We start from the raw sequence: 72,089 nt of genomic DNA on the forward strand, positions 1-72,089 counted from the left end.
GACAGAAAGAACAGAATGACAGACAGACAGAAAGAACAACAGACCGAAAGAATGACAGACAGAAAGAAAGAACAACAGAGAAGAATAGAATGACAAACAGACAGAAAGAACGACAGACAGACATAGAAGAAAAGAATGACAGAAAGAAAGAACAACCGACATACATAGAAGAAAAGAACGACAGAAAGAAAGAAAGAACGACAGACAAAGAAAAGAATGACAGAAAGAAAGAACAACAGACATAGAAGAAAAGAACGACAGACAGACAGAAAGAACGAGGTAGAAAGAACGACAGACCGAAAGAATGACAGACAGAAAGAAAGAACAACAGAGAAGAATAGAATGACAAACAGACAGAAAGAAAGAACGACAGACAGACATAGAAGAAAAGAATGACAGAAAGAAAGAACAACCGACAGACATAGAAGAAAAGAACTACAGAAAGAAAGACAGACAGAAAGAAAGAACAACCAACAGAATGACAGACAAAGAAAAGAATGACAGAAAGAAAGAACAACAGACATAGAAGAAAAGAACGACAGAAAGAACAGAACAACAGACAGAAAGAACGACAGACCGAAAGAATGACAGACAGAAAGAACAACAGAGAAGTATAGAATGACAAACAGACAGAAAGAACGACAGACAGACATAGAAGAAAAGAATGACAGAAGGAAAAAACGACAGAAAGAAAGAACAACCAACAGACATAGAAGAAAAGAACGACCGACAGACAGACCGGAAGAACGATAGGTAGAAAGAACAGAACGATAGACAGAGAAGAAAAGAATGACAGACAGAGAAGAAAAGAATGACAGACAGAGAAGAAAAGAATGACAGATCGAAAGAAAGAATGACAGAAAGAACAACGACAGACAGAACGACAGAGAAGGCAAAGCTTGAGTTTAACTGACAGAAGCTCAGTCTCCAGTCTCTCTCCCAGGCTCTGAGGGGATGTCTCTCGCCCGCAGAGATTGGCCCGGTAACGAGCCGGTTTGGATGGCAGGAGCCGGCGGGACAGCAGGGGTTCTCCGGGGACCATCCGAGGGAACAGACACATTCACACACTGTAATCCGATTCTGAGAGCCGGCGCTCCCTCGGAGGCCCCGTGCAGAACGCTCTTGATTTCAGACTCGATTTCAGTGCTTTAAAAACCCAATCCTGAAGCGGGTCGAGTTGCACATTTGCACACGCACAAAAACATCAGCTCCACAAATCTCAGATCCACCAGGGAAAACCACTCGGATTACCTAATATCCATGCACTTTACGTAGGGCTCGAGTTACAGGGGCTTTCAGAAGCACACAGAGCGAGAGGTATGGATTGGGGACGGGACCCCGAGGGCCCCGGTATACAGTATTGATGTTTAGTGATGGCACATCTGCTTTCTCCCACTCGGGTCTTTAGGAAAGAGCAAAATCATGTTCATCTCGCGCTCGACGGCATTAATCTCCAGGGGACGGTTTCACAAAGATAGACTTTGACTGTGGTTTAGATATAGTAGATAGTCAGACTTCAGATAGACATCTAAATCAGACCGTTGCACAAAGCACTTAAGACTTTGACTAACTTAAGTAGGACTACACTGCAATGCATTCTGGGTAAAATAAGACACTTTTCAAAACAAAAAACATGGCGGATCGAGTAAGCGCAATCAACTGCTCAGTGCCGTTTACCCCAGCGGAAAATGTGTGTTTGTTGGAGGAGTAGAACAGTTACAAGGACATCTTACTTGGGAAATTGTCGGAGAATGTAGTAACAAGAAGAAATGTTTAATTTGGAAAAAGATTCATCTGTCAGACTCAATATAGCTTCCTTGGGCAAACGAAACCGACAGATGAAGTCCTCATTATTATATATTTCCAGTAGATTACTGCGGTCCCTAAAAACCCTTTCCCTTCTCAGCGCTCTCCATAACGTCATCAGGAAACACAAATTATGAGCCATTTTCCCTTTTCTTTTGGCCGTTTGTAATGTAACTGATTGTTACCGCTGGTTGCCAAGGTAACAGAGTCTTAGACCCAAGTTAGCCTGAGGGTAAGGTGTCTAATTTTTTAAAATCTAAATTAACTTGCATTAGACTAGTTCTATGAGCAAATTTTAGACTTGTCTAACACTATAGACCGGTCTAAAATAGCTTTGTGAAACCGGCCCCAGACGCTCGATGCGCGTTACAAACTAATGAAGTGGAATTCTTATCGGCAGTCTTTCCTATCTATCCATCCATCCCTTCCTAAACAATCCTTCCAAAAAACGCATTAAACTTTCGTTTACAAAGACGTGAAACTCACCGAGTGGTCAGGGGTGTTCACTGATATGCTCACACCAGAATCGCTGCAAAAGATGCTTTCCAACAGGTGTTTTACCATTCGTTGTAAAACTGTGGACCTATTTTTCGAAACGCCTCACACCCGTACATTCTTCCGTTGAGAGCTTGAATAATAGGGGGGGGGGGGGGGGGGGGGGGGGGGTGCTACCACAGAAACCAAAAATTCTTGGGCAGGCAGCATGTCCTTTAAGCAACTACAGGGTTAGGGTTAGTTGCATGTAATTATGCATAATTTAATGGCGGCCATCTTTAGAATATTGTCTTTGAACTTCCGTTTTGCAGTCGCTCTGTATATTTCTATGGCATTGGCATTTATATGGCAAAGTTATTACAAGGATTGTAATGTTTAAAGCAGATGTCTTAACAAATGTCAGTAGACCGGGAAGATTTTAAAACGAGCCGTTCATTCGTAAACACGCAGACCGGAAGACTAGTGAGTTAGAATAGAGGATGCGCTATTGTGAACAAACAGAAAGATGAATCGCACTTTGGTTTTTATGTGCGCTGACAAAAAGAAGAAGCGAAAGAGGAGAATATGGACACGGTCGTGGCTAGAGAAAAGTGCACACAGACACACACACACACACCTCGTCTTATGCAGTCCATCGATATCGAAGATGACGTCACTTCTAGGATGCATTGTTGGAATGTTGAGGCTCAACACACACACACAATCTCATACATACACACACTCACTCTCATACACACAAATACACACTCTCATACATACACACACTCACTGATTATTCTAACAGTCAGTACTTTCCATTAACTTATTGTCATTAAACAGCGCTAACGACTTTAAGTTTCTAATCCCAAACTTAACATTCACAGTAACCTTTCTGCATTTTCTGTTACGCATTTACAATTTATTAAGCCGTTTTCCTCAAAGGAACCGTTTACTGAAGGAAAAAGCACGCACGCACGCACACACACACACACACACACACACACACAGCATTCCTCAGGGCCGCTGGTCTCATTGATTCTCCAGTGATGAGTTGCTCTCGATTGGCTGCAGGGTCTGTAAGAGTCTTAAATTATTCACCTCCAGCACCATAAATATTTAGTCTGTTGCTGAAAGATCAGCTGTGTGTTGTGGGCTGTTCAACTGCCAGTGTGTGTGTGTGTGTGTGTGTGTGTGTGTGTGTGTGTGTGTGTGTGTGTGTGTGTGTGTGTGTGTGTGTGTGTGTGTGTGTGTGTGTGTGGCGCACTGAAGGGCTTTAAATCTTTACTGCTTAGTGTTAAAATCTCCCATCATCCTTCCTCTGCCTCTCACATCTCCCTGTTTTTCATCTACTCATCTGTTTTTTTCCTCTGAAGGGTCGTCTCGCCCACTCTCTCGCTCTCTCTCTCCCACACACACACATCTCCATCTCCACATTATTCTGCTCTGTTAGCTGGAGATTTCCTCTCAACACACCGTTTCGTTTTTATACTGTATGAAACTTGTGCATTTTACAGTTTGTTCAATTCAATTCCATGAGACAAATCATGTGTTTAAGGGTTAATAATTTGTCTATTTTCAAGATAAATGAATCATGTTTAATGTGGCTTATATAATTACACTCTTAAAAATAACGGTTCTTTATTGTCATGATGGTTCAATGAAGAACATTTAACATCCATGCAATCTTTCCATTCCACAAAATGTTCTTTATAGTGGAAAAAGGTTATTTAGATGATTAAAAAGTTTCTTCACAGAAGAACAATATGGTTCTGATCTATCTATCTATCTATCTATCTATCTATCTATCTATCTATCTATCTATCTATCTATCTATCTATCTATCTATATATCTATCTATCTATCTATCTATCTATCATCTATAATTTAATGTAATTCAATCAACTGAAAGAATTAAATGTACTGACCACCCTAATATAAACATGGTAAAAGCTGAAATCGACTTTTCGTTGTTTTTCATGCATATGCTGTTTATATGGTGTATATATGGTGTATATGTGTGTATGGCACCTGTTCTGCAGAAAGACCCTGTTGTCGTCATCCATGTTATCTCGGTCTCATGTGTTTCTTTCTTTCGCTCCTGTATGTAGTGATCTGTTTGGTTAGAGAAAGGACACACACACACACAACTTCACTCTCTAAAGCCGCAGGGCAGCTGCCTACAGAATGGCAGCACACACACACGCACGAGAGCAGTCTGTGTGTGTATCTGCCTGTGCACTTTTGACTCGACCATGATTCTGCTTCATTTCAATACAGTGTGCAAGTTACTTGCATCCACAGAGAACATGTTACCATGAGACTAGAAGCTAAAGGGATGAAGATTTTGACATTTTCTGAAGGGAGATTGGGAGATTATTGGCATTGATGGTTCCTTTAACTCCCATGGAATTTTTACAGTGGAAAAAATGTCTTTTGTCATAAGAAAAATTATTATTTTTAAGAGGTCTTTGGATCACTTCAAATCACCCATTTTGAATTCTTTATTTTTAAGGTTGATTAGGTTTCTTACTGGACCAAGTCAACCTTCAATCTGTGGTATTCTGTTTGCTGTAAGTATTTCCTATTCTAAATATGAGCCTCTACCAAGTTTTGTTACATTTATAATATCATGCACGCAAATTAATAAATTTAGTAAAATCTGCAAGATGATTAAAATAAGATTAAAATAAGAATCAGATGTATTTTTTAATAATTAAATAAACTATTTAGTCAAGTGTAAAAATATAATCAAATGAAGGGTCAAGTCGAGTACATTGCATTGTTGGATACATGCAGTCTGCTTTGTTGTGCAGTGAACGTTTTGGAAAAATGTATGTGTGCTTTCGGTACAGCCCAAAATTTAACATAATTTAACAGTCATATGTCACTTTCATAAACAGCTGAAGAATGAACTCCGCACATACTTGCATTTCATATTCCAGTTGTTTCTCCGATCCATCCATCCTTCCATGAGCTTCACTGCAATGTTGGAGCATCAAGCGAGATTCAATAACAGTACATTATAAACATCAAAACTAGATATTTCCATTCTTCTTCTTCTGGATCTTCGTCTGGGATCGCCTTGCACTGATTCAGGATTTATTTTAGGGATCACAGCCAATTCGGTCTCAGAACAGACTGAGGTTGAGCTTGTCCGAATTGGTGTTCCTCAGGGTTCTGTCCTCGGCCCTTTACTTTTGTGTATTTATGTTTTTCCTCTGGTCACTTATTAAAGTCTCTTGGTCTTACTTATTATTTTTATGCTGACGACATGCCAATTTACACTCATTCTTAATCAGGTGGATGTTTCTTACATCTGTAACTGCTTATCTGAGATAGAAAAAAAAATATTTTCTATTTAAATAGTTCTAAGACTGAAATCATGCTCACCCGTTTAACTACAAAGCACTTTTGAAACTTATATATTATATAGACTCATTACATGCAAAGTGAGATATTTCAAGCCTTTATTTGTTATAATTTTGATGATTATGGCTTACAGCTTATGAAAAGCTTTTCACAATATTCACAATTTGGGGTTTTCATAAGCTATGAGAGTTGAAGAATCTCTGAGACATTTTTGACTCATGCCAGCTGTTCGAATCCCATGTGCAGAGTGTTGTTAAGATACTCTCATCTCAGAAATATTGCAAGTTTACAGCCAGTTTTGTCATTTACTACCGTTGAAGGATTTATGAATTCCTTCGTGTTTTCCCGCATTTACCAATGTAATGCGCTATTAGTTGGCGTTACGTACTCGACTCTTAATAAACTTTTAAAATCTCTCTATTGGCTCCGGGTTGATTATGAAGATCTTATGTTAACCTATAATATGCAAATGTATAAATTGCGTTTATAGAAAAATCCCCAGGTGTTTTTAAATACAGTCTTAAAATATATAATTTAAGGATGGCTTTTAATTGACTTTGGTGTTGCTTTTGTGTGTCTATTATGGATATTTTATTTTTGGTTGTTGCAGTTTTTCTGTACAGTGCTTTTTGAAAGCTATAAAATACAGTTATTATAATTATTATAGGTTTGCATCTACTGAAAAATGTAGCAGTGCTTACAAGGCCAGAAGTAGAACAAAGCCATAGCCTGAGACACCAAGGTGACATTTAAGTGTCCTGTGTTTGAATATAGTCTAAGGATTACTCAGAAAATTGTGAAGTAAAAGATGGTATAAAGAATTTTAATACAAAACTACTTTGGAAGACATGTAATAAGCATATTAACCTTTTAGTTAAATATTTCCCCCCAATAGTACTGTGGTTGCATTGCTATTGACTGGCAACAAAACCTGCCAACTGACACCCATCTCCATGTGACCGTTAAACCGCATGATTTTAGAAACTAAAAGGTGCTCTGTTGGGTTCACAGTTTTGCTTACCTTTTATTCTTCAGCGGCTCCTTTAACCAGAGGTTTTTAAAACACTGCAAAGGGACATCATGAAGTTACTGCAGCCAGTTAAAAATGTAAAATATAATAAGAAAAAAACATAAAAATAAATAATGAATCAAGCTATTAACCCTCTGATGCTGCTTGCGTGGCAGTCAAAAATGACCATTTCATTTTTAATTTCAATTACGATAAATGAACGGACTATATTTGAATTCGACAAATTTTGAGTTTTTATTTCATATTTTATATTTTTAGGGGATTTTATGCTACTAAATTATATTTATGCACTAGCTATAATCCATTTATATACTTTGAGCATAGACCTGAAAATGAAATGTCCAACTAAAACTGTCATAACTCTGATTTGGAGCACAGACTTTAAGACAAGGTATAATACAAACATATTTTACGTATAGAACTATTTACATTTATTGTAAAAAAAAAAAAAAAACATTTAAAATTTTTATTTGAAATATAGATTTTCCAAATACAGTTTACTCTGTTTTAAATTTGACCTTGATATCTCAAAAAATTAGCTTTCAGTAAGATTTTGTTTGGACGCAGTACCAAACGTGTCAACTAGATGAAATGCGGTTCCATTGCGGTTATTTTTGACTGTGACGAGAACAAGTGTGATTGTATTCAGAACCATTTAATCTTTTCGAATCATGTTCATGATTTTTGTGTTCACATAGCAAAATGCCAAAACCATTACCAAGTTTTGTAAAAAAAAAAAAAAATTTGACCGAAGGGCAAGTTGACGTTCATTTAAGATGCTCATTTATGAAAATGTACCGTAATCAATCATCACTCAAAATAGCACAAAAACATGGTATTTTAGACTTGTTCTACTTGATGAATTGGAAAATGTATTAGTGCAATGAAGCCAGTTGATATTTCACAGCCCTTTCCCTTCCAACTCAACGGTTGGTCCTTTGTTAGTCAACATTTTTTAAATATTAATAGACAGAAATATAGATGATTGGAAAGAAGCACATGAGCCTGAAGGATGTTGTTTTTCCAGTTTCAGTTTTAATGGTCAATGTTCACATCTTTCATCACATAGCTTCAGAAGCAAACCTCTGATTGTCAGAAGCATCTTATTTAAAGCCCCTAAAAAGTCACCGAAAATGTACCAGTTAAATAAATAAATAGAGTATGAAAGAATGATTTCGACAGAATAGCATCTATTGTCTTCTCACCACCCAGCACACAAAAAAGCATGAAAATCTCTCTTAATGTCTTCATGAAAAGGTCTTCCGGTTGCAATTGCACAGCAGGGTTTTTGTACACAGTAAATTGTGGTACAGTAAATGCTTTACTTCTAATTTCTCTTACAATACATCAGACATGACAAAAGTCCATTGAATTGTCTCCAGTGTCATCTACCGAGAGGTTTTCTAACCCAAACAAGAATGACGAACGAGTTGCGTGTTTTGAGTTTTAATTTTTTACTCACAATTGTTCATGTATAACAGAAAGTACATTATATACAAAGAGCACTTTCTACATCTCTAATGTCTCCACAGTCTTTAAGGACTGAGACGCTTCCACTAACAGAAGTATTAATTTATCATCTGAGGTATTTCTAATTTTGAAACATGAAGAATTGTTGGCTTTTGGGATTCGTAGATCCAGACTTTATGCAAAACGCCAACAGTATTTCTTCAAATATCACCCAGGACTCCTAAAAACAGGAGCTGGTTTATGGGTGGACAATTGTTTCAAGACTCATTATGTTTTGATCTTTATACCTCCATTTGACTAGTATACGTTATGGCATACATGCCATTGCTATATTGCTCCAAATACAATTTTCTAAAAAGTACAGTACGTAAAATGAGATGGCGAGATTTTAATAAAATGAGAGATGAAAATTATGACTTAACCCACAATGAAATTTTAGCTTAATCAAAAACCTACTGAAAAAACCTTGCAACAAAGGCTTTGAATGGCAAATAAACCAATATTAGAAACAACCTTCTGTAAGAGGCTGTTCTTTCAGAGGTATTCAGTTTCTATTTGGTTGCCTAAACCAACATTTCCCAACCCTGTTCCCCGAGGCACCCCAACATTTTGAATGTCTCCCTTATCTTTCAGGTCTAAGGAGTCTCTACTAATTAGCTGACGAGTTGATTTAGGTGTGCTTGATAAGGAAGAGTTTAAAAACGTGTGGTGTTGGGGTGCCTATAGGTACAGGATTGGGAAACACTGTCCTAAACCAGTGGTTCCCAACTGGTTGGTCGCAGGTCTGATCCGGACAGATTCTATGGTAATTTGGAGCAAATTAATTTCAAATTTACTCCTATGGTGCAAAAGCAAACCAGTTGAGAAACACTGGCCTAAATGAAAGTGATGCAGTGTTGTTTTAAGTACAAAGACAGTCAAAGGACTGTTTTTACATTCCACTGGCACGACTCTTTATGAAGGTGGCCACCATTCAGTCGGTCACCACCGAGTACCTCAACATCACAGTGCCTTTAAGCGAAGATGCAAAAAGGAAAAGTTAGGCCAGAAACACACTCTACGCAAGTATGTGAACACAGGCAATCCGTTAAAATCGAGTTTTACTTGCCTGTGTAGAGTATGTCTTAAACTGACAATTTGGAGCTCTATTTCCTACTCTAATTTTATTACATACAAGTTACGCATTTGCAAGTGCACTGCAGTATAAACCTTATCCCGAAAAACACACAAGGATGAAACTAACACAATACACACTCTGGCTGAGAACATATAGCGATTTTTCGGTCACTGTCCGTGTAGACGAATTGTCTTGTCGCCATTCCCAGCTTTTAGTCAAGGCTGAAGCTCTCTGGCTTGTTCAGTAGTGGCCTCATAAAAATGGGCTGTGTAACCCAATCATTGCTCAAAAAGAGAAGAATATTTAAATATCCTTTAAGATGGTTGCATCATCGACACATGATGCTAGGTTTTTTGACCACAACTGAAGAGTCGGTTATGGCAATTTGTGGCTCAGGAGCAGCTGTCATTATGCTGATGAGTGTGTAAATGTTCACACTTAAACGGAGCGCTGTCGGTAAAAGGAAACCTAACAATACTCAACTCAAAAGTCTTAACTACAATACAGAAAATATAAATTCTGAAACCCTGTCAGAAATTCAAGGTCATGCCAAGTTGGTTTGTTGCTGGGAGTCTTTCAAGGTGGTCTAACCAACTTTGATGATCTGCCAGGTTAACCTAAACACAGTAATACAGCTGATCAACCATCTAGACCAGCTATGACCATAACAGATTAGCTTTAACTAGCTAAAAAACATATGAAACCAGGTACCATCTGAAGCTGATTGCTTATATACAAACAGTGAGTGATGATGGTATATATGGAGAGATAGTCCTTGAGAGATTGAGACATTCCAGATGTCAGGCTTTTAGACTTCAATATATATTTTCCTTCATCTTTTTACAATTAAATTTTGTTTTTTACAACACAATGGTGTTTCTAACTTATAGAGCAAGAGTTGTGAGTGTACATTTGGTTGTGCTCACATCTAATAAAAATGAGGTATGACCTCAAGCTTTCAAGTAATTCCAACAACTCATGAACATTTAGCTGTAGTCCAGAACAAGGAGTGGGGAATAAAAGGAAAGAGGTTTAACTATCCTTTCACACTGGTCATTGGGAAAGCCGTAGCGCTTCTTTGGTGCTCCGAGCCATTGTATCTGATGGTGGTGGGATCAAACTCGGAGCTGGGGACTCTCTGTGTGCCCGAACTTGTCCCACAGATCGGGAAGTCTGCTGGTAGCTTCGTAGCGGAAACCGCTTCCGATAACGTAGAGACTCTGAGCGTAGCAACAGCCGTGTGTACTGCACTTCTGGCATTATCATCTTTAGACACTTGTCTTGCGGAGGGATTGGGCCTTTTTGTGTTACGTTAACTGGTAAATCGTACCCAACGATTGCCACTTTGGAACTTGGCTGCCAAGGCCGTAATTCCTTATTTGTGATCTGTGCAGCAGAGCGAAGAGGCGGCAGACTTCCCCCGAAGCAGCTACGGACAAGTCGGTCACGAGACTGGCGCAACAGCAGGACTTCTCGCTCGACACACGCTAGTCCCAATGCTCTCAGCTGCCGCCACAGCGAAGCATTGAAGTAATCGTACAGTACAGAATCTATTGTGTTCCAGGCTCTGATTTTGGCCGTATTTTCGCTGGAAAGGCTGCTCTTGGAGTCAGGTGTGCGCATGTTGAGACTGACGTACAGAACATCATCGAGATCCCAAGACAACAAGCGGCGTAGCAGCACCAACGATTCGTCAAAGTATTCTGCGATCATAACCAACGAGAACACACGCTCCAACTCTGCAGCGAATCGGTTTGCATACCCCACCACTTCCGAATATGGCCGGTCCTTATCACCACCTAGGTCAAAAGTAAGTGTATTTCTCGCATACATCGAATCCTTCTCTTCTGGACGATAGTATCTCCAGGGGTGGTCCAGAAAAGTCTCTAAAGAGCCATTTGGGACACGTTTAAAGCTAAGACAGTACTGATTGAAGTAGGTAAAAAGAGACTCAAACATCGCTCCCGGTTCCCGCAATATAGTGATGTACTTGGTGTTGTTGGGCATGAGGCGTCGTAGCTCAGCCCGACTGAACCGTAAGTGGTTGGTAATTATGTCCGGTGGCGTGGTGTGCGGGTGAACAAAGTGAGAACTGAATGGCCGAGGGTAACAGAACTGGTGGTCACAGGTGGTAATGGGCAGCGCCACAGTGAGGTTGTTGCGTTCTGCAAAGCGGAAGAGGATGTTCTGCACAGTGGAGCTGGCGGTTTTATGAGTTTTCAAGAAGGCTATACTGGTGTGTTTAGCAGGTCCACTGCTGCGCTGGGAGGAGGAGATCGTGGAGGATGGACATCCCAACCAGAATGCCTCCAACGTCCTGCAACAAGAAATGGAAAAATCAATGCAGTCAGCTTTGAAAATCAATGTGGAAAACTAATAAAACCCAACTAATAAAATCATCTTAAGGTTTTATCAATAGGGTTTTTAAGCCACTTTTAAGCGTAAGATGGTTTACTGGTTTTAGCTGACCACCAGGCTGGTTTCATCTGGGTCAGGTTTGTTGGTTTTAAAGGTATTTTGGGCACTTGTCAACTGGTCAAGTTGGGAGACCAGTTGGCCAAGCAGCTAAACCAGCAAGGTAAAGCAGGAAGCAAATTAATAGACTAAAAACAAATGAAGAGAGGAATGAGTAGTGATAGTCTCAAATTTTGGCAACCAAAAATTTTTAGTTGAAACATAAAACAGATTTTCTGATTCGGTCGAAATAGTTTGAAGTGCCAAAAATCATTGACCAAAAAAAGTCACTTTTAATTAGCGCTTCTTCGATGATACTTGCACAGTAAACAGTAAGTAAACATGTCATGTGTGTCCATACTTCAGTGTGACAAAACAATTTGGCAATGTGTCAAATTTAAATTCTCAGCTTAAATATTGAGAGAACATTACTAAAACTGGTTTATCCACTGAGAACATGATACAAGATAGAAAAACATGTTGCTTGAGCTCTGCACACATACTTGTATGCAAAATAGCTCATACCATATCTCTCATCAGTACACATCTACAAACATACTCCGACTCATAACATACATTATGGAATTATTATGAAAATGAATAAAGAAAAATAGTACTAAAAAATAGTGTTAAACAATCAAATGTAAGTCTTCACTTGGTATCATTATAGCCACTGTGTGTGTGTATTGAATTGTACTTTATAGTTGACGAATATGGGGTTTTGCCAATGGCTAATGTCAATATCAATTTCTAGAGCAGTGGTTCTTCACCAGGGTGCCTGAAGATTACATCAATTGGTTTGAAATAAGACTAAACAAAGCATTAAAATAGGGTACAACTATTAAAAACCAAGATATTTATTATTTTGATTCACCCTCCTTTTTTCTTAGAAGAATCAGGGTTCACATCTTTTTAGAAAACCTGGAAATATAAGGATGCCCAATTATAAAAGAAATTGTTGTTTTTTAACTTCCTTATCCAGCAATCATGAATGACTGAAAAAGTCATAAAAATGAATTGCTTTGATACCCTGGATAGAGTTAAATTAACCAATTACCTAATTTTTATTATTTAAACTTTATTTTCAGTTTTGGTTAAAAAAATAACTAGGAACGTGATAAGGACAAATGGAAGCAGCGGCTCTTACAAGTTCAAGTGACCCCCATGGTGCAGAAGCAAGCTGACAGTACTGAGTGCAATCAACACTAGGAATATCTTCTTCTGAGACATCTCCAGCTTCATTCACTGCAAAAGAGAGAAGAATGGGAAATCACAACAGTGTACATTACTCTTGCGTTTAACACACATCCAAGAACACCAAACCCAAAAAACTCCAGCAAATTCCTCGGCACAGAAATTGGTTGATGGTGCATAAAATTGGTTTGGTTGACAGGGTTCTCAAATTGCAGAGTAGCTTGTATATTGGTCATGAAAACACATGTAACGAGACAAAGGAAATGAGCAAACCTAGAGCAACGACTGGACAGGTGTCACGTATTAGCATTCTAACATTGTTGCCTGTCTAGTGCTAACAAAGTCTTGGATATCTTCCATGCGAGTCAGGGCCACCTCTTCCTTCGGCTTCTAATTACAGTTATCTCATCTCGCTTTCCCTTTCTCTCTCACCATATCGAATGGCACTTCTACACAACCTGTCTTTATTTCCACTGATCAAGCCCTGATACTACTCTAGTTTAATTAGCAATAGCATTACAAAAAGGATTTCGCTTCTGATGCCAAACGACAGTAAAATAAGCCAAGACAATTAAACGACATGACTTCCATTTTAAACATATCGCACTAGAAAAGCTAGTCCAAGATTAGCAACACAAAACATTGACTAATTTAATGAAAAAACTGCTGCCATCTGCTTCTAGTTTTCTGATTTTATTGCAGTTTGGACTGTTTGCAGAATTTACAGCCGATCAATTGACAATGAAATGGTTGCTACACACACAAAATCACAGCTTGGATGAAGTGGGGTGCAATGAGTGCACTTTTTTAAATTTGCACACAACATTTTTGCACTATTAATAACCACAAGTGCGTGCGTGCTGTTTTTCATGAGTTTTACTGAACCCAACATCAGGGTTAAATTGCAGATGCAAACAAATACCGCAGGTCAGAGTTCAACAGCGACTTCTTTTTCCAATGGTAATATAAACCATCACCTACCACAAGAGTGCAATGTTCCTTAGAGGTCCGGTGCTGGACCATTCAGTATCAGGTTTCAGCACATAGTAAAAGCTCATAAGAAAAGAGTAATTTTAGTGTGGTTTGCTCAGGCCTCACACTATTATTCTTCATACTTGAAGTTAGGGATTTGCAGCAAACCTTTAAACCCGTTTAATTTTGGTGCCACCACGGACATCATAATAACTCATTACATTTATATAGCGCTTTTCTCTGCACTCAAAGCGCTTTACAAAGAAGGGATAATCTCCTCAACCGCCACCAATAGTACCTCAAACTATTTGGCCATTCGAGGAGATGCCGCTCTTGAACTGTGCTGACTAACAGTCCAGAAGGTTATGGCAGAACATGAGATCCCCTTAGAGACATCACGATTAGGGAATGTTTGGTTGAGTCAGTGTGTTTTTTCCTGTTAGAGAAGATAAGGAGGAGGAGAAAATTAGAGGCAGAGGAAGACACGAATCACCCACGCAATCCTCCACCTACCAGCATGCACTCGAGCATGCAACACCAGTTTGAGAGCAAAGACGCCACAGTATAAAAGCCCAGTTCTAGTGGCAGATTTGGTCATGAACTTTAAAAACATGTGCTGTGCATCCGCACCAGACTAGGGTACACATTTTTGTTTTTGTTTTGTTTTTTTCTACCACATAGCACTCTTTACTTGGTGTAGACTTGGAATTTTACCCCTGTTAATATTTGATTCACGGGACCGGACACACCAGTTATCTTGCCAAGAAAAATATTTATTCTTATACGTCAGGAGAGAAACTTTTATTCATCTTTATGCATCTCCGCGTTTCTCTGGCATAGTACAGCAAGATTGATCTTATATACACAACTCTGGGACTTACAACTTCCTTGTAAGGTAGAAAAACATGTTGCTTGAGCTTTAAAATTTTTAAGTCATGCTTACACATGGCACAATCCACTTTCCATATAAAGAAACTTCCCTTTCGAATAAAAAAAAATACATTTGTGGTACATTTGCATCAGTTTCCTTTCCTTTGTAAAGAACATACTTCAATCGGCATCATCGTCATCATTGGTATCTATCAACATCTCTGCACACATATCTCTCATCAGTACACATGTACAAACATACTCCGACTCATAACATACATTATGCAATTATTATGAAAATAAAGAAAGAAAACTAGCACTAAAAAATAGTGTTAAACAATCAAATGTAAGTCTTCACTTGGTATCATTATAGCCACTGTGTGTGTGTATTGAATTGTACTTTATAGTTGACGAATATGGGGTTTTGCCAATGGCTAATGTCAATATCAATTTCTAGAGCAGTGGTTCTTCACCAGGGTGCCTGAAGATTACATCAATTGGTTTGAAATAAGACTAAACAAAGCATTAAAATAGGGTACAACTATTAAAAACCAAGATATTTATGATTTTGATTCACCCTCCTTTTTTCTTAGAAGAATCAGGGTTCACATCTTTTTCAAAAACCTGGAAATATAAGGACGCCCAATTATAAAAGAAATTGTTGTTTTTTAAAGTCCTTATCCAGCAATCATGGATGACTGAAAAAGTCATACAAATTAATTGCTTAAAAAGTGTAAAGTCTTAAAACTTTAACTATGTCCACAGATAAAAAAAACTACAAAAAAAAATCATATTTTTGTAAGCCAAAATCTAGTAACGAATTGGCACTTTCAACATCATCATGAAGACAATGTTTTTTTTTTTATTTGTTAGTTAAATGCCAGAAAAAAGTTCTGTGGTTAACACAAGCTCAAGATATTTAGAAGAAGAATATACTCTAGTTGGTCACGTAGCTTATTTTCTTCAATAATCAAAAAGCCAATGGAAATATCCATTAAAAAATAAATAATAAAAAAAATTGTCAAGTGACCCAGGCTGAACTCCCGGGTTTACCTACAAAACAAAAGCACGTCATCAGTGCAGGGTGAGTGGCAGCTGATATAATCTACATCAACAGTTTAATATCAGCAAATGAAACGTAGAACAAAACCTGCTGAACTGGAACAGCGAGGCAAACCCAGCATCCAAACATCAGTGCCGACATTCAAAAAGAGTGGAAGCTGTTCAAGAAGCAGATCCATGGTTTTAAAATGAAAAATTCAACAAGCACATGCAATATACGACAATTGTGTTTGGGTGTCCTCACAGTTTCAACCAAGGAGTGCATATTAAAATCATCATCTTCCTTGAAAGCAACAAATAATCCCTTTAGCTGTACACTAAGGCCAGTAATACCTCAACAGATTCTCAATCCTTCCCTGTCATTCAAGCCACACAAAGCCAGAGTCGAGGTGAAGGCAGGGAGATTAGAATCCGATCTGTGCTTTTTTGTTGAAATCAAAATGCGGCTTTTGGGGGAAATCACCAAGAGTCAAGCTGTGATCCTACAGTGCTGAGTGGATCTATTGAGGAACTGTGGAAAGACAGTCTCTGGAGAACGTGTCGAGTTACTGTGATATAGCCAAGCTTGTGTGACCAATCCAGCAGTGACGTGAGGAGCGGCCAGACAGGCGTGCAGCGTTATTGATGTCTGGGACAGATGGTGGTTAAGAGGACGCGTTAGGTCTGACATTCACTGTAAAACTAATGTTTTGTCTCAAGAACGATTATTTTTGAATTATTTACGACATCTTCAACCAACAAACTACACCAAGAGGAACTTTGTAGCATAAATACAATTGTTTAAGCTGATTACTCAAATTAAGTCTTTCCAAAAAAATGTCATCATAATTGAGTGGTGGCCCTGGAACCAATGCATCTTTATCTATTTCAGTTCAAATTTAGGGAAAAGTAAGGCTTTTTTTTTCCAATCCGCAAAAAAAAAAAAACTTCTTACCAACAGCTTTTTTACTATGTGTTCCTATAGGTGTCTAGTAACACCTCCCAATTTATCCACGGCCAAATCCTCGGGGAAACGCCTGGAGAGCCAATCAAAGTTGGGGTGTCCAGAGGGCCTGGGTAAAAATAATAAATTTTTTAACCAATATTAGCTTTTGAGATGTCTAACTATGGGTTTTTAGGGGTGCTGAATGTATCCCAGCCATTAGTTTTGAGTAAAAATTACTCCAAGTCCATACAAAAGCCATAAAAAGTTTTTAAAAAATAACTTTGCCTAACTAATAGCACATACATTTAATTTATGTACCACTGAACAAATAAGATAATACTTGTCATTAGCACATTATTGTTTACTGTATATCGTCGCTGTTGGGCAGAAACTTTCTATCTCCGCATTTCATATTTTTTTATTACTATTGGTCGCCCTTTACATCTGTCTGTGGGTTCCGCAAATATTTAAACCAATGAATAGTTTTAAAAAGAGCTTGTGACTAAACCAAGTAACTCAATTGGATCCTCAAACGGTCAGAAAATCCTCATAACTACCAGAGATGGTCTTATTATTGGGCGATACGAGGGTTCGTGGCTCTACCATTAACAAAAGCATAACGGCTAACTTGGATCACGTGTGCATTGATAACCAATCACATTTCAGCCTTGACATCATTACATTTCATTCAGAGTTGTGCGGCAGTCAATCAATCAATCATTCAGTCCAAACCGACTGTTTAAGAGCAAACATGTTGAAGATCAGCCGATGGGCTGTCGATTAAATGAGCCATTTCCTCACAAAAGCGGTTTATTCAGCATATGAAGCCTCTCCTCCGTTGACATCCATTCAAAAAGAAACAGCCTCGTCTCCTTCCCCGAGTACCGAAGCATTAGCAGGTGTTACGCTTTTTTGGCCTAAGGTTGCAGGCTTGAAGAATAAAGATTTAAAGAAATAAAGAACTAGTCTTTTCAACAAGTACAGCGTTTTCTTTACTCAGGAAACACACACACACACACACTTTGTCATTGCAAATGCTGAGAACTGGAAATCCACTGCGCAATATTCAAAGCTATCAAACTCATTTTAATAGGATACAACTTATTTAAAAACACAAACAAACAGAAATTTCTGGTTTAAATTATATTAAGTTGCAATGACCAACAATATTGTCTACATAACTTATCAAAAAAAAATTGCAACTTTAAAGGCTTAATTAAATCAATAAATTATAACCTTTAGTTTGCAACCATGCATGTTGCAGAAGGTATCCTGAATTTCCTGAATAGTGACATTTATCTATAACTATTCGTGGCTACTATGTTGATATATGGTTTGACTAGTTTGACTTTCTTTCTAATTGCCTTGAAGCTTTCTGCATGTGACCACTTTTGGATGGCAGAGGGAACTTGATGAATTACACCAGTTTTACTGCTCATCAGTTTTTCCATAGGGGTTTATCAGTTTACGTTGATCAGAAACTACATGGATAATAAACTTGTGAAGATAGCGACTGCAAGTCTATTCCTCAATCCTCACAACATCATTTTCATACGTGCAAAATTCAACATGGCATCAATGTGAGACACAGGACCAGAAGTCATCTTTAATTGGTACAACGGGTATAAATGATAATAATTCTCCAACTCATTCTCAATAGACTTTTATAGCACTTTCTCTACATATTTTTTTTTCAAAGCTGCTAACAGAGAATAATGTCTTACAAAACCCCAGGTAGCGTGGGAAAGACGACAAGAAAGCATTTTTACTTTCAGTTCAAAGTATTTCCAAATGATTCATTCAATAGAAATTGCTGGGGCGGCTGATGGCTGCTTTAGTCTTTGTTACCGTACGAAAACTGGGTGTGCTCTTTCATACCAATCTTTCATTGGAAAGCCACGCATCAGTAAAACTGCATTCTTCCATCTTAAAGTGATATCTAAATAATGACATACTGTATACACACTGAATGACAAATGCGGAACAATTAGTTAATGCGTTTATGACCTCAAGGCAAGATTATAGTAAAACATGTATTAACCGGTTAATATGAATCATTTGTAAAGTTTGAACATGCAATACAGACACAGATTTAGCACTGTGACATAAAATAATATCTTAAAAACACTTCTCCTAAAGTCTTTTTTCTTCTTCAATGAATGATTATGCAGTCTTTAACTGGCATACATCATTCTTTATTCTTTCAAGCAGATATTTTTATTTGTATGAATTACATATAATTAATCCTTATTAAAGCTATTAAAGAACAGTGAATACTTTTCTCTTTTTATTTTGTTGTTTGAACAATATGAAGTGTACAGAAGGCATTAGGTTTATTACGCACTGTCACTTTAAGACCGAGTGTGCAGATCCAATTGCACTGATGCACATCCGATATTCTCACAACTGTACGTTCTGTACAGACATAACCGACTGTGTTTACGTGAATACTCTCCAAAACGGACATTTAGACAATGTTGTGTGTATTTGTCCATTCAGACGTGAAAGAGAGCTCAATTCAGTTCTTGCGCGCTGTATAGCTGCATGTCTATGTGCAGGGCTGCACTCTTCGGGTCGTGTGTGTGTGTGTGTGTGTGTTCGCACAGAAAAACATACCGAAAAAAGCTCTCTTTCACTCTCTATCACTCTTATTCAGATCTATCCATACGTCTGCTCTTCTCTTTCTTCCAGACGTTAAAATTTTTGAACGATTTATGAGAAATGCATCAAGCGCATGCCAACTCGTGTGCCGCCGGGTAGATCAGCACGTTACAACATTTGAATGCGCATCTACCACAAACGCAAATCAGTTTTGACTGGATCTCTTCCCCAATCGTCCCTCCCTAACATTTCCGTCTAGTTTTCATTCGTTGACGAAAATGTCAATACATTTTTGTCATAGTTGTCGTCATTTAAAACTGTTTTTTATTTAGTTATCGTCTCGTTTCCGTCTGTTAAAAAATGTTGTTGACGAAAATAACGAAATGAACACTGATGGGTGGTTGCCCTGTATGCTTAATAAACAAACTCCAGCTGGTCCAAAACGCAGCAGCTCAAGTTCTTACTAGAACTAGGAAGACCATATTAGCCCGGTTCTGTCAACACTGCATTGGCTGCCTATTAAACATTGTATAAATATTAAAATCTTGCTGATTACCTACAAAGCTCAAAATGGTTTAGCTCCGCAGTACTTGAGCGAGCTCTTAATGCATTATAGTCCTTCACGTCTATTGCGATCTCAAAGTTCTGGCCAGTTGATAATACCGAGAATATCAAAATCCACTGCAGGCGGTAGATCCTTTTCCTATTTAGCACCAAAACTCTTGTTTTGGGAAGCAGACACACTCCTAGTTTAAATCTAGACTATATAATTCACATCAGTTAAATGATTGTTAGGCTGCATAAAGTAGGTCAACCGGAACCGGGTACACTTCCTACACCCGATGTACTTGTTACATCGTAAGAAGAATGGCATCTACGCTAATATTAATCTGTCTGTCTGTCTCATCCTCAAGCAAAGGAGCTGGATGAAATATTTGATCACCGATCCAGAGTCTTGTTATTTCTGACGTGAAGCAGCCTGAATCATAATGACACTGGTTTCTCCTAAGGTTTTTTTCCTCCATTCGGTCACCTGATGGTGTTTGGGTTCTTGCCACTGTCGCCTAGTTGGGGACACTTGATATTCAACAATATTATTGATTTGACTGCACTGACACTATCGGATGACGACAATGACATCTTTTTTTTTTTTACAGTAAATTAATAATTGATGATCTTTACAACGACCTGAATCAACACTGAACTTAAGCTGGACAATGACACTATTTTCTTTTAGAGCAGAATATACTTTTCTTTTACAGTCGAAATTAACTCTGTTTGCATCATTTAATACTTTTCCTGTTTATTGGCATTTGAGAGAAGAATGCTGTTTTGAGTATTAGACTTGCCATCTTTACTTAACACTTTTTTTTTTTTTGGTTGTCTGTTGGACCTGCAACAGAAGTCAAAGACCCCCTGAAATCTAAATGTAAGTTTTATTTGCTTTTACAAATAAAATTATTTGCTTTTATTTTATTTAGTATGAATATGTTAGCCTTAAGGTTATGAATAAGCTGGTGTGTTCCAAAACAACGATAAAATTAACATTTAGGAGATATAAGCATTCAAAACTTACAGTCTCTTACTTCCGCAAAAATGTATCACGGATTTTTATGACGTCACCGCGGACTTAAGCTTCTCATCACATCTTCTGTCCAATCAAATGCTCTCGAAAATCTAAAGCTCCGCCTCCTATGCTATAAATACCACCTGGCCAAAGCGACCGTGGACACGTCACGGGGCAATATGGGTTGGAGATGTGTGTGTTCGGTTGCTCAAACGCTCAAGCTTTATTACGGTTTCCAACTGTACGTTGGTTAAGAATGAAATGGCTAGAATTTATTCACACCTCTAACGTTATTATTGAATCCAACGCATCATCAGCGCTCGGATTCGCTTCTATGATGCTGTCAAGCATAGATATACATAATAAAGGCTAGATGTCTTACGGCGGAGTCTCTAACGTCATCACCCGGTGGCCATCTTGTCACAGGCAAGCTTTCTGTAAGGTGAGTGATCTGCACGAACATAAATACTCTTATCTCGCTGAAATCTTGACGGTTTTACAAACGGTTTGGTTTCTTACAAACATTATTAACGTGGCTATAATACTGGATGCTTGAACATGTTGAAATACATAATATTATAATTATTCATCAGTATGCAGTGTCATAACTACATCTCTGATATTTATAACAAACCAAGCCGTTTGAAAATCGGTATAAAATTGAGCAAGTTATGGTTATTTAAAAAGTACATGCACCATTAAAACACAATGTTACGAGTGAGCGAGCTGACTGTGACAAGATGGCCGCCGTGTGCGGACGTCAACCTCCATTGGCCAGCAGTGCGGATGAGACATCTAGCCTTTATTATGTATATCTATGCTATAGTCTACGACTTGCAGTCTGTGATGTAAACTAAACGCTATTGGCTAGTTGAAAAGGGGGAGGAGCCATTCAATATGTCCCGCCTTAGCTTCCTGTTTCAGAGGAAATGATGTCAACGCATCATCCAAAGCTGCTCGTTCCAAGGCACTTCAGTGGGCCTTTAAGCTAACAGTGCAGCTCTGGACTCAAATACTATATTTATTTGAGTTTTTTTATATATCTCACAGCACAAAGCACCTCTAGAATATTTCATTGCACTCATGGTTGTAAAGCTCTCTCTCTCCTCATGCAGTCTGCACATCTGATGCGGCATTATTGTCTAAATCCCCCCCGCAAAAAAAAATTCATAATAATAAATCTGGGAAATGAAGCTTGAAAATTGAGCATCAGCAAACCCCCAACCATCCACATCCACACACACAACCTAGAAGTTAATGATATTTTAAATAACTTTAGATATAATCAGATATTTTACTTGACTTACACTATACATTCAAGTATATAAAATGTTCTTTTTGGATTAAATATTTCGAACTCACAAAAAAATATATTTTTATTTTTAAACTAGATAAACTCAAACCTAAGATCAGATTACTTTTAACAAATTATATTTCTGACATCAGTGCAAAAGACTAATAACATTATAAAACAGTTCCCACTCCGACTTCTGATTAGATGAGCCAAAACAGAAAAGATCAATTATATTTTAACATGGCATTGTTTGGCAATTTTAGACCACAACAGCCACACCGCACTTCTGCATTACCCATTTTATGCTCCATATTCCTCTCATGTGTGAACAATATAAAGGAAATGCTGCCAATGATAATGTAAATACATATGCAATGATGCATTCAATTAATCAAAAGTTACAGTTAAGACATTTATAATGTTACAAAAGATTATTTTTAACAAATATTTTTCCTGGTCACTTTATTAGGTACAGTACACCTTGCTAGTACCGGGTTGGATCCGCTTTTGTCTTCAGAACTGCACTGATACTTTGGTACCAGGTCAGTAATAAAATGTTAATAAATGTGAGGATATCTGAACAGTGCGCGATACTGAACCTCCACGTCTTTTTGCACTTGAACGGACAAATACACACAAAAATGTCAAAATATCCTCATAAACACAGTCGGTTATGTCTTAGTCCCCCGTAGTCAATAATTATATCCCTTAAAACTCACCTTTGATCATCAAAATGACATATTTAAAAAAAAAATTGCTTAAAAAAAAAATCCCCCGACATTAGCCCCGCCTCCACTCACTCACTCACTCAGAGATCCACTGGTTGACGATCACACGTTGATCTGATTGGTCACAACAAGGTAGTGTGTGACGTCAGAAACACCAGCGATTTCAAACCGTGTTTTTGAGACTGTCTTTGATTCACTGCAGTTTTAAGCAGAAAATACTCAGCAATGCTGTCGACTTATGAACTTACACATGATTTGTCTTAAAGCAGATTAAAAACAACACATAGACATGTAAACAACATTAAAAGCTTGATTTTCACCACAGGGGGACTTTAAGTGAACGTAAACAGTTGACAAGAAAACGCATGTGTAACAGTATGCAGCTCTTAAAGAGACATATACTTCTGCCTTCTCTATAATATCATTAATCAATGAACTAAAGACAAAGATAAAATTCACTTGCTGACTGAATAACTTTTGTAACTATTTTTTATGTATATTTTATCTATAAAGATGTTATTTTACATTTGATTACAGTTTCTGGTGAACGGTATTCAGCTACAATTAAATGTTTCGCAATAAGACTTATAATAAACGTGAATGATATTCTTTTTTTTCTTTTTTTTTTTTCTTACTGGAATTGAAATTAAGAGTTAATAAGCAGAATCAGTATCATTAAAAATCAAACGATACCCAACCCCAGTAACGACTAATTTTGGTACCGTGACGCATGACAACATCATGCAGATTTATCGGCTGCACATCCCTGCTTTATCGGACTGAGATCTGGTGACTCTGGAGGCCGCTTGAGTTTAGTGAACTCATTGTCATGTTCAAGAAACCAGTTTGAGGGCGTTTGGGCTTTGTGACATGCCACCACCGAAGACTATTTTTGACCCAGGAAAAAACAGTTTATGTAATTCCTTTTAAGAACGACAAACTCAGAACATTCATGCAATATTCTAGAGATGCAACCAGATAAGAGCCTGTGACATTTGAAAGCAAATTTTTTAAATACTGTACATCGTGATTGAACAGTCCTTAGGCGTGCCTGAGATGGAGACTAATATTGGTGTGACGGTTACAGATGGCTTCTTATAACCATATTTACAGATTAGCAGAAACACAAACCTTAAGAAAACAAAACAAAACAATAGGCTTTTGATTATTTGTTTTCACAGACCATTATCATCTTCGCATTGCATGTTTGTGGTCTTTCACATGAAAGCTTGGTTCATCATCACAGCATGTGGCCAAACCTGTTGTGATGGCCCATGAACAGGCCACCGGCGCGTCCACCCCCAACCCTGACCTCCAGAGAAAACGCCAGTTGCCCCAAATACCCCCCAGAGACGAGCAGATTAGATGCGCAGACGTCTCCTCACTAACTCCACTAATTCCTCCCTCAAGCTGGACGTTTACTTGTGTTCTCGACTTGTAGGATTTCACAGTTTGGTCTGTCTATTTTAAAAAGCAACTGGTTTTTACTAGCAAGAACTAATCAGCTGTGCTAGTTAATGGATGCAACAGACCAGAAAACCATGGCATTGCATTTTTGTTTGTTTGTATACAGTAATTTAGTGCCATGCAAGCTGCCACTGCTTTATTCATGCCCAGAAACAAGTGGAGAAAAAAAAGTAAGTAAATTAATAAATGACTAAACTATGCTAGACAACAAATAAAAACAATTTATAAAAGGTTATCAAAATATCTAAAACTAAATCTTTTTTCTTCTAAATCTAAATCTTTTCATAAGAATCAATCAAAAAGTAAAGAGTCATACATTGAAAAAAAATGTGTTATTGGAGTACTCAATAATAATAATATAAATGTTTTATTTAAATTGCACCTTTTAAGAACACTTTACATAATATTGACAAATAACACAACAAAAGATACAGATATACAAGGGTATAACAACAGGAATACAATACAATAACCAAAATAATTATGGATCTGAAAGTAAAACTTATCTTAATAATACGTAATGTAAATAAATGAGTTTTATGTTCAGTTTTAAAGAACTGGAGTGAGAAGATTTAAAAGCTTCTCTGAGATGCTGAACGCCCCAACCACCAACACACAGAATAGTCCGAACTTGGGTAATAAAAGCAAATTGTCAGAACTCGGTCTCGGGAATGTACGGGTGTTTAAATTCTGTAAGATATGAAGGTGCTAAGCCATGGCAAGCCTTACAAACTAGGACAAGTATTTTAAACTGAATGCGATAGACAATAGGGAGCCAGTGCAGTCGCTGAAGGACGGGAGCTGATTTTTTGTTGAATGCAGGGTCACGAGCAGCCGAGTTTTTAATTAGTTACAAGAAATTAAGGGCTTTAGTGGAGAGGCCACAAAACAGAGAGTTGCAATATCCATACATGAGGTTACAAAAGCATGGACAACAGTTTCAGCATCTTTGAGATTAAACGAAGGCCACACACACACAGGTGAAACTCGAAAAATGAGAATATGGTGCAAAAGTTCATTTATTTCAGTAATTCAACTTAAAAGGTGAAACTAATATATGATATAGACTCATTACATGCAAAGTGAGATATTTCAAGTCGTTATTTGTTATAATTTTGATGATTATGGCTTACAGCTTATGAAAACCCCAAATTCAAAATTAGAATATAGTGAAAAGGTTTTCATAAGCTGTAAGCCATAAAAATTATAACAAATAAAGGCTTGACATAACTCACTTTGCATGTAATGAGTCCATATAATATATTAGTTTCACCTTTTAAGTTGAATTACTGAAATAAATGAACTTTTGAACCATATTTAAATTTTTCGAGTTTCAGCGAAAAGGTTTTCATAAGGTGTTCACCTGTATGTATAAAGTTACGAAGATGGAAAAAAAACAGAATTGAAGAAGCTAGTGGCTAATATGGGGTTCAAAGCTTAATGTAGAATCAATATAGTGGGTGAGAAACAGAATTGGGCTGAGGAGTAAGAAAGATTGTGTAACTATGGAAATTAAGACGATGACGCCAGATGATCTGACCAAGAGAAAGCATGTCGACTAGAAATAGAAGTGGACCAAGAACGGATCCTTGTGGCACACCACGCGAAACCGTGATTAAGCCCTATTCGGACGGGACTAGTTTAACATGGAGAGGTGGGGTAAAGTAATAATTACCAGAGCATCTCTGTGATTTTAGTCCCATCCGAATGTGCCATCTCATTAATCATGTCAATGTCAGTAAAGATTACGGCGACTTTTTCCTTCAGTAAAAAGGTCAGAAAAAAATTGCCTTGGGTAATACTAATCCCGTGCGAATAGACCCGCTGTAAATATGTACGTAAATATTCCGTCATTTCCTGTTTAAAAGTAGTTTTCCGCTGTTTTTGAAATGCTTGAAAAAGCATTCAGTCGCGTTCTAGACGCTGGGACAAATCTGTGGCAAAACTCAAGTGTTTTCCACACACACCATTCAGATCAGAAAGAAGATCGAAAGCACTTGTTAGAGGCACGAACCATCTCTTAGCGTTAGGTAAGTGCCTATTACCAACACAATCCAATCTGAAGTTAATAAATACATCGTCCGACCAGACATAACTGTTATATATATATATATATATATATATATATATATATATATATATATATATATATATATATATATATATAGGTTATATGTGTTTGCGCATGTGATATCAGAAAGCAACATAATACACACATGACGACAGGAGGGAATCGAGTTACTCTCCCACTTCTGCTGGTTTTACGGAGATATCTTATCCCGTGCGACTTGGCCATTAATATTACAGACGTCCTGTGGTAAAATTAAGTGACTCCATATGTAAAGTTAATCCAGTCCGAATAGGGCTATAGAGCGAGATGTGTTTATTGATGCTGATAAATTCTTGCCTGTCTGAGAGATATGAACGTAGCCACTGAAAAACATTACCAGTGATACCAATATCAGTTAGACAAGATAGGAGTGCAGAATGGCAAACAGTATCAAAAGCTGCACTCAGTTTCAAGAGGACCAGGAGGAGGAGGTCATTCTCTACTCTTCAAAGAGCAATGCGTTACCTGCAGTTTCTTTGTATTTGTTTGTAAAATGTACCAGCAACTTCTGAGTGAATTTTTTTCTAAACCATTTTTTTTTTTCAGTGTAGAAGAGATAAAACCATCACTGTGGAAATGCGAGGATGTGCATAAAAAAAAGAAAAAAGAAGTGCATTAATAAAAAATTTGAGGTGCAAATCCCTCGATGCGCAACAACAAAATCATGTGACTTTGCTTGGATGCTTGGAACAGTGGATGTGATTGGATAACTGGACTAGCCACATTGTATCGCACAACATCTCAAATGTTGGTTTGGTCTTTCTGAAATGCCTGAGCCAAAGTCTGACATTAAAATGTTTGGGTATAATTTCCTCCCAGAAGCGTCTCACATGATTGAGTTCCCAAACACCAAGCATCCGCTTCGAACGCAAGATAAGATAACAGGACCATATTTATTGCATTTCGTACAAAAAAAAAGAAAGAAAAACAGAGCTAAAGTGTCCTCAAACAACTATTTCTCACAAAAATTTCCCAAAAGGATATTTTTTTAACACACGGGGTTGAAACGGTTTATGTGATATTCCAAAATTGCGCATAAAGGTCCCATATGCTGACACTTAAACTTATGTTTGTTTCATTTAATAGTGTTACCCCAAAAACAAATGTTTTTTGTTTTTTTGCCACACTTTTCTGAGAGCCTTTTTTCTCCCCTCCCACAAACGCTTGGATTCGCTGCTGAAGAAGCGCACAACTAAACATTTGAAAGTCATAGAAACCAATGATGTGTTTTCATGTTATTATCATACTTTCGGTGACGTGTCTGTGTTTATGTTCCGGTGCACGGCACATAGCGTTTCCATCCTGACACACGCCCACCTACTCTTATCCCCGGCTCTCTGTGCGCCGCTGTTGCCTGGGAAAGGTTCTTGGTTTCAAGAATAAGTTGGTTTCAAAAAAAGGTTTTTGTTTCATATTTGTCAGTCAACTTTTCAAAATACGTTCAAAACAGAAAGAAAAAAAATCTAATTTCTCATGGCCGGTTTTCAGGGACGACTTAACTCCAGACATGACTCCCGCTTCTTCTCGGATTCTTCCCAGCGGCACGAAGCGAACGTTGGGAAAGGGGGCGGAGCTAGGTCGAGTTTTGGAAGACGACACCCATTACCCGGTTTCTACGTAGCAAATACATCAAACTGGCCCGTTTAGTTGGGAGTTGGTCTAGTTTTGTGTGGGATGGAGAAATGGTGGCAGTGAGCGATTTCATATTTTCACATCTTTTAATTTAAACCCCTCAGCCTATATGACACACAGAATCCCATACAAACCCATTTTCACCATGGGACCTTTAAATTTGCAACATTGGATGAAAGCATAGCTACTCGTAGCCAGAATTTTGAGATAAGAGATGAAACTGTATGAAATATCATATTCACAACACGATTATAGGGTCCAAAATGATCAATATTATCACGGTATTGTTCAAAAGTGCTGAAAATGTTCAAGAAGTACTGATACACAGACTGAATTAATTTCAAGTTTCATGTCGAAAACCAACAACCAAATAAAATTAGCCTAGCAATGCACTAAGCACTCTTTATTGCATTAAAATAATAACATTAACAACGATGGCTGGATTTAAAATTAACTACAAATATTAGTTGGTTGACACACAATGACACGTTATCTACTGACGTGTTTAAATAAAGACAAAAAAGTTTTATAAAATGATAACTTTATATAATTTTTATGAAAAGGAGGATAAATTATAGGTATTTTATCTTCTCCAAAAACAATTCTACATCTGTATTGTTTAGATTTATAGCTTTAGCATAAAGGATTTTCACACTGGTCTGAACAAAAATGACAGACATGCTGAATGCAAATTTAAATCTACTTTCTGACAGTAGGTGGCGCTTATGGAACCGCAAAAACCCGAGCCATTTTCCTGGTAACCCCATAAACACAGCAGCGCTGCGCATATAAACACTACTTTATTAAGCATTGCACTGAGGGAACATGCAAATGCAAATGCCATCAAAACTTTTCTAAAGAGTCGGTTCCCCTTTATACATTTATTAATTCATTAGTACATTCTTTCTTATAATTTCTCTCAGCACTTTGTTTAATGCTGAACAGTATTCATCACAAGTTTTTCAAATCGCGGTAATCAAATTTTAATGATAATTACTGTACCTACTAATTAGTGCAAATCTGAATCCGGATATAACTATGACAACAAAGCGGCTTATAAGTGTCTCCGGTCACTCATAATTATGCAGCATAAACAGTGGAAAATATGCCTCTGGTTAATAAGGGAACAGTTTGTTTTCTTGCATCAATGAAAATGAAAATAGAACAGGATGTAATTATTCATGAAGAAGGTTTAATGTTAGAAATGCATGATTAACTAGTCCTTCACACTGGAAACATTTCAAATAGATAAGCCTTTCCAAAATCAATTAAGTTTTTGCTAAAGGATTTGATAAGTCCAGCAAATAAGGTCCGAGGTGGCAAGCGCAATTCAAAAGGTCATGGGTTCAAATCCCCAGGCGCTCGTCTAACTAATCCCCCATGGTCCAAACCGTCCCGAGAGCCAGACAGCTCCGCAAGCCAAGCGCGAGATTGAATTATTGTGCGAGACGTAACAATCAGCGCAGAACTGTTCGGCCCTTACCAGCGCCTGCCATGTTTACGGCTCGGGCAGATGGCACAACCTCTGGTGTAGCGCTGAAGGGAGATAAATGAAAGCGATCGAGGTGTGTGTGTGTGTGTGTGTGTGTGTGTGTGTGTGAGTCAAAGAATAAAGGATGGGAACATTACGTCCAGAAACATGCGCATGAGTGCAGACCGTGCTGCTTCACAACACATTATAAGCTCATTTGTATTATACATGGTTACTGTGGCGATTAAAAACTCAGTGCTCGAGGGGGCGATAAAGTTTACTTCAAATGTTTATCCGGTTGCAGGTTATAATTAAATCAATCAATCAATCAATAATAATTTATTGCCATGTCAACAAGTTGATAGGAATTTGTCTTGGTGCAACTCTCAGACGTAAATAGCCTCACCGATTATTATTGTCACGTTCACCGTCTGTCACTACATTCCCCAGAATCCTCTTTGGCGCACCTGCAATCACTCTCTCCAGAATATTAATCACACACACCTGTTGATCATCAATCACCTCATTAACCAACACTTCAAACACTCACGATAGTTTCAGTCTTTGTCAAGCCTCCAACAGGAACTGATGTCTCCTGAACCATTGCTGCCCCTGATTGTTGTGTTCTTCCTTACTGAAGTTATCTGGTTTACTGCTATCACTCCCGCATCAAGAGATCTTCACGGAACCTGCACCTAAACTCACTATACTCACTCTGCACTTTTGTCACCAGGAAATAAAGCTGTGTTTGAGATTCACTTACCTCTGTCTCCGTGCCTGAATCCTGACAATTATTAATCTGTGATTATTATAATCGCGATTATTATAGCGCTATTAAGTGTTTACATTCATATATATGCCTCGTTTGGGTTATTAAAGTACATTATTAAAGTACATTTATCCGCTTTGGAGAGCGTTTTCCAAAAGCTACGCTTTCGTTGACTTAAAACGCCATCTCAGAGTGGCTCGATTCACAGTAAATGCAGCAAAACTTGAGCATTCGGGAACGCAACGTGTGCTAGTTTCAGTTTATGTACACAAATATGTGGACAGAAGTTCACAGCAGGAGTGAGGGTTTGGATGTTTGAAAGTGGAGAACCTAAAACATAAATATTAGTATTGTAACTTCTGGTGTAAAATAAAATTATCAAAATAGTTTATTATTTTTTATTTTATAATAAAATTGTAAATTACAGCAGTGATATATTATGATATAGATAACGGTCTTCATTTTTTATAATTACCGGATTATATCCGGATTCAGGTAGTTTAAAAATGACAAATTAATTATTATATTAATCATTATCATTTATCGGTGCTCTTGCCACACACACACAAAACAATTCCCCTTTAAAATCCAGCTAAACATTTGAAATAAAACACTTAAATTAATTATTATTAAAAATAAATATTGTCTCTATTTACATGCATGTCATGAGAGAACAGCAAACATGTGAATGAAATCTCAGTGCGTAAATATTAAATGTCTAAGACAAACATTTTTTTTGGAAAACACCAGCTAATCCTTGCATTTTAGAAACCAACTTAAGTTCGCATCGTGTGAAGCGTTTGTAGAGTGCTAGATAAATGCAGAGATGAATAGAAAAAGGCGGCATGATTCAGGAAGAAAAGGCGACAGCAGCATCACTGATGAAAGAGAGGCATCAGCGGTTTAACGCGAGCTGTCGCTGCACCGTTACTGGGATCCACTTACACTCCTGCTGTCTGAGCACCGAGAGACCGCGAGTGTGTGTGTGTGTGTGCATGTTTATGTGGTTATTGGATCTGTTGCTGGAAAGGAGCATCTGTAATAGACCGACAGTCAAGCCCCTTTCTGAAGAGCTTTTAATTAATCCTTCAGCGACCCGGCCAGCCACTGCAAGTCTGGGAATTAAAGTAATATTAAACAAAAAAAACAACAAGAAAAGTGTTTGATGGTATACATTCGCAATGACATGATACTGCACACTATATCACCTTTTCACATATATCTAAATACCTGGAGGACCTACAATATTAGCCGTCAAAAAACTGCATTATACTGATATTTTGAGTGAAATCCCTGAATTTGAAGTCCTCAACTTGACCTTTCGGTGTTAAAAAAGACTGAAAAAGTCAACATCTTCGGCTCATTATGTAATCGGACCACCAAAAGTAAGCACATTTTTATATATTTGTTAATAATGACAATATATACATTTATTTATAAATAAATAAAAATTCATTACTATTACTAGTACTCATTATACTGACTCAAAGCTGCGTATAGCTGAATTGATGAACTTTATAGTTATTGAACTGAATCAACACTCGACTCGAGCTGAAAAATTACACTATTGTCTTTTTAGAGCTGCTTTACAGCAGAAATGTAAAATGTTTGCATTATTTATTATCATCCTGTTTATTCCTCCCTGCAAAGCGGCTTTGAAACTATCTGTATTGTATAAAGCCATCCAATGTTTACATTGGAGCACATTTGAAGTCTCTGAGAAAAACCGTGACTGTACAGATTTCCTTCCATTCGCAAAGAGACGACAGGATGAAAAACGCCGCTTTGAAATGCAATATCACAGAGACTACCGCAGTGGCTAATTTCACTCTGTTGTTGCACTGAGGTCAAAGTGGAGCCGTTTGGATACGACAACAGAAGTTTCTCAACGACATACGAGGGAAATATTAAACCTTCAAAGGACGGCCTGTGAGGAACCATTGAGTTTTTCTTAATCTGCATATCAAAACAAGTTGGTCTAAGTTTCACCAAAGAACCAGAAAGTGTTGAAAAGGTTCATGGGAAAGTCCTCAATATGTTCGGTAAACTAATAGATGAATGGCGTTTGCTAAGGCACGCGTGACGTGCACGACGGGGCGATCGTTAGCTTTGCTAATGCCAAGCTCAACTGGAATCAATTGTGAGTGGATTTCCTTGTGAAAAGCACTGTGTGTTGTTGCTGATGACAAACGTTACAAATCACTTCCTGACAATGGACTGTTTGACACTGCATTAACACTGCAAACAGTGACTACAATACACAAATATATTTAAGATAAAAAAAAAAGTCCCCCTGAAGTCAATCATTTTATTCCTTAAAACTCCTCTTTGATCACCGAAGTGACATATTTAAACGTTTTTTACTTGGGAAAAAAAATGATGCCTTAACCTCTTCGCAACACTGTGTAGGATTTTCTCCCATCTAGCGGTGAAATTGTATATGACTACCAACTGAATATTACTTTAGCCACTCCCATTCCCATTGCGAGGGCGTTTTAACTCCTACGGTGGCCGTATTATTCAAATCTGCCGGCAGTCGCGAGTAATCTCCCGCTCGCATTCGTCAAGGTGCCCGTCTACGCTGGGAATACTTGATTAGTTGGTAGAAGTAATTAAACATTAATGAGCACATATCATTTTTGAAATTACAAAGTGTTTTTTGCTAAGAATCAACGTAAAAAAAAATGACACAGTGTAGCTTTAAAATATCTTGAATGTAACTCGACACCCTTGCTTCATTTAGTATACGCGGTTCTATGAATATGCAAATGAGCCCCGCCTCCACTCACTCACTCAGAGATCCACTGGTTGACGGTCACACGTTGATCTGATTGGTTACAAGGTAGTTTGTGACGTCAGAAACACCAGCGATTTCGCACCGTGTTTTTGAGACTGTCTTTGGTTCACTGCAGTTTTAAGCAGAACACACTCAGCAATGCTGTCGACTTATGAATCTACACATGATTTGTCTTTAAGCAGATTAAAAACACCACATAGACATATAAACTACATAAAAAAGTTGATTTTCACTCCAGTGGGACTTTAATGCATTTGAAAGTGCCTCTTCTGCTCATTAATATTTGCTTAAAAAAAAAAAAGTGAAACTAGTAAAACCAGTGAAATATATAAATTTTAAATAACTGGTTTCTATGTGAATATCTAGTAAAACTGTAATTTATTCCTGTGATCAAAGCTGATTTTTCAGCATCATTACTCCAGTCTTCAGTGTCACATGATCCTTCAGAAATCATAATAATATGATGATTTGATGCTCAAGAAACATTTATTATCAGTGTTGAAAGCAGTTGTGCTGCTTCATATTTTTGTGGAAACTATGATAAATAAAATGTTTCAGGATTCTTTGAAAGAAAGGTGAAAAGAGAAATATTTTGTAACATTATAGCCGTCTATACTGTCACTTTTGATCAATTTAATGCATCCTTGCTAGATAAAATCTTAAAACAACAAATCTTGCTGACCCCAAACTTTTGAATGGCTGTGTATTATAAAGTAAAACCACAAACCTCTTATATCTTAAACTATAGAACCGTTATTGTCCGGTTTTGAATTCGTTAGTTTCTCCACTCTTCAGTTTTAACACCAAACACATAATTAAGCTTTATTTGCACTGAGAGAACACAAGTAAGGCCGCAGGATAAGATTCATATTAATATACATGCAGCTCATTGATAAAGCAAAATGGACAGTGAAAGAAAAAGAGGATGAGAAACAGATGAAAAGAAACAAGAGATGCAGCAAGCGCCTCAGAGGAGGGAATTAACGCAAGGGTCACGGAGAAGGTTGAGACCGGGGAAACCGAGAGAAGATGGCGGGTTTAATGAGTGCAGTACATTACATATATGCAAGACACAAACACACACTTTCACTTTTCTCTGGAGCAGCGAAAACCCCACCAGTAAATATTTAATCACACAGGCGATCTAATCAGATTCCCACTTTAAATGCCAACATACCAGTACAGTAGAAACAGAAGAGCTGCCGAGCAACCAGACGCGTCTCACTTTACAGTCTCGAGTGTCCAGAAGACATGCAAGAGGAGCAACGCCGCCTTTCATCACAAGGCTTATGATTGGCCTGATGATGTTTATAAAGTTATAAAGATCACAATCTATCCCATAAAATCTGTTTTACAGTTGTTGTACTTTGCCCCATCAGACTAGTTTAGCAATAATTGACGGGTGTATTAATAATGTAAGCAAATCATGCATCATGAACACACGTTCTCCTTATTGACTTTCAGGGAGAGTGGCGACTGCTCTCACAACACAGCCGTTTCCAGATATATTCCTGCGGTCGTGGGATATTCAAGCACCATGATGGTCATTATACTTAGTCTAAAGTCAACCAGTCGAGTAAAAGCAACTAACATCAACAACGATACTAACTTTACTGTTACCAGTTCTATAACGGGTCGGTTTTATTATTATTGATAAAAGTTTGATGGCATTGAACTTCATGGTTGCCATTTTTTTCATTAGATTTACATTAAACTTAAATTATCATTGAAAAAAAAAAAAAAAAGTAGGGATGTACGATATATCGGACGGCCACCATATCGGTATCGGCCAATAAATGTTCATTTTTAATGTTATCGTTATCGGCCTGATAAGAAAATTTGCATGATGTATTATTTCCTTCAGCTGAGACACCTCAGATGCGCACGGTTCGCAATTATGCTTTTAAATGGCTTGAAATCGTGCAACAGAGCAAGTCTGTCTTTTGTTTTTGTAATCAGGCTCTCAAAAATTATATAAAAATTGGGATTTCGATTTATCGGCTCACAAAAAAAATTTAATAATAATAATAATAATAATTATCAGTCTCGGCCCAAAATTGTCATATCGGTTCATCCCTAGAAACTATTTTTTGACAGCAAATCACCATGGAATGAAATTTGCAATTGTCTTTTCTGCGTTTTCTTCTCATTTTGCAATGCAAAGCTATTTTCTGTGAATGTGCGAGACTTACGATTCATTAACGGCTAAAGGAAAGCAAATAGAAGAATTACAAAGTGCAGCAAATGGTAAAAAAAAAATTGTGTTTATGATCATAATGAATTAAAATAATATGATAAATAGCAGTTTGCATAACAGATGAAATAACTGGAAATTAACAAATGTTCGCACTTGCTTACGTTAAAATTAAGATGGATTGTGAGGTATAGGAGGCATTTATGATCAAGGAAATAAAATAGGGCAGGACTTGATTTTGTCCGATGGAAAATGATTGGATTGTTGTCATTCGTCAATTACTGCGATCATGTTATTGGACAAACTTATTGCCCATGCCAAACTCGTGTCAATGTACACGTCATCAGAGGCTGTGTGCGAAATCACCCGCTATACCGTTAATTAGGGCACTATTGACGGGGCAGCCATTTGTAGTGGTGTCCGAAACCATAGTGGACGTTATCAAGTGCACTCATTCAATCCCACAATGCACTGCAATAACGAGTGTACAACCGATGTACATCCCATAATGCAGTGTAAGAGTCGCGCACCAAATTAAATCCCACGTCTCGCCAGAAGATGGAGAGTTAGTGGTGGTATATTTTGCTAATAAAGCCAGAAGAATAACGTGAGAACATTATGTCTGGTCTTTCTCGTAACATCCAGTGAGCTTACGTTACGTTTTGTACGATGATTTAAGAGTCTTCCGACGTTTCAGTGTGGATGAGAAACATTTGGAAAACGCTAGTGTGGACGGAGAGTGTTGAAGCGAAAATGTTGTTCATAAATGTATCTGGATTAATGTAGACATAATGTGCTGAAAGATGTGCACAGATAAACATCGCAACATTACATTAAAAAATTAATAGTCAATTTAGATTTTGATTTATTTAAACAATAGCCAACATTTGTTCATGTTATTTGGGTAGAGTTGTATATACGGTGGCCCAAACTGGTCAAACATGCATTTTGTAAAATTGAAAAAGGTAATTAATTCCATTTTGTGCTTCAAAAATTACTCACTGCTGATGAAAATAATGTTTCGGGTTCATACTGGTGTTCATCTAACATACATAAGGATCGGAGCTGGTATCCTACATCCGCTAACTGGGATTACAAACCGGTTTGAGAACCAGTTTAGGTTGTCATCACTCTCCATTAATGTGTATTGAGCACTGGATTCAAATACGTTAAAAATCTATTTATTTCCTGGTTAGATTAAATGAGCTCTGAAATTATATAAATCTTAATTAAAATGAATACAGGGTACAGATTATATAATTTTATCAATGCACCATTATATTTCCTACATTTGTTTCACCAGATGATGCTAAGCCTCATTATCTGCCGTACTAAAAGCGATGAATCATTTTCTAAAGGGGGAACTAGGAACAGCAGGACAAACAGAAAAAGATCATGTGAAGCAGACTAGATCATCTCATACCACACAAGCCTGATGTGCTAAAGGTTGGTGTGATTATTAATGCAATTTGCATTGCAAATCACACAGTGACAGGTCAAATCCACATTTGACAAACAGGTTTGTTTATATGTTAAATTGGAAAAAACTAAGCATTTGCAAGTTAAAGGCATCTATAGTCGGAGGACAGCAGAACGTCCCATTTCACGTTTTCAACTAAATTGAATGCATGCATTTAGCAGATGAGAGTCTATTAAAATCACCACACGTACTTTAAATCATTAAACAACTTTCTAAACATAAGAGACACAAGCTTTCACAGCACACTGCGTAATCCTTTTTGATCTCTATAAAATATTTCAAAGCAAAATGAACATAATTTCACGTTAAAACTGGAACAAACATCATTGAAATGAACTGATGTCTGATGATCATGAATGAACCGGCTGCCCGAATACTGTAGATCCTCACAGGTGAATCTGTCACTTAACACCTGATTTATAGCATGCAGTCCTGAAATCAATATCAATAAATCAGCTGATCACCATTATGAATCAAAAATGGTGAATGAGAAAACGCCGATGCGTTTGATTTCTGCTGCAAACGCACCACATTTATCATGAGATCAGAACCATGTAAAACCATCACAAACCAGTATGTGATACGAGACAGGTGTGCTGTCAATCCAGGCCACTGACTGCGATCAAGCAACACGGGAGCAAGGTTGTACTCTCATTCTCACCCACCTTTGTCATCTCACGCTCCCGCGACCGGTGATGGATAGATGCAGTTTTTGATCCGCGCAGTCAAACAATGGCTCCGAAACCGCTTTAAATTCGCTCGTCCGCTGTTATTTCCGCGCAGAATAAACGCACGCGATCCGCGAGAGACGCTGAGGTGTTCGGTAGGTCATCGGAGTTTATAGCGGCGCGGCGCGTCGGTTGCCGCTGTCTGTCATCACGCGACTGCACCGCGCGCCGCCTCTCTCATGCCAGCGATTCACGACGCACGCGCGTGGAAGGTGCACGAATTCAGGGGCGGAGGGGCTCCACAATTAACTTTCTGGCGGATGAACTGAGAAAATAAATTGAATTTGTACCGAACACGAAGATATATTTCGCATTATTTAGATAAAAAAACCTTTTTATGCCTCAATGGTAAATTCATTATTTAGACGGTTTCCCCTTGCATGCTTCTCTGGTTATTGTTTGGATACTTCTGAGGGAAATTTACCATTAGTCCATGCGGCGACATTTCCGGTGTTAATAGTCCACTTAAAATTGTCTTTAGACTTCTCCACATAGCCTATTATTTTCTTTAGTTTGTGAACACGGACGGATTTTTATTTTATTTTTATTGAACAATATCAATTCACAAACAGGGAACAATAATAATATACACCAATATCATGTAATTAAATCTACATTCGTATATCTGTGCATATATAGGCTAGGCCTATACTATATACAGGTTAATGTGTGTATGAAATAAATAACAGCATATTTAGTCCAATAAACAAAAGCATAATTGTCAATTTAGTGTTGACACTAACAAACGCGGGTTGCAAGGATAGGAATGAGGAAATAACTAAAATTGAAGCATGTACAAAATGTTAGAAGGAAAGGGTAATCTCACTAACCTCATACAGGGAAATAGTTTATTTGATAAAATATTTATATGACAGCAGCTGTCATGAAAACATTTAAAGGGCACCTATTATGGAATTTTGAAATTTACCTTTCATGTAGTGTGTAACATAGATCTAAGTGAACAAAAACATCCTGCAAAGTTTGAAATATGAAAGTGCACCGTATATAAAGTTATTGTCTTTCAAAAGTGAGAGTCGACTCTGAGTCATTTTTATGAATCGTTAGAAGACCGAAGCTTTTTCTCTGACTAGATGACGTCAACTTGTCAAGTTATTTGAATACAATACGCCCACTTATTGCTCTCCAAGGCCAGGGGAAAATATCATGGCGACGAGACGCTGTGTTCTGAAGTGCGGCTCAAAAGCAAACTTTTTTCATCTGCCCAAGGAGGAGCATTTGAAGACTAAGTGGCTACAATTCACTATACCACAGAAGTATAGTCCGAGCCTTGTGCTTTGTTCGCGTCATTTTTGAAGACGATTGCTTTTTAAATGCAATCAAACTTGGATTCGCGAGCTGGCTGATATTGAAGGAAGGTTCAGTTCCAAGTGTATTTGCATCAGCTTCCTCCTCCGTATCACAACCTGTAAGTGTTATTAATAATTTTTGCTTTTATATTTAATGTAGCATGCTTAAAAATTATTTTGTTTGTTGTGTAAGCACCGTTTAGCTTCTAGGTCTTCAATGACAATTGTATTGAGATATGTGAAGTGTTTGTCGTTGTTTTCGGAGTTGTCTAAAGAATAGAGTAATAACTGTAACGTAACTGCATTTTTTTTTTTTGTAAAAACGTTATGTTTATGCATCGGGCTAACGCAAACAAAGACTGATTGTGCTTTTACAATATGAACTCTGGGCTATGCTCGCTAACATAACATTAAATTATTTATCTTATTTTTCGTTTTTTACTACAAACTATAAAGCAGTGGACTATAATCATTATTATAATACAATTTAATTGATAAAAGCATCATTGTACTCCGTGTTAAAAATAAGTATTATCTCTGTACACACTGCTGGGTCATCTGACCAATCAACGCAGATTAGCGTCGCGCAAAGGAGGGGTTTAGAAAAACGAGTCGTTAAACGAATCATTTGGGAGTCGGTGAGCAAATCAGGTAAAAATTAATGCATATTATACGAAAACAAAAGTGTTTTTGTCATTGCATGCATGTAAAACTGTTGTTGGGGACTCCCTAAACAACATTAGGAACATTTTAAATGTCATAATATTGCCCTTTAAAACATTGATGTTGTTCCTCATATTTTTATTTTAACAGGAATTTTAGTTGCCAATAAAAGACGGGAACATTTGAAACAAATGTTGTTTGATGACACTTACTGTTACTGTCTTTAAAACTGTCATTAAAACATTTAGTTTCTGTGAAATAGTTCAAACAATGAACTATTGTTTGAACACGTTTTTTGAGCTTCTGCAAGAACCAATGAGGTTCATTCTCGTGTTACGCATCACGTTTGAGCTTCAGCGAGAACCAATGAGGTTCATTCTCGTGTTCCGCATCACGTTTGAGCTTCAGCGAGAACCAATGAAGTTCATTCTCGTGTTCCGCATCACGTTTGAGCTTCAGCGAGAACCAATGAGGTTCATTCTCGTGTTACGCATCACGTTTGAGCTTCAGCGAGAACCAATGAGGTTCATTCTCGTGTTACGCATCACGTTTGAGCTTCAGTGAGAACCAATGAGGTTCATTCTCGTGTTACGCATCACGTTTGAGCTTCAGCGAGAACCAATGAGGTTCATTCTCGTGTTACGCATCACGTTTGAGCTTCTGCAAGAACCAATGAGATTCATTCGCATGTTACGCATCACCCCCTCCTTGAACTGCCACCTTAACGTGGTGGAGGGGTTTGAGTACCCGAATGACCCTAGGAGCTATGTTGTCCGGGGCTATATGCCCCTGGTAGGGTCTCCCAAGGCAAACAGGTCCTAGGCGACTCTCCGCAGGGTGGCTGGGCGATCCCTTAGAGATAGGGTGAAGAGCTCGGTCACTCGGGAGGAGCTCAGAGTAGAGCCGCTGCTCCTCCGCATCGAGAGGGTCAGCTGAGGTGGCTCGGGCATCTGTTCCGGATGCCTCCTGGACGCCTTCCCGGGAAGGTGTTCCGGGCGCGTCCCACCGGGAGGAGACCCCGGGGAAGACCTAGGACACGCTGGAGAGACAGTAGGCTTGTTTGAGATGAGCAAAATCTGCGCAGAACCGATCACCGGTGATCACCGCGAGATGCATGCCGGTTAGAAATGTGTCCGACTGCGTTCCGCCTGGCTCTGATGTCATGCTGACGTATGTCAAAAATTTCTCGCGAGCGCAAGGCACACCTGTCGGATTCTGCAGTTGCGCGCAGTTGCTCTCCACCGACTGCGCGGATCAAAAGCATGATGGGAAACGACTTGCTGACGACACAGCTTAATGCTCATTGGTTTAAACAACCAAGATGTAATGTTCTCTTTTAAAATGTTTGATATTAAAACTCTGATATCATGTTTTATGTGTAATGATCTGTGAATATTCCCAAACTCTCTGACAGTGCGATCTCTAGGCCTATATGGATTATGTGATTATGTAATTAAAATATATATATAAACACATGTATTAAAGAAAGAAAAAAAAAGATTGATAAACACGTATTTGGAATGGGATTATATAGCCTAACAAGTGATTTGGGTGTCTTGTTCATTATATTTATTTTCATATTTAAGCAACAGAACTTAAATGCATCCAGTTTATTAGCAACACTGTGCACAAGCGTGAATCCCGTGAATCCCGCGATATCCATCTTTGATCTCACAGGTGTCAGATCCACTGTGAGAAGAGAGAACTGTCCAGCTTGCCTGCGCTTTTTTCACTCCTCCCCTCACTGCAGCCGCCTACTCTCGCATACATTTCAGGCGAGGCAAGGCGCATCTCAAACAAGCCTTATGTCTCCCGGCTGGCCTGGGAACGCCTCGGTGTCCCCCCGGAAGAGCTGGAGGAAGTGGCTAGGGAGAGGGAAGTCTGGGCATCTCTGCTTAGACTGCTGCCCCCGCGACCCGGCCCCGGATAAGCGGAAGAAGATGGATGGATGGTTCCGCATCACGTTTGAGCTTGTGCTAGAACCAATGAGGTTCATTCTCATGTTACGCATCACGTTTGAGCTTCAGCGAGAACCAATGAGGTTTATTCTCGTGTTACGCATCACGTTTGAGCTTCAGCGAGAACCAATGAGGTTCATTCTTGTGTTACGCATCACGTTTGAGCTTCAGCGAGAACCAATGAGGTTCATTCTCGTGTTACGCATCACGTTTGAGCTTCAACAAGAACCAATGAGGTTCATTCTCGTGTTACGCATCACGTTTGAGCTTCTGCAAGAACCAATGAGGTTCATTCTCGTGTTACGCATCACGTTTGAGCTTCAGCGGGAACCAATGAGGTTCATTCTTGTGTTACGCATCACGTTTGAGCTTCTGCAAGAACCAATGAGGTTCATTCTCATGTTACGCATCACGTTTGAGCTTCTGCAAGAACCAATGAGGTTCATTCTCGTGTTACGCATCACGTTTGAGCTTCAGTGGGAACCAATGAGGTTCATTCTCGTGTTACGCATCACGTTTGAGCTTCAGCGGGAACCAGTGAGGTTCATTCTCGTGTTACGCATCACGTTTGAGCTTCAGCGAGAACCAATGAGGTTCATTCTCGTGTTACGCATCACGTTTGAGCTTCTGCAAGAACCAATGAGGTTCATTCTCGTGTTACGCATCACGTTTGAGCTTCAGTGGGAACCAATGAGGTTCATTCTCGTGTTACGCATCACGTTTGAGCTTCAGCGAGAACCAATCAGGTTCATTCTCGTGTTACGCATCACGTTTGAGCTTCTGTGAGAACCAATGAGGTTCATTCTCATGTTACGCATCACGTTTGAGCTTCAGCGAGAACCAATGAGGTTCATTCTCGTGTTACGCAGCACGTTTGAGCTTCAGCAAGAACCAATGAGGTTCATTCTCGTGTTACGCATCACGTTTGAGCTTCTGTGAGAACCAATGAGGTTCATTCTCATGTTACGCATCACGTTTGAGCTTCAACGAGAACCAATGAGGTTCATTCTCGTGTTACGCATCACGTTTGAGCTTCTGCGAGAACCAATGAGGTTCATTCTCGTGTTACGCATCACGTTTGAGCTTCAGCGAGAACCAATGAGGTTCATTCTCATGTTACGCATCACGTTTGAGCTTCAGCGAGAACCAATGAGGTTCATTGTCGTGTTACGCAGCACGTTTGAGCTTCAGCAAGAACCAATGAGGTTCATTCTCATGTTACGCTTCACGTTTGAGCTTCAGCGGGAACCAATGAGGTTCATTCTCGTGTTACGCATCACGTTTGAGCTTCAGCGGGAACCAATGAGGTTCATTCTCGTGTTACGCATCACGTTTGAGCTTCAGCAAGAACCAATAAGGTTCATTCTCGTGTTACGCATCACGTTTGAGCTTCTGTGAGAACCAATGAGGTTCATTCTCGTGTTACGCATCACGTTTGAGCTTTTGTAAGAACCAATGAGGTTCATTCTCGTGTTACGCATCACGTTTGAGCTTCAGCGAGAACCAATGAGGTTCATTCTCGTGTTACGCAGCACGTTTGAGCTTCAGCAAGAACCAATGAGGTTAATTCTCATGTTACGCATCACGTTTGAGCTTCTGCAAGAACCAATGAGGTTAATTCTCGTGTTACGCATCACGTTTGAGCTTCAGCGAGAACCAATGAGGTTCATTCTCATGTTACGCATCACGTTTGAGCTTCTGCAAGAACCAATGAGGTTCATTCTCGTGTTACGCATCACGTTTGAGCTTCGGCGAGAACCAATGAGGTTCATTCTCGTGTTACGCAGCACGTTTGAGCTTCTGCAAGAACCAATGAGGTTAATTCTCATGTTACGCATCACGTTTGAGCTTCTGCAAGAACCAATGAGGTTCATTCTCGTGTTACGCATCACGTTTGAGCTTCAGCGAGAACCAATGAGGTTCATTCTCGTGTTACGCAGCACGTTTGAGCTTCTGCAAGAACCAATGAGGTTCATTCTCGTGTTACGCATCACGTTTGAGCTTCAGCGAGAACCAATGAGGTTCATTCTCATGTTACGCAGCACGTTTGAGCTTCAGCAAGAACCAATGAGGTTAATTCTCATGTTACGCATCACGTTTGAGCTTCAGCAAGAACCAATGAGGTTCATTCTCGTGTTACGTCAAGCAGTTTCGGTTAAGCTTCTGTTTATGTTCGCTGATCAATGTTTATATGTGAATACAAGCCTAAATTAAATCTGTTAATTTCCTGAAATTCGACCTGCTGAAGTCATTCATTTTGAGTGGGTTATTAGTGGATTAATTTTGGATATTAGTAATTTTATTTATCTATTTATTATTTCAATTATTATTATGACAAACCACCTTGAGCAATGATTCCTGCTTGTTTTCAGATTCCGGTTTAATCTGGTTATTCTTAATGAATATACATGTGTGTTTACGTGCCCTGAAGAAAATATTATAGTTACTTTATACTATAGTTAATCAGTTCCATGATCTATTATTGACTGATGTTTGTACCACTCTTACTCTTGTAATTATGTATTACAGCATTGCTGTTGTTTTTCCAAATTTGCAAGTTGCTTTGGATAAAAGCGTCTTCTAAATATAACTCTCGTGTAAAATGTTCCCTGTTGAAATGTTGAAAATGCCCAGAATGGAGCAAGATAAGCAACATATTTAAAAGGTTTTGTGCAGGTATTTATGGCACATAGTCAACATTCAAAAGTCAAATCATTTCTTTAGAAGGCATGTGTCAAATTATACAACTGCTTTGCGAAGAAAGCCAGGGTTATATTTCCATCGAAGATATAATCGGCGTTTACAGAGCAATAGGGAATGTTAAAGGACTGCCTTTGTTTGGACTTAATTATCTCACGTGTTCAGACGTAATTCTCACATTTCACATCTTTTGTGATCTTTTGTGGCCCTTGTTTTCAGCTGCCTCCACTGCAGGTGATTTACTTCCTTGTAAAAATTACATTATGGAAAAACCCAAATCACATTGGTGAAAAAATAGGAAATGCTAATATTGCAATTTTCTGCAAGAAGTGGTGCTTTTGCAAAACACAGATAAAAATAAATAAATCATGAGCCGTTTATCTATATTGAAGTTGGCTCCTCGTGTTTTTTTTATGGTTTCTTATCCTCCCCCTACTCCTAATTTTCTCTCCCTTTATTTCTGTGCAGTGACTTTGTCCTTGTGGGATCAAGTATCCCAATACACACAGAGCACTGTTAACAACAATGAGGGCTGGGTGAAACACTGTGTGTGTGTGTGTGTGTGTGTGTGTGTGTGTGTGTGTGTGTGTGTGTGTGTGTGTGTGTGTGTGTGTGTGTGTGTGTGTGTGTGTGTGTGTGTGTGTGTGTGTGTGTGTGTGTGTGTGTGTGTGGTCAGAAGAATAGGCCTTATATGAGTGGTGTGTGAGAATGAAGGTGCATGAACAGTGAGACTGAAAACTACAGATGAACAGGAGATATTTCAGTGTGTGTGAAGCTCCATGAAGCGCTGAGATGCCGCTCTCACACAGGTGTGTGTCTCTTGAATGAATCGCTGTCTCTGTCCCGTTCCAGACTCCACCCATCCACATCTGCCACTGCTTCTCACAGGATTGATAAAATAACATGGTAAACCTCACTGGTCGTGGGAAAAACTGTATAATTCAATACTGCACGGCTGTGTAAAATAGGCTACTTGATTTTGATTGTTTAATGACAACATGTTTAAAACAAGAGTGAGAGAGAGAAAGGCTTAATCCAGAGTTGATGTTGCAGTATGTCTTGAATTTACACTGCAATAAATAAAAAAATTTGACCTTGTAATTTTGAATCAAAATGTCATAACTGGGTTTTTCGATGAAAACTTCTCCAATCATTTAATCCACTTGAAGGCAATATGTCAAAAGATCAAGGAAAATTTTATTTTTATGCGTTTATTTTATTACACCTCATAACCACACTGCTGTATTGAGTCGATTACAATCCATATCTTTGATGGCAGTGAGCCATAAATCTCCACTTCGGCAGCTCTTTTATAACCAAACAGTTTTATTCCTATCTATATTCTGAGGGTTTTCACAGAGCGGTTTGTTCATCATTCGCCTGATTTATATTTTATTCCTAAAAGAAAATGTGTTTATCTTCTGGCTGTTTACAGTAGCCTATATTCTGATTTATGGAGAGATAAAAAGAGAAATTAAAGCTGCAAGCAGCGATTGCGGGCCCAAGCCGGTGGCACCGCCACCCTGGTGCCTTTAGTGGAACTAAAGGCACCGGGTGGCGGTGCCACCGGCTTGGGCCCTCCATCGCTGCTTGCAGCTTTAATTTTATATATATATATATATATATATATATATATATATATATATATATATTCTTTTTATAGGCTTTGTACTTTGTACACTTTGTACACTCACGTTCCAATATAGAAAAATTAAAAAAAAATATTATGAACGGCACAAACTGTACAAATGACTATTTAAACAGAGCAGTGTAACTTTTATATGTAAGGTTGACTATTTTATTATTATATTTTATTAAGGCTATAATGAACATTCTGCGATGTCAAGATAGCAATGCTGGAATGCTGTGTGTGTGTGTGTGTGTGTGTGAGGCTCGATCGAACTACTCATAAAAACTCCGTCATTTTGTTCATACAGACCATCATTCAAAATGCAAAGTGTTTCCTTATATTTGTGTACACTCGCAATGAAACACAACATTGTGCTTTTGTTAAACTATAAACTCTTGTCAAACTGTAACCTACAACTGTCACCCAACCAAAAACACACACACACACACACACACACACACAAGCTTTCATTTCTATCCTTGTGAGGACATTCCATAGGCGTAATGGGTTTTATACTGTACAAACTGTATATTCTATCCCCTTACACTGCCCCTATCCCTAAACCTACCCATCACAGGAGACATTCTGCATTTTTACATTTTCAAAAATATATAATTTAGTATGTTTATTAACCCATTCCCCTCATGGGGACCGCTGGCTGGACCACATTGGAGGTGATCTCAGGTTTTACTATCCTTGTGGGGACATTCGGTTCCCACAATGTAATGTATACCAAGTACACATCCCCCCTCCCCTCCCCACACAGACAGACACACACACACACACATAATGGCAGAGAGACAGAGAGAGAGAAAATACACATTCAAACCACAATATCTGACTTCCTGTTGGTCGGAGCTAATGACTGTAAATTAGAAAGTTGTCCGGATCGAAGAGAAGAATATACGTACCGAGTTTGGTTACTGTAGGTAAAACTATAACTAAGTTATAACACACTTTATGCATCCTTTTTTAATCATAAATTTGTTTCCTCGCCACGGCCAAACCGTTCGAGATATCAAAAATCCCCTGGCAATTTATCATCTTCCATGTCTTGACTTCATGCTGACCGAGTTTCGTGGTCATCGGATGAATTCTCTAGGAGAAGTGTTTCAAATGCGAGAGCAAGCGTTCTCCAATCAACCCGTAATAGCCGACTTCCTGTTGGGCTGGCGTAAAACTTGACCCAGGGAAAGTTGTTCGGCCCGATTAAATCTATATGTGTACCGAGTTTCATATTAATTCATGCAAGCGTGTTTGATATACGGACAAGTGTTCGAATCCCATTCCAGGGGGCGCTGTCGAGCCCCCCTGCCACGCCCGGGTACCAGCTTCAGCCTGGCCCTGATGGCCGCGGGTTCTGACCAGTGTGCAAAATTTCAAGAGTTTTCGAGCACGTTAAGGCCCTCAAAAGTGCCAGAGATTTTGCACACAGCAGATAAATGGTTAAACTAAAAAACTAGCCCCCCCCCACCCCTCCTCACACACACACACACGCACAGAGGGGCAGAGGGAAAATGCTCCAAACAGTACACATTCAAACCAAAATATATGACTTCCTGTTGGTCGGAGCTAATGACTGTAAATTAGAAAGTTGTCCGGATCGAAGAGAAGAATATACGTACCGAGTTTGGTTACTGTAGGTAAAACTAATACCCCATTTTTGACTAAAGGTGGCGCTAATGAGCCCCTTACCACGCCCGTTTCTGAAACTTCGCACAAGTGTACTAGGCAATAAATGTGATATGCATGTTGAGGTTCATGCAATTTGAAGCATGTTAAGAGCCTCAAATGCATCCAAAAAGAATATAAAAGTTTAAAGCGTTGCCATGGCGACAGTATTAAAGATATCAATAATCCTTTCACAGGTCTACATCTGTCGTGTGTTTACATTATACAGATGAAGTTTGAAGCAAATCGGGTAAAAATAAGAGGGTGATTTCAAAGCATTTTGAAAGTGACACACTTCCTGCTGCCAGTTGGTGGCGCTATAACTTTGACTCACAATAGTCACATCCATGTGATTGGCCTCTTACAACAAACACACTGCTGAAGTTTCATCAAGATCAATTAATGTATGAGGATGTTATAACACACTTCCTGTTTCCAATATTCGCCATAAATTCGTTTCCCCGCCACGGCCAAACCGTTCGAGATATCAAAAATCCCCTCGCAACTTTTCATCCTCAATGTCTTGACTTCATGCACACCGAGTTTCGTGGTGATTGTTTGAATCGTCTAGGAGGAGTATTTTAAATTCCATTGCATGTGTTTTTTAAACTACGCCAAATAGCCGACTTCCTGTTGGGCTGGGGTAAAAAGTCAGAGCATGAAGGATATATGAACCGATGAGATCTATAAGTGTACCGAGTTTCATATTATTTCATGCAAGCGTGTTTGATTTATGGACCAAGTTTTCGGACCCCGTTCCAGGGGGCGCTGTCGAGCCCCCCTGCCACGCCCGGGTACCAGCTTCAGTCTGGCTCTAATGGCCGCGGGTTCTGACCCGTGTGCAAAGTTTCAAGAGTTTTTGAGCACGTTAAGGCCCCCAAAAGTGGCAAAAACCTTGAAAAAAAAATATTATAAAGAAGAATAACAAAAAACCCTTAGAAGAACAATAGGGCTCTGCGCCCTTTCAGGGCTTGGGCCCTAATTAAAAATCCCCAAGGCAATAAGTGCCATCCATTAATCATCATGGATATAAAAATGTACCCTTGTTTTGATCCAAGATGGCCGCCGCGCCCGAGTCCTCAGCCAAGATGGCCGCCGCGCCCGAGTCCTCAGCCAAGATGGCCGCCGCGCCCGAGTCCTTAGCCAAGATGGCCGCCGCGCCCGAGTCCTCATCCAAGATGGCCGCCGCGCCCCAGTCCTCAGCCAAGAAGGCCGCTGCGCCCCAGTCCTCAGCCAAGATGGCTGCCGCGCCCCAGTCCTCAGCCAAGATGGCCGCCGCCCCCGAGTCCTCAGCCAAGAGGGCCGCCACGCCCGAGTCCTCAGCCAAGATGGCTGCCGCGCCCCAGTCCTCAGCCAAGAGGGCCGCCACGCCCGAGTCATCAGCCAAGATGGCTGCCGCGCCCCAGTCCTCAGCCAAGATGGCTGCCGCGCCCGAGTCCTCAGCCAAGATGGCCGCCGCGCCCCAGTCCTCAGCCAAGATGGCCGCCGCGCCCGAGTCCTCAGCCACCTGAACTGCCGGCACCGCCTTGGTCCCCTGAACACTGTCTTTGTTTGGACTGATTTGCTGTTGTTTGACCCTTGCCTGGTTTTGACTACGATTGTATGACCCTTCAATAAAAGCACACCTCATTTGGATCCTCAGCCTTCATGCCTCGGAGCATTGTGTAACTTAAAATCATGAATCATATTTCTTCCAACTCATTCCTTACACTAGAAGGTCATATCGAGTGCAATGCATTGTGGGACACAGCACGGTATGCATACTGGCAGCAGTAGTATGGTAATATGGTATTCTGAATCTTAAATATGTAATGTGAAAGAATCCTTTCCTCAAGGAAATGATAATGCAATGATGGAGGAATCTATTTCTGAAAAATATCCTTATTTCATGCATCATTTAATGCATTGTGCTGTTATGAAATGCACATTTCAGCAAAAGCTGTACGTGGCTATTCAAGGCATTTACTTAGCAAGGAATGCATACCGTAGAAACAGTATACGAGTATTAAGTTATTCCAAATGCATTATGCAATGCAATATCAATCTGCCTTTACTGTCACAGGACGATTTGTACCAAACACGTACAGTGCAGCTTAGCATTCCCTTTGCATCAATAAAAACGTTTATGTCGTTCCGGAATGAGATGAAAAAGTAAATCTAGATTAAGACCAGCAGCCAATCTTCATAATGAAGACCAGTCTGGTGTCGACCACAACTCACAACCATTCAAACCAGCTTATCTATGAAAACACCCCGCACACTTTAGCCCAGCACACATCCATGGAAATAATCCTCTCAACTCAGGTTGATTTCAGCAATGGCTCTTCGAGTATCATAAAGCTATGCTGAATGGATTTGGGTTTTTTATTTTAACACAATGAAGCAGTTCATGATGTGAAAACAAATCACCGGAGCCGGGACAGGATTTTCCTTTGCCGATAAGGAAATTATTTTCTGCGGCGTATAATTAACTCTGACTCTGTTTATATTGACCTTTCTCTACGAGAATCATCGTGATCCAGTTATAGAGATGGACATTTGATGTTTATCTACTGCACAAACCACATCAAGATTCAATTTCAGCCCCTCATTAAAAGGCTTTGATCTATCAGGGTGTGCTGGAATATGCATGGGTCAGATAAAGGTGATCTAAGATTAAGTGTAATAAATCATCTTTTTTATCAGAAACGAGGGACCATATTATTGTTTACACTTAATATTTTATTGATCTTAAAACATCTGAGGTGGAAAAACAGATCTGAACATGTGCGTCAACTGTGACGTCACCGTCACGCTTCTTAGCTCGTGATTAATCATGCAAAATCATTACATGTGATCTTTTACTGTTTGGATAAGTGAACAAATAATCTATGCATTAATGTATTAATCTGGAGATCAAATCTGCGTGGAGTATTTGCTAATCTCCTCAAACTGTTAATGATCATGATTAGAAATGTACAAAAGTTAGTGCGAGTCTACTAACAAAAATGACAAATCAGTAAAACTTCCAGAGCTTAATTCAAGCTTAAATCCCCGAAACCCAACACTAGTGTCAATCATGACTGCTGGCCTTCACCTGCTGTGAGTGGGTCATTCCTGGGATTCTGTGCCTTTTGGCCATCATCAAATGTAGAAAATCATTTTTAAAAGAGGTTTTTATGTAGTCATAATAGGGTGATGGAAAACTTTTGTAAAAAAAAAAAATCTGCGCAAGCTCTGGTAAATAAATTTAACCATTTATTCAACGAAATTAATTAAATGGAAGATCAAAATGTCCACCCTGTTAGGGACAGATAAAAATGCAGAAAAGGCATTTTTGTTTACTTCATTTTTATTTATTTATACTCTATTATATTTTCATTGTCACTGAATTATTAGTATGTTTTTTTGTGTGAAAACAAAAACTGATAAACAGGGTGGACAAGTGGTGTAAAGAATGGATGGATGATTTACTATCGCTCATGTACAACCAATTTTTTCATAATTTACTCGCGTTTAAAACCAGAATATCTCTCTCGTCTAGAGGCACCTTCACACCAAGGATGATAACTATAATTATAACATTTTAATAATCGTTCAAATTCTATGAGAATATCCCCAACGAAACTACAATGAGAAAGAGGAACGATATCGGTGGATTCCAGTTTTCAGAACGACATTTTCCCCGCTGATTAACAATAAAAACATTGACAGCCAATCAGAATCCAGCCGGCGTTAAAGAGCGCGGACATTTAAAACGGCAGAAACATTTAAAACTCCTTTTCCTCCATAATACTGAAGCCTAAAATGTAAAACGCATTTGCAGCTGCACAGCTAGCACAGAGTGTGTCTGGCTCACTCAATGGCTGTGCTGCAGCAACTGCACATCCAATGGCGTGGCGCCTCTGAAGTGTGCGCAAATGAGCTAGCAGTGCGCCGACACACATCAGAGACCGCCAAATTGGGCGTGGTATAGACCTATATTATCGCCCGAAATAGCCATTATAGCAGGTTTAATCAACTGAAGCGACAACTTGCCATGTTACTATAGTGCGGCCGGCTACGCAATACTCATTCCCTACTCTCAGGGAACCGAGGCTACGATAGTAACAGGGTACGTTCCCTTTTGAGAATAGTCACTTCGTATTGCATAGCTAATACGCAGTGGGGACACCATGCAAAACGGCGCACTATAAGTAACTGGTAGCCTTTGCTTCGTGACTGGATACTCCTTTGGATCGGCCACCGAAGCAGACAAAGAGCTGTTCTGATTGTCTGAAAGACACAATGCTCTAGATAGATTCTTAGCGCTCTGACGGGGCAGAGCATATTAGCCTCCCCATCCCCAGCGGAAGGGGGAAGGGCTAATAACGAGATCACCTGTGCTCTAAACGGTGTTGAGAGCACTTTGGGTACATAACTATGTCTGGGTTTGAGGGTAACTTTAGTCACCTATCCCAAACTCCAAACAGGAGGGGCTCACAGAGAGCGCCTGCAGATCACCCACTCGCTTGATAGATGCCAGTGCCAGCAGGAGAGCAGTCTTTAGCGAGAGAGGTTTAAGATCAACCGACTGGAGCGGTTCAAAAGGTGGACCCTTCAGGGCCCTATGGACCGTGGAGAGGTCCCATGACGGCACAGACGGAGGTCTTGAGGGGTTCATCCTCCTTGCTCCTTTCAGAAACCGTACCACCAGGTCGTTTCTTCCCAGCGATTGGCCAGCCACTGGAGTATGATAAACTGCGATGGCTGCCACATACACTTTGAGCGTGGACGGGGAACGGCCCGCGTCCAGCAACTCCTGAAGGAAGGAGAGTATCGCTGATACCTCGCATGACCTGGGATCAAGGTGTTTGTCTGAACACCAGTTGGAGTTGGGGGGCTGGTCTCCCGCGAACAGGACCGGTGACGGTGATTGACCAGGGAAAGCGAGGCACATGAGGACGTAGCCGGCGTGGGCTCGCTAATCTCCATGCTCTCAGGTTGGCGTTGGCTGTGTCGCTTATTTTTTCCAGGCCGAAGTACGGCGGGAAGAGCGGAAGAAGCAGCGTCGCAATCTCGAAAGAGAGCTAGCCGCGTCCGCAGCACCGAGACAGACATGAGCTCGCAGACCGAGCAGCCGCGGGAGGAGAGCGCAGCTTCAGCGTGAGAAACTCCCAGGCATGAGATGCACTCCGCGTGTCCGTCGGCCTCATGCAGATGGCATCCGCACGTGGAGCATGACGAGCGAGGCATTTGCAACAACGCTCGTGGCTCTTTTAGGCTGTGTGAACGCAACGGCGAACATTAACTTTTTGACAATTAACACAAACTTTTTGAGTGTATTATTTATTACAGGTGTGTGTACAAGAATCTTAACTCACCGGTTTCACAAATAGGCCTAAGGCAGCTATGAAGATTATGTTGACGCTTCATGATGCATATGGAGACACAAGCATCTGCCATCCAAATTGGACAAAATTTGAGATTTATAGGGTGTTTATAGGGTGGATGTAAGACACATACAGTAAGATGTTAAAGCTAGCACTTTTACTTTATTTTGAACTGGATTTAGATGAGAAACTATATGTAAAACATTGCCAACAAACTATGCACTACTGCTTAAACTTTAGACAAAAATTATTTTCACAATCCTGTAAACTTTCAGTGATATAACAGGGTGGACGTTCTGATCTAAAATCAGCCACTGCGTCGTGTCTGAGCAATAAGAAGCTATTGAAGGTTTAACAAATAAAGAATTGCATGGTCTTTAAAACTGTAATTTAAAGTTTTTCTACTAACTTTTTTCCTATTCCTATCCACATCAAGTTTGAAAGTAGTCAAAAATAACAGTGTGGACAATAAGTAAAAAATTAATTTAAATGTAATTTTTTAATTTAAAAAAACTTTAAGTTAAAAACTAAGCTAAAAAACTTGATTATAATTCTTAAATTAATTTAATAATTGCATGATTTTGCCTTGAATGACGTACATCATAAACAATATTAAAGGGGTGACACATGACAACACAACATACAGAGACACATCTGTGTAGAGACTAATCAGTTGTTCTCACAGTTTCATATTAAGAAGACACTGGACAGCAGTAGTGCTTTTTGGGGTCTTAAAATATAGTACAGACCAAACAAGAGGGGGGTCTCTCTCGCATATTAATGGAGAACTCCGGTCAATTTTAACATTGAGCTCATTTTTTAGTAAATTTGGAGTGCTGTCAATACAGAGAACAACAACAAAAATCGGTGTTGCCTACACTGTGTTATCCTCTTTTTAAAATTTGCACCCTGTTGACTTCAATTATAAACCTGATTTTAGCCTCTTAACGTCTTTGATGTGTCATTACAAGTGCCCAGCCATGTTGAGTGATTCCTTCAGAGTGAACACGAGTGAATCTGACTGCAGTAGATGTGAAAGATATGAATAAAAATGATGTTATTTCAGCCAGCGCAAATACCTGTATTTACATCCTGTTTTCGGTCGAAGTCCAAAGTAGTCGATTGTCGAGTTCACGCGCATAGGTTTAGTTACCTGTGATCACGCGCGTGAACTCGACAATCGAGCATTAAAGTTCTCCTTCACAAGCGCTTAATAGCATCAACAAACACTTTTTAATAAATCTTTTATCATGCGGAAGGTTTTTTTTAGGCACAGAGAGGAAAAGTCGAGCTTAAGCGTGCTAAAGTCAACATGAAACGCATTCACAACCCATTTTACCGTTATAATGTTGGGCGGGACTTATTTTTATCCATTTGGATGCTGAGAAGTGTTTCATATCCAAAATAAATCCAGATCTGAATGTGTGTGCATTGACTATTTTTAGCATTCATGCGCATCACCTACAAACCTAAAAAATTTCCATTTGTCGAATCATTCCCGGCCTAAATGACATCCTCTGTAACAGAAAGTCGTTTCAGAGGCGGAGCAAGTTATTATATTTCGATGAAAGATTATGAAGACATTCTTTGGCGTAGAGTAAGACCATGAGCTTGAATTAGGAACGTGAATAGGGTCGGTTTTGATTCCATGTTGACTCTTCATATGGAGACACAAGCGTCTGGCTTCCAAATAGGACATAATTTGAGATTAAAACCCCCCGTTGCACATCCCTCCGTTCATAGGGTGGATGTAAGACACATACAGTACGATGTTAAAGCAGTGTGGGCTGTAGACAGAAAACAGGATATTTATGAGGGGGAAACGAGGGATATTATTAACTCTCTCTCAGATCGAAAGCTACATTTGGGGGCTTTTGGAGAAACCGAGAGGAGAGAAAAAGAAGATGATTTATAAATCGCTCTCTCCGTAGAGGGCGCTGGAGAAGGAGATGTAATCCAGGGCTCCAGAGGACCCTTCGGGGCCGATGTACTTGGTCACGCGGCTGATGCAATATAGCACATGACAGAAACATACAGAATGTCATACATGTTTGGAAGACATGAGGGTGAGTAAATGATGACAGAACTTTTTGAGTGTATTTATTACAGGTGTGTACAAGAATCTTAACTCACCGGTTTTACAGATAGGCCTAAGGCAGCTAGATTATGAAGATTATGTTGACGCTTCATGACACATATGGAGACACAAGCGTCTGCCATCCAAATTGGACATAATTTGAGATTTAAACCTCCCCGTTGCACATCCCTCCGTTCATAGGGTGTTTATAGGGTGGTTGTAAGACACGATGTTAAAGCTAGCACTTTTACTTTATTTTGAACTGGATGTAGATGAGAAACTATATGTAAAACATTGCCAACAAACTTTAAATGCACTACTGCTTCAACTTTAGACAAAAATTACTTTCACAATCATGTAAACTTTCAGTGATATAACAGGGTGGATTAGATTAGATTCACTCAGTTGACTGCTTTATGATATGATGTCATTTAATTTTTCCAACTTTCATTTAAAGGGAAAGTAGTCAAAAATAACAGTTGAGAGGTAAGCTAAAAAACTTGATTTTAATTCTTAAATTAATTTAATAGTTGAAAAAAAAATGTATATATCAGAGAGAATAATTCCTGTAATCATTAATATACCCAACAATAGAAAAAATGGAAAAAAGGTATAGTACGTGTTGTATTTATCATGAAAATAGGCTACACAGGCCTGGGGACTATTGTAATATATAGTGGGTCAAAATGCTGTAGAATGTTTCATCTTTTTAATCTACTTTAATATGTTTAGAGTCCAAATGGCATTATCTACTAAGACCGGTTTAAAATTGATATTGTACAACATTTGTAGGCAGTATAAGATCATGATCTTTACTGGGGATACAAAAAGGACCGAATCCCAGGAATGAACCTAGTAGCCTACATCTTAAAGCTCCCCCTACTGGAGACAACTGAGGTAAACACAATAAACGGCAGAAACACACAATGACATGATTTTGAGACGATTTTTTTTATTCTGGGGTTTTCGATTTAACGTTTAATCCTGTGTGTTTGAATAACAAATATTGATGGAGACCCACAGAGAGGTGATCACAATGAAGTGATCTTAAGTTAAATACATTTACCCAGCCAGAAATCACATCGTGGTGGATAAAAATAACATCTGTAATTGAAATTATTTGAAAATCGCCAAAAGAAACTAAACCAACGTCAAGGCTTGTCTAAGCATGAAGGCATCAGATCCTCCCATCTCCTTTCAAAACTTCCAGAACATTCCAACACTTCCTATAGTTTAAAGGGATAGTTCACCCAAAAATGAAAATTCTGTCATCATTTACTCACCTTCAAGTTGTTTCAAACATGTATGAGTTTCTTTCTTCTGCTGAACACAAAAGAAGATATTTTGAAGAATGTTGGTGACCAGACAGTTGGTGGACCCCATTGACTTCCATAGTAGGAAAAAAAGATACTATGGATGGAAGTCAATGGGGTCCATCAACTGTCTGGTCACCAACATTCTTCAAAATATATTCTTCTGTGTTCAGCAGAAGAAAGAAACTCATACAGGGTTAAAACAACTTGAGGGTGAGTAAATGATGACAGAATTTTCATTTTTGGGTGAACTATCCCTTTAAGAACCGGAGACCCTTTCTCTCTTTTCTCTTAAATGAATAGTTCACTGTAAAACGAAAAACCGTCATCATTTACTCGCGTTTAAAACCAGAATATCTCTCTCGTCTGAGGCACCTTCACACCAAGGACGATAACTTTAAATATAACGTTTTAATAATCGTTCAAATTCTATGAGAATATCCCCAACGAAACTACAATGAGAACGACAAAGAGGAACGATATCGGTGGATTCTAGTTTTCAGAACGACATTTTCCCGCTGATTAACAATAAAAACATTGACAGCCAATCAGAATCCAGCCGGCGTTAAAGAGCGCGAACATTTAAAGCGGCAGAAGATAACGGCAGTTTAATAAGCAGAATTGCGTCGATGCTAATATTGTTTTTTATCGTTCTTGGTTTGAATGGGCTTTAAACTCATATTAATGTATGTTTTTTTCACAAGCTGACATATATCATCAGAAAACCTGGAATATGGAGTACCGGGCCTACTTCTTGACAGATCCTCCTGGTCAACTTCACCAAACATACAGAATGTCATACAGGTTTAATTACGACACGAGGGTGAGTAAATGATGACAGAACTTTATTTTTGAGTGTACTATTTATTACAGGTGTGTGTACAAGAATCTTAACTCGCCGGTTTCACAGATAGGCCTAAAGGCAGTCCCAGACTAAAATGCATGTTTGAGCTATTTTAAATGAAAGCAACTTGCAGTGATTTATCTAAAAAGATATGTCAGTGATATTGTTTTCTCTTACGATACACACTATAATTTTTTTTTTCTAAGGCACGTTTATAAAAGCTACTTAGATGTCCTAATTGAACTAAGGCCCTGGCTCAATCTAAGCCCTGTCTGTGAAATAAGCACAACTGCATCGACATCCAGGCTTTTATTTAATAAATCCTTCTTGTACCGCCCTGGATTTCAATGTCTTTCCAGTGGTTTTTAAGGCAAACCTGGTTCTAGTTCAGCCCTTTTGCTAGCAGAAACCTCTCCGGTCAGTAGCTACAACACATACACTTTGCCATAACATCTTTAAGTTCATTTACTGGCTTTTGGTTGATAATTTGGCACATGATTTTGCTTTGAATGACGTACATCATAAACAATATTAAAGGGGTGACACATGACAACACAACATACAGAGACACATCTGTGTAGAGACTAATCAGTTGTTCTCACAGTTTCATATTAAGAAGACACTGGACAGCAGTAGTGCTTTTTGGGGTCTTAAAATACAGTACAGAGACCAAACAAGAGGGGGGTCTCTCTCACATATTAATGCCTGTGCAGCATGCATCGTCACAAGCGCTTATTAGCATCAACAAACACACTTTTTAATAAAACTTTTATCATGTTGGAAGGTTTTTTTTTAGGCACAGAGAGGAAAAGTAGACCTTAAGCGTGCTAAAGTCAACATGAAACGCATTCACAACCCATTTTACCGTTATAATGTTGGGCGGGACTTATTTTTATCCATTTGGATGCTGAGAAGTGTTTCATATCCAGAATAAATCCAGATCTTGCATTGACTATTGGCAAGATTTTAGCATTCATGCGCATTACCTACAAACCTAAAAAATGGCTATTTGTCGAATCATTCCCGGCCTAAAGGACATCCTCTGTAACAGAAAGTCGTTTCAGAGGCGGAGCAAGTTATTATATTCCGATGAAAGATTATGAAGACATTCTTTGGCGTAGAGTAAGACGATGAGCTTGAATTAGGAACGTGAATAGGGTCGGTTTTGATTCCATGTTGACTCTTCATATGGAGACACAAGCGTCTGCCATCCAAATTGGACATAATTTGAGATAAAACCCCCCCGTTGCACATCCCTCCGTTCATAGGGTGGATGTAAGACACATACAGTACGATGTTAAAGCAGTGTGGGCTGTAGACAGAAAACAGGATATTTATGAGGGGGAAACGAGGGATATTATTAACTCTCTCTCAGATCGAAAGCTACATTTGGGGGCTTTTGGAGAAACCGAGAGGAGAGAGAAAGAAGATGATTTATAAATCGCTCTCTCCGTAGAGGGCGCTGGAGAAGGAGATGTAATCCAGGGCTCCAGAGGACCCTTCGGGGCCGATGTACTTGGTCATGCGGCTGATGCAATACTCGGCCTGCTCGGGGGGGAGTTCACGGCGAAGCTCTTCCACAGTGATGAAGGGCTGAAGGACAACAAGAGACGTTTTTTTTGTGATTAATTCAAAGTTTAGACACACATGGAGTGAAGAGAAACGACAGGACTTGATCTCACCTTGTCGGAGGCCAGGATCTTGAAGGAGGCCACGACCTGTTCAGCGGTGTCGGTTTCAGCGGTCTCGCGTGTCATGAAGTCGATGAAGGCCTGGAAGGTGACCACGCCCGTGTTGTTGGGGTCCACCAGGGTCATGATGCGGGCGAACTCCACCTCACCCTGTCAGGACACAGCCAATGAGGTTCAAGATACACATTTACTGTTGTGCTCAGTTGTTGGTGTTCTGCAAAGCATCTATTGAGGTCCTGGTAGGGGGTTGTCAAAATATGAACATAATTTTTTTTTTTTTTTTTTTGGTTTGCTACAAAATTGTGTTCAACTAAAAAGAAAAAAAACTTTTTAAAAATGACACCAAAATTATTTATTTAATTATAATTTTTTAATCAGGATTTAATAAAATATTAAAATGTGAGAAAAAAAAATCAAATGTGTGATAGGCCTACCTTTATTTAGGACATTTTAATCAAATTATTTGTCATTATTTTTATTTATAGTTCATTTATTATTAACGTATTAATTAATTATCAACATAGTTATTATTTGAAGTAGTAAAAATATGTGATAAAAAATTGGCAAAATATTTGAAAATTTTAATTCTTGTTTTGAAGTAAGATATACAGTGCTATGCATAAGTTTAGACACCCATGCTAAAGTTGCCTAAAAAGAGGAATAAAAAATCATCTTTTGGAAATTTATCTTAATGCCTTAATTTAAAAAATGAGGAAAACTCCAACCTTTAAGGACACCAATTTTCTTTGTGAATGAATAATGTATCGTAAAAAAATAAATGTTCTTCCTTAAAATACAGGGTGCATAAGTTTGGACACCCCTATGTTAAATTCCCATAGAGGCAGGCAGATTTTTATTTTTAAAGGCCAGTTACTATATGGATCCAGGATACTCTGCATCCTGATAAAGTTCCCTTGGCCTTTGGAATTAAAATATCCCCACATCATCACATACCCTTCACCATATCTAGAGATTGGCATGGAGTACTTTCCATAAGATCATCTCTCAATGCAAATTAAACCAGCGGTTAGGCTAACTGAAATAAAACCATGCCAATCTCCAGGTATGGTGAAGGGTATGTGATGATGTTGGGATATTTTAATTCCAGAGGCCAAGGGAACTTTATCAGGATGCAGAGCATCCTGGATCCATATAGTAACTGGCCTTTAAAAATAAAAATCTGCCTGCCTCTATGGGAATTTAACATAGGGGTGTCCAAACTTATGCACCCTGTATTTTAAGGAAGAACATTTATTTTTTTACGATACATTATTCATTCACAAAGAAAATTGGTGTCCTTAAAGGTTGGAGTTTTCCTCATTTTTTAAATTAAGGCATTAAGATAAATTTCCAAAAGATGATTTTTTATTCCTCTTTTTAGGCAACTTTAGCATGGGTGTCTAAACTTATGCATAGCACTGTATATTTTTTTAAGAAATACTTTTATTCAGTAAGGATGCCTAAAAATGTTCAGAAGTGTCAGTAAAGACATTCATAATTTTACAAAGGATTTCTATTTTAAATAAATTATCATTTTAATTGAAATAAAATGTAATAAGAAAAAAATAAGTAATTAATAAAAGGCAATTGCGACTTTTTTTCTCACAATTGCAAATTATAAAGACAGAATTGCTTGATAAAGTCGCAATTGCATGTTATAAAGTCAGAATTCTGTGATATAAAGTCGCAATTGTGTGTAATAAAGTCTAAAGCAATTCTGAGAAATGAAGTCAGAATTATGAGATGTAACTATTGTGAGATAAAAAGTCATCTTTATCTTTTAACATGTTTTATTTTGTGGCAGAAATAATTATTGGCAGAAGCAATAATTTTGTGGCCATAGAAAACCGCTCATAAAAATAGCTATTTTATTAATATTTTACAATATTACCGTTTTACTGCATTTTTGTTCAAATAAACACCGCCCTTGTGAGCTGAAGATACTTTTTTTTTTTTACATTTTAAAAAACCTTATTAACCCTAAACTTTTGAATAATAATTGCATGTAGTTTAGTGAGGATAAATTATTTTTGTCAAAATGTTTTTTTAAGGGGTGTGGCTATATGCAAGTGGGCGGAGCTTCCCTTTCACTCACCAGATCGTAACCCATAGAGATCAGACATGCGCGGAAATCGTCGGGGTCCATCTTGCCGTTTCTCTTCTGCAAGTTAAAAACAGTAATGAATCCACTTGTGGTCATACTTAGGTCAGATATGAATGTTGACGTGCGTGTCACTGACCCTGTCGAAGTGGTTGAAGGAGGCTCTGAACTCGTTGAGCTGCTCCTGGCTGATGCCCTTGGCGTCGCGGGTCAGGATCTGGTTCTCCACCTCGTTGATGGTGCGAGCGATGGTGGTGAGCAGCTGCTCCCATCCCACACGGACATGCTGGAGGAGGAGGAGGGGATGACGCAGTCAGGGAATGTGCATTTCTAATATATTACAATCTGTCTTTTTAGCTCTGATTTGTTTTTTTTTGGTGACCTTGTAAAGAGTGCATTGGGCAAGGCATTAAAATAAAACTTAAAGGTGCACTGTGTAATATTTAGGAGAATCTGTTGACAGAAATGCAATATCATATACATAACTATGTTTTTAGTGGTGTATAAAGACCTTACATAATGAAACGTTATGTTTTTATTTCCTTAGAAAGAGCATTTCTCTCTACATACACCGTTTTGTAGATAACAATATTAGTCGCCTTACATTGAAATGTGAAATTGTTTCTACAGTGGCTCAGAACGGACAACGTATTTCATCACTATGAAGTTAAGCTAAAGTCAGTGAATAAAACACTGACACAATGATGAACAGGTAACAATAACATTTGCATAATATTTTACTGAATAATTAAGTAAACATAATTTCTTAATTGATCTTTGTAAAGAAACCTCATTGCTTAACTGGCTACTCTGCTGTCTCAGACGACGACATCACTTCCTGTCGGCCACCGTAACTTCTGTTGGGTGCAATTCGTAACCTCACCACTAGATGTCGCTAAAAATTACACACTGCATGTTTATTAATAATAGTATGAACAAATATAGGGGAGACCAGGTTAAATCATTAATATATTGTACAAAAAAGTTATATTTTTCATAATTGCTGATAGTTTCCTAAATTTTTTGTGTGATTCATAATAGTTTTACTGGTTCAATTTAGCTAAAAAGTAAAAAAAAAAAATATATATATATATATATATATATATATATATATTTTAAATACCTTTTTTTTGTTGTTACCTATATTTCAAATAAAGGTGTTCCTCCTAAATCAGTCGATAAAACAAAAGGTTCCCATTGTGACAGGGTCAATATTAGCTCACATTTTAAAAGCTTTGCTGTTGTCAAGGCTTTAATGTGTATATGTGTACAGAAATTGATTTTTTAAAATAAATATTCACAGGAAGTGTGACAACTAGCCCCGTTCTTCCGTATAACGCAAAACTAAGTTTAGCACTAGGAATTATCGTATGGTTCTTCTGAAAATGAAGCCTATAACTGTGTGTGTGTGTGTGTGTGTGTGTGTGTGTGTGTGTGTGTGTGCCTCCATGGTGTAGTTGGTGTGTGTGTGTGTGTGTGTGCCTCCATGGTGTAGTTGGTGTGTGTGTGTGTGTGTGAGTGTGTGTGTGTGTGTGTGTGTGTGTGTACCTCCATGGTGTAGTTGGTGTGTTTGTTGTCGAAGACGAGGGCCTCCTGAATGAGCTGGTGATCTCCCTCCAGTTTATCAATGTTGGATTTGTAGTTAATGATGTTTTGCTCGTACTGCTTCAGATTATTCATCTGCTCCTCCAGAGAGCCGGCGATATCCACCGACACGTGACCGATCTCCTAAAACAGCAACACAGAGAGAGAGAGAGACAGTTAACAAATGTTTATTAGAAGAGGAAGAACAACAGTCTCTGTAACGAAAAAAATGCAATGGCAAACAGTGTCGCTTCACAATCAAGCTAAAAACTAAAAGCTTCTCATAATTCAAAGTTCAAAGCATGGTTATTTTTCCACCTTATCGGTTATTGGTTATTAGAGTAAACTAAAACCATTTTTTTTTAAATCATTCAAATAAATGTTAATTGAACTACTTTAATTTAGCTTTACTTGATGTACTGGAACAGAAATAATTTATAAAAAATAGACATAAAAAAAAAAACTAATAAAATTATTTTAAAAATAACAAAATGGAAACAGAAACTATTATTAATTAATTCTAAATATTAATATAAACTATAATTGTGGCTCAAAGATGGTAAAATAATGTTATACTAAATGCTGCTACGTGATGTTTAAAACTTTGTTTTATATATGTACATTTAGTATAGTTTTTGTGAATTAGTTCATTGGTAACTTCGGTCCTGGAGGGCCAGTGTCCTGTGTTTGAAATCGTCCCTTATGCCCTCATACACTATTCCCTCCATTACTCCACTAATATAGTGTATACTTGACGGAGTGAATGAAACCGAGTGAGTGAATTCGGACACTGAGTGCCGGAAGGGCTGCAGCTTTTGCAAAGTTTGTACTTGCTGTTTAATAATGATTTGAAACTTAGCAAACTGGCAGCTCCAGAAGTAATGAAAAGATTTATCCTGAACTCTGTCATGGAAACTAATGTATAAACTTTAATTAAACAATTTAATAATCAATTAAAAAGGAATTTATACTTGTTTGATATTACGCTGGACCAAATGGAAAGTGGATGGATGTATGATTCAGCGGCGGCGCCATCTTCTGGTCAGACTTCATTCAGTGCGCGACTCTCACAGTGCATTATTGGTATTGTCTAGCCATTGAGTGTACATCAGTTGTACACTCATTATTGCGGTGCATTATGGGATTGAATGAGTGCACTTGATAACGCCCACTATGGTTTCAGACACCACTACAAATGACTGTCCCCTTATATAGTGCCCTAATTAAGAGTATAGGGGGTGATTTGACACTGGGTGTTTGATTAGAGTTGATCTCTGCAGGACCGAAGTCGCCCAACCCTGATTTACACGCATCGGTCAAACGAACCAATACACTAAAGCGAATTATACTTCTGAGAGAGTTTAGTTGCTTCCCAACACTCACATCCTTCCCATTGCACTCAACACCAGTTGAATAAGCTCACCTCCATCTTGGTCTGAATCCAGGGTCCGATGATGTTGGCCTGCGCGGCGAACGAGCGCCTCAGTCTCTCGTTGGCCTGTTGTCTTGCAACCTCCTCCTGTAGCATCTGGTCTCTGTGGGGAACCAGCTGCTTCACCTGCAGATCAAACCAGACCGGACCAGATCAGACCGGACCAGATCAGACCGGACCAGATCAGACCGGACCAGATCAGAGCGGACGATATCAGACCGGACCATATCAGACCGGACCAGATCAGACCGGACCAGACCAGATCAAAGCGGACGATATCAGACCGGACCAGATCAGACCGGACCAGATCAGACCGGACCAGATCAGACCGGACCATATCAGACCGTACCAGATCAGACCGGACCAGATCAAAGCGGACGATATCAGACCGGACCATATCAGACCGGACCAGATCAGACCGGACCAGATCAGAGCGCACGATATCAGACCGGACGATATCAGACCGGACCATATCAGACCGGACCATATTAGACCGGACCATATCAGACCGGACCATATTAGACCGGACCATATCAGACCGGACCATATTAGACCGGACCATATCAGACCGGACCATATTAGACCGGACCATATCAGACGGCCTGTCCGGTATCTCACCGAATAAAGCACATTACCAGGGCTGCCAACTTTTGAGTTTAGCTTGGAGTGAGAATTATGGAGGGCGGATGTAAAAAAAAAAAAAAAACTGATTGTAAAAAAAAACATTTGGTATCTAAACAGAACTGTATTAAGTTTAGTGTTACAATGTTTACATGGTACATTGACTGGTAGGCGACTGTTTCTATTATTCTATTATTCTATTATTGCTATTATTACACAAATTTCATGATTTCAATTCAATTCTTGTGATTTGATTCCGATCTTAATTCAATATCGATGCATTTGAATAAAAAATAGGTATAGTAGATATATAGTACACTGTAAAAAATATTTTCATGATTTGTTATCACAACTTTTAATTTTTTCAAATTTTTAATTACAACGAATTCAAAATTGTAAAGGCAACAAGGTAACTTGCTAAACCAAATTTTTTTTACAGTGTAGATTCTCAAGAAAAAAAAACTCACCTAATGCTGTAAACATACAGAGAGCCCTGTCAGCTGGTATTATTATTAAAGGTTAAAAATAACAACTCAAATCAAATATGAGTTTTTATTATAAAAACAAGTAACAACGTCATAATATTTTAATGATACAAGTAAAAATATGATAAATATGTAATAAAGTACACATATTTAGCAAAATACTCCTCTCTATAGCTCATTTTTTTGAATGTTATGGTCATTATATGGCTTTCCTGAGGTTAATGTTAGCCTACGTGGGAAAAGTGTCAATTGCGTGAGTCTTGCGCTGAATGTGTGAGTTGGCAGCCCTGAAATTGTGTGTGTGTGTGTGTGTGTGTGTGTATACTCACAGCATCCCATTTGTTGCTGATGTCCTGTGGGCTGAGGACGGTGTATGGGTTGACTCCGACCAGCTTGATGCCGTAGGTCTGAGCGATCTTCGTGATCTCGCTCTGGATGCCCATGATGGCAATGCGCTCCTTGTCGGCTTCGGGTATGGTGGCCTTGAACTGGTCGTGAGCTGTGATCAGACTCTGGAGATTAAAAACATGAAAGTTGTAGTTAAAATAGTTTCTCCGTTCAATAACAAGCAAATGTCTTATAGTAGTGTTTAAACAAAGACTATAGATATACAAAGACGATGCACTCGTATTACTCTGAATGGGAGAAAGTGCAATGTGCAATATGGCGGAATAAGTCCCGCCTACTAAATAAAATAGCCAATCAGCAATTCGCCTTTGGCTAAGCCACGCCCTAGAATGTAGATTGACCAATCACAGCGCAGCCAAGAACGAGCTCCCACAGAGGTCGGACACTTTTTCACAGCGCTCCATTGACTTCAACGCAGGCATCTCATATTTTTGGTCTCGGCAGGCTATTACCGTCGTAGTTTTATCAAAAATATGGTTAAACGTTGTGCCTGGGGCATTTGTAACACAGATACGCGTCTCCCAGAGAGGTTGGAGGGGGGTGTCCGTTTTCCCTTCCCAAAACCGAAGTAAAATACTGACAAGTGTCGTTTTTGGATTAAACTGTGTGGACGTCCTCAGTCAGCGAAACCCCTTAAGATCAACAACACACTTTTGTGTGCTCTATTTTTGCTTTTAACCTTACTGTGAAGTTATACTAGTTAGACAGTTTTATGCTGTTTTATGATTTCGGTTCTCTATCCTAATTGTTGATACGCTAGCACACGCTGCTAATAAATACAACTTTATACTCGCGTAGTCCGTTTGCTTTGTAATAACGATTATAGAAGTGAATAGAGACCCACCCAGCTCTGCATGAACAGTGTTGCTCCTGATATTGTGAGTCCCAGCCTCCGTCTCGATTAGGATATGCGGTGGTTCATTTTTTGACTGTGACCGTTATGCTTTTGCCTCTATTTGGATGCCTTGTTGTTGCTTGCGTTTATGTCTTGAATATAGCCTTCGAACGCATACTGCAGCCCCTTTTGCCTACTTCTATCGGACACTTTACAAATAAAATAATAAGCAGGAAGAGCCGTCACAGCATAAGCCATGTTGATACCAAACCAGAGCCCAGATGAAGTTGTCGGAGGTAGCAACAGTAACTAAGGGGGGCGGGGCTTAGCCAAAGGTGAATTGGTAAAGTTATCAGTGTTCTAAGGCTGCGTTTACTTAACATGCGATCACAGTGATCCGATCAAGCAGATCGAATCATAAGCCAATCAGGACACGATGCGTTTTCTGTATCTGGATAACAGATCGGATCTCGCATTATAAAAATAAATAAAAAAGGATGGCTCCGGTGCAAAGTCGACCTGAAGTGGTGGGTTTTCTTTTAAAAACAGTTTTCAGTCGGGGGACATGTTACAAATCTTGCAAAATTGCTAATAATGTGTGCTAATAATGCTAATAATAGTGCTAATAATGTGTATAGATGCCGTAATGGAAACGGTACAGAGAAACGAATGGGTCTGATTACGTTGCCAGTTGTGATGGGGAAAAATGCGCGTTCTTTACAGAAAATGAATGGGTCTGCAACTTTCGGGTGCGAAAGCAAACATTTGTACTTCACACTCAACTGTATCGCTAAACCACACAACTACATGCAGCAATTCCTGGAGAAATGAGGGGGAATGATGACCGTGGGGGATCTGGAGGTTTACTCATTCAGAGAGATAGGGGCTGTACTTCTATGACTGAAATACCTGCTCGAGAGGCGCTTCAAAGAGCGCCAGCAAATTAAATTAATTGGGACTTTGGCGTAAACATTGGCGCTGTTAGAGCATTGCACAGAAACACTGGCTTGTCCTTTCACACGGACTGTGGCCGTTTCTCAAATCGAAGAACACAAGAGACTGCAGGCTTTCTCCCAATATTATGGTATTAACTCAAGCTGAATATTCTTTTCACTTGGAAATGCATCACATTATGGAAGTTAAATGCATTGACCCTTTTGCAGGGAGTTTGATTGACAGGCGATCTGACCAATCATAATCCGTCATCCGCTGAGTCCGCCATTTTTGTCTGACAAAGCAGTCAGGAGAGTTTATAAATTTTGTTAAAAAATGACCAAATTTGAAAGTTGAGACTTTGTTTCATATCAAAAGTAAGCTGGTCTGTCCTGTCTGTCAGTGTGTTGTCAGTGTCCTCTTTACTCCGCAATGTATTTTTCTCTGTGTGAGAACATGTGTGTGTGTGAGAGGGGCGTGGCTTTTTGGACATAGCAACAGTAACTAAAGGGGGCGGGTCTTTGCGAACGCTCAATTGCAATAGCAGTTTAGTGTCATCTTTAAACCTGCTCCTCGATGCACAGTATATTATAAAAATCAATCAAATATATATATATAAATCAATTGTGCATAATCGTCTTGCTTCTCACCTGGATTTCCTCGATGCTGTGCACAATGAACATGTCCTGCAGATCCTCCATGGCTCCGTCCATCCAGTTGTTGAAGGGCGCCGCCCTCTTGGCGAACTCCAGGTACAGCTGATCAATCGTTTCCCACAGTTTTTCTACACGCTGGTGGAAGAAAGAAAACATGCGGCTACAGTCATTTGCAAAAAACTTTCACAAATCATTTCCTGATCATCTTTTTACATACAGTCGAACCAAAGATTATTCAAACACCAGATGTAATTTTTGATATTTTTGTACTGGTGGCTGCAGGACACTGTGACATATTATACCCAAAACTTCTTCATACAGTTACTACCAGTAATATTTATAAACATTTGGGACCAAAAATGATTCAAACACTTTGACCTGACCATGTTTTGCTGAAGAGGTTTTTTTTTTAATTGCTAATGCGACATGTTTACACCACAGACTGAACAAATGAAGCATTGCTTGGTGATTGGTTGAGTTAAACTGGTATTATCTAATTGTGTAGTTAAATTTAACAGCTGACAGATATTCAACTTAATTTATTATGAGACAGTCTAACAGAAGGACGGACTAAACCAGTGAAATATCAACTGATTTGATAACTCTTGAGTTCTTGTCATATGTTATTACCATTTTCTAAATCTAAACTATAGCGAATAAACTGTGATAATGTGAGAAATGTTGAAGGTGTCTGAATATATTTAGGTTTGATTGGTATTCCACTTGGACCTTTATAGTGGGCTTCAAACTATTATAGATGTGTGTTTGCTTCAGGTGTGTAGCGTGTGTGTTTGCTTCAGGTGTGTAGCGTGTGTGTGTGTTTGCTTCAGGTGTGTAGCGTGTGTGTGTGTGTTTGCTTCAGGTGTGTAGCGTGTGTGTGTGTTTGCTTCAGGTGTGTAGCGTGTGTGTGTGTGTTTGCTTCAGGTGTGTAGCGTGTGTGTGTGTTTGCTTCAGGTGTGTAGCGTGTGTGTGTGTTTGCTTCAGGTGTGTAGCGTGTGTGTGTGTTTGCTTCAGGTGTGTAGCGTGTGTGTGTGTTTGCTTCAGGTGTGTAGCGTGTGTGTGTGTGTTTGCTTCAGGTGTGTAGCGTGTGTGTTTGCTTCAGGTGTGTCGCGTGTGTGTTTGCTTCAGGTGTGTAGCGTGTGTGTGTGTTTGCTTCAGGTGTGTAGCGTGTGTGTGTGTGTTTGCTTCAGGTGTGTAGCGTGTGTGTGTGTTTGCTTCAGGTGTGTAGCGTGTGTGTGTGTGTTTGCTTCAGGTGTGTAGCGTGTGTGTGTGTTTGCTTCAGGTGTGTAGCGTGTGTGTGTGTTTGCTTCAGGTGTGTAGCGTGTGTGTGTGTTTGCTTCAGGTGTGTAGCGTGTGTGTGTGTTTGCTTCAGGTGTGTAGCGTGTGTGTGTGTGTTTGCTTCAGGTGTGTAGCGTGTGTGTTTGCTTCAGGTGTGTAGCGTGTGTGTGTGTTTGCTTCAGGTGTGTAGCGTGTGTGTGTGTTTGCTTCAGGTGTGTAGCGTGTGTGTGTGTGTTTGCTTCAGCTGTGTAGCGTGTGTGTTTGCTTCAGGTGTGTAGCGTGTGTGTTTGCTTCAGCTGTGTAGCGCGTGTGTTTGCTTCAGGTGTGTAGCGCGTGTGTTTGCTTCAGGTGTGTAGCGTGTGTGTTTGCTTCAGCTGTGTAGCGTGTGTGTGTGTTTGCTTCAGGTGTGTAGCGTGTGTGTTTGCTTCAGCTGTGTAACGTGTGTGTTTGCTTCAGGTGTGTAGCGCGTGTGTTTGCTTCAGGTGTGTAGCGTGTGTGTTTGCTTCAGCTGTGTAGCGCGTGTGTTTGCTTCAGGTGTGTAGCGTGTGTGTTTGCTTCAGGTGTGTAGCGTGTGTGTTTGCTTCAGCTGTGTAGCGCGTGTGTTTGCTTCAGGTGTGTAGCGTGTGTGTTTGCTTCAGGTGTGTAGCGTGTGTGTTTGCTTCAGGTGTGTAACGTGTGTGTTTGCTTCAGCTGTGTAGCGTGTGTGTTTGCTTCAGGTGTGTAGCGTGTGTGTTTGCTTCAGGTGTGTAGCGTGTGTGTTTGCTTCAGGTGTGTAACGTGTGTGTTTGCTTCAGCTGTGTAGCGTGTGTGTTTGCTTCAGGTGTGTAGTGTGTGTGTTTGCTTCAGCTGTGTAGCGTGTGTGTGTGTTTGCTTCAGGTGTGTAGTGTGTGTGTTTGCTTCAGCTGTGTAACGTGTGTGTTTGCTTCAGGTGTGTAGCGCGTGTGTTTGCTTCAGGTGTGTAGCGTGTGTGTTTGCTTCAGCTGTGTAGCGCGTGTGTTTGCTTCAGGTGTGTAGCGTGTGTGTTTGCTTCAGGTGTGTAGCGTGTGTGTTTGCTTCAGCTGTGTAGCGCGTGTGTTTGCTTCAGGTGTGTAGCGTGTGTGTTTGCTTCAGGTGTGTAGCGTGTGTGTTTGCTTCAGGTGTGTAACGTGTGTGTTTGCTTCAGCTGTGTAGCGTGTGTGTTTGCTTCAGGTGTGTAGCGTGTGTGTTTGCTTCAGGTGTGTAGCGTGTGTGTTTGCTTCAGGTGTGTAACGTGTGTGTTTGCTTCAGCTGTGTAGCGTGTGTGTTTGCTTCAGCTGTGTAGCGTGTGTGTTTGCTTCAGGTGTGTAGTGTGTGTGTTTGCTTCAGGTGTGTAACGTGTGTGTTTGCTTCAGCTGTGTAGCGCGTGTGTTTGCTTCAGGTGTGTAGCGTGTGTGTTTGCTTCAGGTGTGTAGCGTGTGTGTTTGCTTCAGGTGTGTAACGTGTGTGTTTGCTTCAGCTGTGTAGCGTGTGTGTTTGCTTCAGGTGTGTAGCGTGTGTGTTTGCTTCAGGTGTGTAGCGCGTGTGTTTGCTTCAGATGTGTAGCGTGTGTGTTTGCTTCAGCTGTGTAGCGCGTGTGTTTGCTTCAGGTGTGTAGTGTGTGTTTGCTTCAGGTGTGTAGTGTGTGTGTTTGCTTCAGGTGTGTAGCGTGTGTGTTTGCTTCAGGTGTGTAACGTGTGTGTTTGCTTCAGGTGTGTAGCGTGTGTGTTTGCTTCAGGTGTGTAACGTGTGTGTTTGCTTCAGGTGTGTAACGTGTGTGTTTGCTTCAGGTGTGTAGCGTGTGTGTTTGCTTCAGGTGTGTAACGTGTGTGTTTGCTTCAGGTGTGTAGCGTGTGTGTTTGCTTCAGGTGTGTAGCGTGTGTGTTTGCTTCAGGTGTGTAGCGTGTGTGTTTGCTTCAGGTGTGTAGCGTGTGTGTTTGCTTTAGCTGTGTAGCGCGTGTGTTTGCTTCAGGTGTGTAACGTGTGTGTTTGCTTCAGCTGTGTAGAGCGTGTGTTTGCTTCAGGTGTGTAGCGTGTGTGTTTGCTTCAGGTGTGTAGCGTGTGTGTTTGCTTCAGGTGTGTAACGTGTGTGTTTGCTTCAGCTGTGTAGCGCGTGTGTTTGCTTCAGATGTGTAGCGTGTGTGTTTGCTTCAGGTGTGTAGTGTGTGTTTGCTTCAGGTGTGTAGTGTGTGTGTTTGCTTCAGGTGTGTAACGTGTGTGTTTGCTTCAGCTGTGTAGCGCGTGTGTTTGCTTCAGATGTGTAGCGCGTGTGTTTGCTTCAGGTGTGTAGTGTGTGTTTGCTTCAGGTGTGTAGTGTGTGTGTTTGCTTCAGGTGTGTAGCGTGTGTGTTTGCTTCAGGTGTGTAGCGTGTGTGTTTGCTTCAGGTGTGTAACGTGTGTGTTTGCTTCAGGTGTGTAGCGCGTGTGTTTGCTTCAGGTGTGTAGCGTGTGTGTTTGCTTCAGGTGTGTAGCGTGTGTGTTTGCTTCAGGTGTGTAGCGCGTGTGTTTGCTTCAGGTGTGTAGCGTGTGTGTTTGCTTCAGGTGTGTAGTGTGTGTGTTTGCTTCAGGTGTGTAGCGTGTGTGTTTGCTTCAGGTGTGTAGCGTGTGTGTTTGCTTCAGCTGTGTAGCGCGTGTGTTTGCTTCAGGTGTGTAGTGTGTGTGTTTGCTTCAGGTGTGTAGCGTGTGTGTTTGCTTCAGGTGTGTAGCGCGTGTGTTTGCTTCAGGTGTGTAGCGTGTGTGTTTGCTTCAGGTGTGTAACGTGTGTGTTTGCTTCAGGTGTGTAGCGTGTGTGTTTGCTTCAGGTGTGTAGCGTGTGTGTGTGTTCACCTCTAGAGAGTCTCTTCTCTTCTGGGTGAGGGTTCCCAGGTTGTCCCACTGGTCACAGATGCCCTGGCAGCGGGCGTTGACTGAAGTGGCATCATGATAGTCCAACTCACTAGTCAGAGAGAAAGACAAATCTGAGTTGAATGGATGAAAC

General features: G+C 39.4%; 2 protein-coding genes across 3 annotated transcripts in view; both read right to left on the bottom strand.

The window, feature by feature from the left end:
* Nucleotides 1–7,702: 7,702 nt before the first annotated feature.
* On the bottom strand, nucleotides 7,703–37,741 carry gal3st3 (galactose-3-O-sulfotransferase 3). Of its 2 annotated transcripts, XM_079587250.1 has the most exons (4): nucleotides 37,519–37,741; nucleotides 14,185–14,322; nucleotides 12,868–12,965; nucleotides 7,703–11,583 (listed from the first exon to the last, which is right to left on the bottom strand). In XM_079587250.1, the coding sequence occupies exons 3-4, from the start codon at nucleotides 12,960–12,962 to the stop codon at nucleotides 10,320–10,322; spliced, it is 1,359 nt and encodes a 452-aa protein (XP_079443376.1). In that variant the 5' UTR covers nucleotides 12,963–12,965; nucleotides 14,185–14,322; nucleotides 37,519–37,741; the 3' UTR covers nucleotides 7,703–10,319. The 2 variants fall into 2 exon arrangements, with proteins under 2 accessions (XP_079443376.1, XP_079443375.1); XM_079587249.1 differs by lacking the exon at nucleotides 14,185–14,322.
* An 18,129-nt stretch (nucleotides 37,742–55,870) lies between these two features.
* Nucleotides 55,871–72,089, bottom strand: part of actn3b (actinin alpha 3b) — a 49,589-nt gene continuing 33,370 nt past the window's right edge. The window contains exons 13-22 of the mRNA XM_079605356.1: nucleotides 71,939–72,047; nucleotides 67,836–67,976; nucleotides 65,339–65,521; nucleotides 63,895–64,029; nucleotides 62,436–62,615; nucleotides 61,027–61,173; nucleotides 60,882–60,947; nucleotides 58,778–58,936; nucleotides 56,504–58,688; nucleotides 55,871–56,164 (exon numbers count right to left, since the gene is read on the bottom strand). Of these exons, the coding sequence (XP_079461482.1) occupies nucleotides 58,530–58,688; nucleotides 58,778–58,936; nucleotides 60,882–60,947; nucleotides 61,027–61,173; nucleotides 62,436–62,615; nucleotides 63,895–64,029; nucleotides 65,339–65,521; nucleotides 67,836–67,976; nucleotides 71,939–72,047 (1,279 nt within the window). The 3' untranslated portion in view covers nucleotides 55,871–56,164; nucleotides 56,504–58,529. The remainder of the gene's footprint in view (nucleotides 56,165–56,503; nucleotides 58,689–58,777; nucleotides 58,937–60,881; nucleotides 60,948–61,026; nucleotides 61,174–62,435; nucleotides 62,616–63,894; nucleotides 64,030–65,338; nucleotides 65,522–67,835; nucleotides 67,977–71,938; nucleotides 72,048–72,089) is intronic.

Source organism: Phoxinus phoxinus (assembly GCF_949152265.1).
Source record: "Phoxinus phoxinus genome assembly, chromosome: 2".
Taxonomy (NCBI): Eukaryota; Metazoa; Chordata; class Actinopteri; order Cypriniformes; family Leuciscidae; genus Phoxinus; species Phoxinus phoxinus.

Coding starts and splice junctions, on each gene's coding strand:
- gal3st3 (XM_079587249.1), bottom strand. CDS start 12,962: ATGAAGCTGGAGATGTCTCAGAAGAAGATATTCCTAGTGTTGATTGCA. Junction 11,584..12,867: donor CATGGGGGTCACTTGAACTT/GTAAGAGCCGCT, acceptor TTCTTGTTGCAG/GACGTTGGAGGCATTCTGGT.